This window comes from Silene latifolia, chromosome X (assembly GCF_048544455.1).
Source record: "Silene latifolia isolate original U9 population chromosome X, ASM4854445v1, whole genome shotgun sequence".
Taxonomy (NCBI): Eukaryota; Viridiplantae; Streptophyta; class Magnoliopsida; order Caryophyllales; family Caryophyllaceae; genus Silene; species Silene latifolia.
In genome coordinates, this window is record NC_133537.1 from 314,458,571 (window position 1) to 314,530,659 (window position 72,089).

At 40.3% G+C, this 72,089-nt stretch overlaps 3 protein-coding genes across 4 annotated transcripts; 1 reads left to right on the plus strand and 2 right to left on the minus strand.

Annotated features, from left to right (window-relative positions):
- Positions 1-9,320: 9,320 nt before the first annotated feature.
- On the plus strand, positions 9,321-9,824 carry LOC141620573 (uncharacterized). The gene has a single exon (XM_074437409.1). It carries the CDS (start codon positions 9,321-9,323, stop codon positions 9,822-9,824), a length of 504 nt encoding a protein of 167 aa, XP_074293510.1.
- Positions 9,825-37,502: 27,678 nt separating this feature from the next.
- Positions 37,503-40,387, minus strand: LOC141620574 (receptor-like protein EIX1). Its single transcript, XM_074437410.1, has 2 exons — positions 37,737-40,387; positions 37,503-37,578 (listed from the first exon to the last, which is right to left on the minus strand). The coding sequence occupies exons 1-2, from the start codon at positions 40,385-40,387 to the stop codon at positions 37,503-37,505; spliced, it is 2,727 nt and encodes a 908-aa protein (XP_074293511.1).
- A 771-nt stretch (positions 40,388-41,158) lies between these two features.
- Positions 41,159-43,601, minus strand: LOC141617618 (large ribosomal subunit protein eL29z-like). 2 transcript variants are annotated; one of them, XM_074434795.1, is made up of 3 exons: positions 43,433-43,601; positions 43,205-43,322; positions 41,159-41,454 (listed from the first exon to the last, which is right to left on the minus strand). In XM_074434795.1, exons 2-3 carry the CDS (start codon positions 43,304-43,306, stop codon positions 41,374-41,376), a joined length of 183 nt encoding a protein of 60 aa, XP_074290896.1. In that variant the 5' UTR covers positions 43,307-43,322; positions 43,433-43,601; the 3' UTR covers positions 41,159-41,373. The 2 variants fall into 2 exon arrangements, with proteins under 2 accessions (XP_074290896.1, XP_074290895.1); XM_074434794.1 differs by having other exon boundaries at positions 43,205-43,318; positions 43,433-43,587.
- Between the last annotated feature and the right edge of the window lie 28,488 nt (positions 43,602-72,089).

The following is a 72,089-nucleotide window of genomic DNA, read 5'->3' on the forward strand; positions in this document are numbered from 1 at the left end:
AAAAAAGTAAACACATATTAAGTATTCGGAGGAGTCTAGAGGTTAAAATTTGGGCGAGATTTTCAAAAGTGTTATTTAATCTGCTTTAAAAGTATACAAATTCTCATTTGTGACGGACATATCCGTCATAAGTTTGCGACGGGCCAAATACAATCCACATGGGGAGATAAACAAAAAACATTATCTTTTGTCTTATCTACCCATGTGGATAATATTTGACCCGTCGCAAGCTTGTGACGTATATAGTCGTTACAAGGGAGACTTGCTGAAAAAAATATCTTGTAGAGTATTTATACTTAGAATTATGCCTTTTAGATTTTGAGCATGTCAATGTAAAAACAAAAGAATGGAAAAATGTATCCTTGCAAGGTGTATGCAATGTAAATCCAGCATGTCGACAGTCGACAACCTTAATTCTTGCCATACACGGATTCTTTCAAGATCTTGACTTAGAACATCAAGTCACCGCAATCACTCTCGCTAAAACTTTTTGACGAAAAAGAAAGTGAATCTAGACATTTTACACAATGGTCTGAATTTTAAGGAATTTCCTATACACGGACGCAGACAAATAAAAACCCGAGGAAAGCAAAAACTCTTTATTTGGTAACGACCTCGAAAATATTGTGACTGTAATTCTTATGCGGGTGAAATGATTAGTTTAGCTTCTTTATTAGTTCTTTGTGAGAGATACTTAAATCAAAGTAAAATAAATAATTATAACGAATGGAGTATAAGTTTAATGCAACTAAAAAAAGAAGTTTATTACAATTGCAAGGAAAGTAAAATTCCAAATTATGTTATACACCGAGTTTTAGAGCCAGGGTTGTCAAACAAGATGCTACTTTGATCCTGGTGAACCGAGTAAAGAAAGCGCCTTCTTTTCTTTTTTTTTAGAAATTGAATCGAATGAAATGAAATGAATGAAGTGAATGAAATCAAGTGAAGCCTGAATCGAATGAATAATCGAATCGAATCAATCAATGGAGTGAAAAGTGAACTAAATCAATCGAATAGAAGTGAAATTTAAATGAATTGAACTGAATAAAGCTAAATTGAGCTGAGCTGAACTGAAATAATCATCATAATAATAATAATAATAATAATAATACTTAATATTATTGTTATTATCAACTATAATAATATTAATATTCATAGTATAATACTAATATTAATATTTATAAGAAAAAAATTATAATATTATATATGAATAATCATAAATTACAATAATGAAAAAATAGGAATTTTTTTACTAATAATATTCTTAATAACAATAATAAATAATAATGTCAATATTAATAATGATATTAGTAAAAATAATTGTTTGGAATAGAAACACTTAAGTAAGCGTTGCTCAAATCCGGGTCGGGTCAACGCGCTCCTCTCAGATGGCACCTCGAGCCTATGCTTGCTCTCTTCGGATGAATCTTTCACGCGTAACAAACAAGGCCTCGGAGGGTTCACAAGAGGTCCTTCTCTGATGCCTTACAGTACTGGTGGATAGTCGGGACCTTGCTTGAAGCTAAGGTCTTCGTGCCCTTTTATAGTAGCTCGAGTAGTCTTACTTCTAGAAAGAGGAAGTTGTTAGTGAGAAGTATTTTACCATTGATTGGTGAATAATGAGGTATTTATAGGTTTCTATGTGTACCTCAAATGATGGCTTGACAAGCATGGTTACCAGATTCGCTATGAATACGCCTTACGGATTCACGATTCGCTTATAAAAAATGTGTTATATGTATTTTTAGTAATCAACTTGATAGAATTCGCTTTTAACGATTCGTGATTCGTAGGGTACCAAGCGAATCCATAATGACTTGTATGACCGCGTATTGGCTAGTGGATCAAGTCGGTTGGGCGTACCCCATCAATAATATTAATAACAAATGTTATTAATTTTAATAATAATACCAATAATAATTATAATAACAACAACAATATTAACAATAATAACATTATTAATTCATTTTAACAACAACAATAACAGTACCAATAACAACAACAACAATAATATTAACATTAATAACATTATTATTCATTTTAATAATAATATTCACAATAATAATAATAATAGTAATTATAATAAATAAATTATTAATAACATTATTATTAACAATATTATTAATTATAATTATAATAATAATAATAATAAAGAATAAAGATAATAATATTAAAAAAAAATAGTATTATTGATAAAAAATTAATAATAACTATTAAGTTTAAGATGAATAAAGCTGAAATGAAATTTGAACTTAATGGAAATTGAATCAATCAATCAATGAATTGAATGGAGGAGTGAATTTTGAAATTGAAGAATGGAGTGAATCAATCAATCGAAGTGAAATGAATTAATCGAATCGAATCGAAAGAGAATGAATAAGTAGAAATTTGAATTGAAGTAGGCTGAAAATAAGCCAAAAAGAACAGGACCTAAATTGCAAGATTGCTTATGAAACGATAAGATTTAACTAGAAAACTCAATTACGTTGCTATAATATCATAACCAACATTTTGCGTTTGAAGTTTAAAACACTATGTGGATCTAGAACTTGAGTATCTTACTTTTCCGAAAGCAAACTTGATTTAGCTGAAAATACTATGTGAATTTTCAAAAATCTTATTTTCTACCTTCACTATTACTCCGTAGTACATGATGCTAACTAAAATGTTTTAAGAAAAAAACCTCCCATATGTAATATGTATGCAATGACCTTAATATATGAAAAACATATGCTTACCATATGCTCAATTTAATGACCTTAATATATGAAAAACATAATAATGATCCATACTCTAATCAATCAATTTTCTTTTTGGCTTGATATTAAAATTGGGCCTACATATATTAAGGTCATTAAATTGAGCATATGGTAAGCATATGGTATACATTCAAACAAGTATATGGTTAATTATGACATGACGATATGCCATACTATTTTGAGTAATACTAGTCCTACTACTAATAATTAAGCCCCACATATAACTACTCCAAACCAAAACCATAACTCAAACTCAATCTCAAACTCAAACTCAAACTCAAACTCAAGCTTAAATAAACAAGCTCAAACAATCGAAGATGATAAAGGTGGGTGTCGTTGCCGAGCTTCTTGAGCAATACAAGGCTGTTCTTAATAGAATGACGCAGGAGTTATCAGCACCTCGACAGCCGCGGCCTAGGCAACGTTCGCCATCATCTTCCATATACAATGGAGACTGCTCTTCCTTTATAGTTCACTTCTGAAACCAGCAAAAGCTAGCGAGCGTATGTAGTACACATACATTCCGTCTCAATCATTTGTTTACTTTTTTATTCTTTGCGAGGTTTATTTTAATAAACAAAATGATTGAGATGAAGAGAACGTATAGACGCACACCTAAAGTATACAGCCACATTGTTCTAAGGTTTTCGTTTTTGGCTTAGTTTTTACTCTTTATTATAAGGTTATACTAGTATGTTTGTTCTTTTATGATTTTGGCCTAGTATATATATTCTTTCATTCTTAATGATTCATCATATTCATGAATCATGGTACTCGACATTTGATATACTTATCATATAGATCTTACAAATGTGTGATATTCTTCTTGTGTTTTTATTAGATGATAATTTCTTATGATTACCATAGAAAAACGGAGTACTCGCATTAGGTAACATGGTAATGTTCCACACTTCCACTACATATTAATTTTGTACTTATCTAGTATTGGATTTCGGGGACTAGCCGGGGCGCTCATTCCTGACTGGATGTTGAGAATTTCGAAATTTTTAATTAAAACTTTTGTTTTCTTTTTTTAAGTTAACCTATGGGATTACCAAGTCACTATACTAACATTTTTCGCTCCCTTAACTGTGAATCTTGGTTCGAACACTTTATCACGTTTTTTATTGTCAATGATTTTAGGATGAAACACTTCTAAAGTTGTGAAGTATCTCATGGATCTCCTAATAATGAGCACCAACTCAACCCATACATATGTTTAACCGTAAGTAACTATCAAACGATATCCTTGGCTTTTTAGAATTGTAAAATGGTTGAGTATCCCGGCCAGTCGACCGTGTTAGGGCTGGCCCGGGCTTCTTTGGGCAAGCCCTGAGCCGGCTTATCAAGGAGGAGAGGCTGTATAAGGTCTGGCTAGCTTGGACTCGGCCCTAACCCGGCGCATCATACTATTTTTTTTCTTTACGGGCTGGGGCGGACCATACTCTCACACTGGAGCCTATACCGGTCAAAATCTAAGGTGGACCAGCATAGGCCATTGAATTTTGGGCCTAATAACATGAGTTGGCCGGCCAGGTCTAACATTACAGCGAAAGCAAATAACAAATTAAAACACCAATATTATACTGTGTTGTTCATGGGCAAAATTTAATTTTTCAATCAATATTGGGTTTTGAAGAGTTAAGAACGATTAACACCTAAGAGGGGGAGGGGGGTGAATTAGATGTACTTTTACAAATTTTGTACTTAACTTGGTTATTTGATAACACAAGTAGGAACTATTAAGCACAATACTTTAAAAACTCAATCAAATTTAAGTTCACAAGAAAATAAAAGCAGGTTGAACTGTTGCACAGACAGAAATGCTCAATTGAAACGAGATAATAAGTAAGGCAAAGGAAGATAAAAGTAAATAAACAAACAAGACGATGTTTAAATTATTGGTTCAGCTTCTACTCCGAAGCCTACGTCCAACCGTTATTTTATTGTTTGTTTAGAAATTTACTCAAACTACTAAACCCCTCACAATGAAAGTAACTCGCCTACCAACCCCGGTTGCAACTCAAACTTAAAGCTACTCCGCTTCAAGAGTTTATAAGTTCTATCTCACAGGTTTACATAGTCAGAATCTCAGTGGTTCACTTAAGAACATGGAGATTACAATTAAGACTTAAACACGAGAATCATGGAACAAACTCATTATGCCATAATGCAGCGAACTGATACATTGAGACATTTTAGCACTTTTGAAAACAAATGAAGATTTTAAAACGTTTTTGCAAATACAAAGGAAAACAAAAGTTTTTGACTCAGAAATGCTTTGCACGGATTACTCAATAAAATGCTCTTGAAAGTCTTAGGAATTAATGAGAAGTGAAGGAGTTATTTATAGAGGAAGAAGTGTGTAAAGGAAAAATCCAAAAGTACACTTCTACTCTATTGTCCAAAGGTTATTAGATATACTTTCATTAAAAATATTAAAAGTGCAGTACTTAGCTTGAAAACTAAAGAAAGATTTCAGCCATGACACAAAAGGATTTTATGATTAAAACAAATTGGTTAGTTCCAAAGTAAATGTACTTGAAAAACCAAGTGTTCTTTCTTGAATTTAAAAGAGCTTAATTGTTTTCATATGGTAAAGTGTTTTCCTCTAAAAATTTGCTTAAGAGATTTCTGAAATGAAAATTGAAAGGATTTTTACATTCGAAATTTTTCTTTGAAAAATTGTCTCCCACAGGCTGTATCAGAAACCATTGTTGCATGGTTTTGCAGTCACTTGACAAATTGAGTATGTTACACTACCCCGTTTACAACATCTAACTTAGCTAGAGATATTCTTCATCTTGATCATTCTTGCACCATCTTGGGGAGTGATAGCGTCAAATAGAGTTGAGTCAATTAAGTGTTGTTAGGTAAATAAAGTGGCCAAACAGAGCGATTCGTTATTGAAATAAGGAAGTTTTGGTTTGATTGCTTGCTTGAGTCGATTATAATTGATAGGATACAAAGGCTTGGAGTTCAACTTAAAAAGTCAACTCAAAGTCAACCAAGGTCAAAGACGAGCGGTCAACAAGTCAAGGTCGAGACGAGCTTTTAAAGTCCCGACCCAAGTTCAAAGGAACGGGATAGATACACCGTTTGGAGCCCTATACCACGGAGCCAAGACAAAGAGGGATCAAGGTAATGACAAGCAATAAGTGGCAAAAAGTCAGACCAAAACCGCTGCCTGCGTCTCACACCGGAGTTTGCGGTGACCACCGGAGTCTGCGGTCCACACCGGAGCCTGCGGTTTGGTCTACTTCGCAAAATTTAAAGACCGTGTTTTGTGGAAATTGAAGGCCCGTTTCGGTTTTTAACCTAGAAAGGAGTGCAGCCCTATATATACTCCATGTTTTGAAGACCTGGATTAGAACCTAATTATTTAATAATAAAAAAGACTTGTATGAGAAGAGAACTTAGTATTTGGGTGAAAATTGTAATCTTTTGTTGGATTTTGATGTCAATCTTTCCACAATTCTTTGATTCATCCATGGTTATGGAAGGCTAGACCTTTTATCTTGGTGTAATTTGGAACTCTCTACTTCCTTTAAGCTTTGTAAGACCTCCTTAATCATTGTTCAATAATTATTTCATTTCCTTTTGTTTACTTGTTTATGTTTGATGTTTGTGTGTTAGGAGTAATTAACCTTGCATGTTATTCATCAAACTATTGCAATTTCTAGTCGTGGGTTTTACATCTCTAGAAATATATGAAGCAAACTTGTGTTATGAATTTGTTGTAAAGTTTGTAACTTTATGAGTAAGGTTTGAAAATTAGTCTTGGGTTAGTTGGTTTAAGTTCTCACAAGTTAATCCTAGCTCTTTCATTTGGCTTTGCTCTTAATGCTCTTATGTACTATCCTTTGTGTGGTTTTTATTTGGGAAAATACATGAGTAGGATTGTTTTCTTCTAGCTTAGGAAGGAAATTCTTACCATCTTATGAAAGTAGTATTAGGTTGTTATTGAAGGATGAAAAGGAGTGTCTTTGTAGTTTAAGGAGTAGAGCTAGACCAAGTTACACCAAGTTCTCCCTTATATTGATCTTTGCATATCAAGTGTTTGTTGATTTGTCTCTTAGAAAAGTTTAGATCTTTAGTTTTGTTATGCGTGTTTCCAATCAAATGCCTTTTCCATCTATGTCGCCTACTTGTTGATCATTGTGAATATACATAGTTTGTGATTAGTCTTTGTTTGTTAATTTTAATCATCATTAGTATCTCAAATAGTTTAGTAGTCAAGTTTTAGTTGTTAGATCTTCTCTTGGGTTTGACCCTTACTTATGCTATACTACTATTCTTAATTGCATAGTGTAGAGTTGAGTTTGGTTTAGAAATTGTTAATTTGATAGTTAATTCTAGTTATTACGACACCTAGTTTTCGCGTATCAAATTTTGGCGCCGTTGCCGGGGAAGGCAACGTATCTAGAACTTGAATTGTGAATTTATGTTTAGTTGCTCTTATTTCCTTGTTATTGTTAGAAGTAAGTGGTAGTTCTAATCTATCTTGTTTAGTATAAAGGTTTATGACTAGTTCTCAACAAGGTAGTGAGACCCCTTTTGACGGAGAAGACGAATTTGGAGCATATTCTTGGTTATTCACAAACCCTTGGTATACTCGGGCACCAAGGGGAGGACAATTTTAAGAAGAGACCTTTGAACCACTTTCGGGTAATCCAATAGAAGTGGAGTATCCTCCCACGGCGAATGACACAAGAACTATTAGGGAGCTCCGGGCAAGAAACTACGACACTCAACCTCTATGCATAGCCTACCCGCCCATGAGGGCTAATGCTAATTTTGAATTAAAAGGCTACTTCATCCACAACCTCCCAAAGTTCCATGGACATGCGGGGGATGAACCAACCCGTCATCTCTCCGAATTCCATATGATGTGCGAAGGTGCCATCCCCAATGGTGTTACGGAAGATCAATTTAAGTTGCGAGCCTTTTCATTTTCACTACTAGATGCGGCAAAGGATTGGTTGTTTTACCTTTAACTGGGTACAATTAGTACTTGGAAGGCTATAAAATCGGCATTCCTTGAGAAGTTCTACCCCGATTCAAGACACAACCGTGCCAAGAAGGCCATCACTTCTCCGGAACAAGATCAAAATGAAAGCTTGTATGAGTATTGGGAAAGATTCACCCAATGCCCCTACCATGGGCTAAGTGGTGATGATCTTTTGGTTAACTTTTGTGATGGTCTTACTCAACAATACCAAATTATGGTGAATGCCGCTACGGGTGGTGGGGTTGACAACTACTCCGTGTCAGAGGCAAATGAGATTATAGAGAGGCTAGCCGCTAGCACAAGAAACTATGGAAGAGGAGGCCGGGGGTCAAAGACTCTTAACTCAATTGAAACACCTTCTACTTCCAACTAAAAGCTTGAGAAAACCGTGGATGATCTCACAAAAATGGTAGCTCAACTAATGGGAAACAATCAGGGAGGAGCACAAGGATCTAATGTGGAGTGCAATTTTTGTCAAGGTCCACACCCGGTTGAGTCTTGTCCTATCATGGAACAACAAGGGATAGGCCATGAAAATGTGAGTGCTATGGGTCATGGCCAATATAACTCTAGGAACCTCAATAGGGGAGGGTATTACAAATATGACCCAAATGACAACACGTATAATTTCGGGTCAAGGGACAACCCCAACCTTAGTTGGGGGGGGATACCTCAAGAAGCTTTCAAAATGGGCAATTCAATCACTTGAGGAACCCCAATTCACAAGGTCAAAAGACAAATTACCAAAGAAACAACAATTTTCAACAAGCAAAAGGAGGATCCTTCCAATTTGGGAATCAAGGGCATCAATGAAACTTCCAAGGTAACAACAAGAACCTTCAACAAGGAGGGGGCTCTTCCTCCCAAGGAGATAAAGATTTATCCACAAAAGAGATGTTTAAGATTCTCATGAAAGGACAAGCCAAAAATACTAAGAGGTTTGACAAGATGGATGCGGACAAGCTTTCAAGTGATGCTAGGGTGAAAATTCTTGAGATTCAACTTGGCCAAATATCACAAGAGATTGCCAAGAACAATCAAAAGAATTCCACCTCAATTCCATCTACAACATTTCCACCAAAGGAAAATGCAAGCTCAATGACCTTGAGGAAGAGGAGAACTCTATAATCCCCTCCAAAGAAAAAAAAGGAAGGCAAAGTCAAGTGAAAAGATTGTGGACATTGAGGAACAACTAGAAGAAGAGCTTGTGATTGAAAAAGAAAAAGAGACACCCTCAAAAGCTAATGAAGAAGAAGTGAAGAATCCATTGACCAATGACAAGGGAGAGAAAGGAAGAAACAACACCAATGATCATATTGAGGAGATCGAAAGAGAACATGTTGTGGAGGTACCTTTTCTTCATGCTCTCACACATTATAAGAGGTTTAAAAGAGATGAGGATCTCTATGAAACCTTTAGGAAGTGTGAAGTGAACATCCCTTTACTTATTTTTTTAAAAGGTGTTCCGAGGTATGCAAAGTTTCTCAAGGAACCTTGTACGCCTAGGAGAAACACAAAGAAGGGAACCTAAAATATAAGGGTAAGTGAACATGTCTCCGCCATATTTAAAAAAATCACTTCCCAAAAAGTGCGGCGACCCAGGAATGTTCACCATACCATGCTCTATTGGGGAAAAGAGTTTCACCCATGCTATGTTAGACCTTGGTGCATTAATCAATGTTATGCCCTATTCCCTCTATGAGACCTTGGGACTTCCACCTTTGAACAAAACCGACGTAGTGATCCAACTTGCGGATCGCTCAAACATATACCCAAAGGGAATGGTGGAGGATGTGTTGGTAGAGGTAGACCACTTAACTTTTCCGGCTGACTTCTATGTTCTTGATATGGAAGTCGACTCGAGGGCCACTCCAATCCTTTTGGGGAGGCCTTTCATGAAAACCTCCAAAACAAAGATTGATGTGTCTAATGGAAATCTCACCATGGAGTTTGACGGAAAGGAACTCACCTACAACATCTATGATGCTATGAGACAGCCTAACGACTCGCATTCTTGTCATTTCTTGAATATAATTGACCCAATTGTTTCTTAAGTTTATATATTGTGTCAAAGGGACCCTCTTGAGGTTGCCCTTACTAATGATTTGGAACACGAAGGTTTGCGTGTAGTGTTGTCTCAAGATGTGCAGGAAATCCTAGAGGAGTTGGAGAAGGAAGACCCTCCAAAGGAAGCACCTCAAGGGAAAACTCGAGAAAAGCTTCCAGACCTCCCCCGGAGCCTGCGGTGGGCACCGGAGCCTGCGGCCTCCACCAGAGCCTGCAGGATATCCCTGCCCCAGTTGAAGTTTTTGCTTTTTATGGGTCCCCAAAATTTGACCCCCTCCTCACCCTAGATGCATCTTTGGAAAGACCATTGCCCTCTACAATCAAACCTCCCAAAAGCGATCTAAAAGAACTTCCAACTCACCTCAAATACATTTTCCTTAGGAAAGATGACACCTTTCCCCCTCATCATTTCCAACAAACTCAAATTTGATCAAGAAGAAAGGTTGGTGAGTATGCTTAAAGAACACAAGGGAGCATTTGGGTAGAGCATCGCGGATATTAAAGGGATAAGCCCAAGTACTTGTATGCACAAGATAAGTTTGGAAAAGGATGCAAAACCCGTCCGGCAACCACAACGAAGGCTTAATCCACTTATGACGGAAGTTGACAAGGAAGAAGTTATCAAACTTCTACAAATGGGTATTATCTTTCCAATTTGTGACTCCCAATGGGTAAGCCCTACCCAAGTGGTGCCCAAGAAAGGCGGGGTAACGATAGTCAAAAACTGTAACACCCCCATACTTCAAGTGCCTTACCAGGACCACTTAAGGTATGAGAATGCTACCATCTCGGTTACCCGAGACAATGATAATCAAATAGACAGTAACGAAACGTACTTAAATAGTAATAAAGTTTAAGTGATACAAACCAAAACCAAAACTGTTAAAAGAAATACAAGGTTCTCAAAACTGTCAACTACTAAATAACTAAAGAGTGTTCGACACAGCGAAAGACTTCTAAAAATAGCAACGTGGTGACTCATCCCAGCTAACCCACGCACATCGTCTCATACCTGCTCAATAACTGCTCACCATCCCCGAATGGATCACCACAGTTTTTAAAACAATTAACGGGGTTAGTATTGATTACATAAAACGACAGTTGTAATAAAACAATGTTACAAACAACTCAATCAGCACAACTCAATCAGCACAACTCCATCCCATCTCCATATATCAGACTACACACTGAAGTGTATAGCCCTGCCAGAGTACCCATCGCAACAAGTACTCCTCGCCAGCCAGTAGGGGACCGCAGCCGTTCCCACCTAAGTCCCGCTCATCTCCATCGAGCGATAAACCCATGTTCATTAATGTGCACATCCCTTCTGTGGCGGGTTCCATAAAAGGCGAATTAAGGGCGTGAAGCCACTCCCGCAAGTGACTCCCCTCAGCCAGGGACGCACCCCGAAAATCACAGACAGTTACACAAAAATCAACTTATACGAACAACAATTACCAAAACCAATGCCAATACGATAAAGAATCAACAACAACAACAACAATCACCATCAAAGCTATGTAACCAATACTGAGTAGGGAAACCCTACCTGGAATGCAAACACCACAGACGGTCTAGCAGTTAATCAGAATCTTTCCTCAACGAATCCTTCTCCTATAACATGCATACACTCAATTACCACCACAACCATACAAATCGCCCAAAAACCCCCAAAAATATCCAATTAGGGTTTTAAAGAGACTTAACAAAACATTACGAAAATTATATAAAAAGCTTACCCTCGACACAACGATCACAACGGCATAAAGAACGAGGCAATCCGACACTCCTAGCCTTGGGATTTGTTAACAATGCGAAGAACACGACCTACGTAACTTCTCTTTTTCTCAAAAAGGTTTTTAGAAAGGTTAACAGTGATTAAGAATAGTGACGGCCACCTTTTTATATTCACTACAAATAAAAGGTTCCATAGCGACGGATCATTAACAAAACCCGGCTAATCAACCTGTAAAACACTTACTCGATCGAGTAAGTGACTTACTCGATCGAGTGGCCCTTACTTTGATCGAATCCCTAACTTACTCGATCGAGTACCCTACAGGCAGACTACTGTTTTGCGTGGAAAACTACTTACTCGACAGAGTAAGTCCCACTCGATAGAGTACCCATAGACCCATAAAATCGTAGTGTTACAGTCTTCCCTCCTTAAAAAGAACTTCGTCCCCGAAGTCAACCCATAAACCAAAAACAAAACACACTAACACCACTCCGACGCAACAACATAACCAAAACTCAAAATAACTCAAAACAAAACTCAAAACACACCTCCCAAAACAACACTCAACTCGACTCAAGACAACCACTAACTGTACGAAAACCAACATAATACATGCAAAAACTCTATGCGACCATCTCCTACTCCCTAAAAGAAACATGGTTACGTCCCCGTAACCACACATACCTGATCAAAAAGAGACGGATACCGCTCCCTCATAGCCTCCTTCGCCTCCCAAGTAGCCTCCTCAACCTCATGGTTAGACCAAAGAACCTTAAGCAAGATCGTTTTCCCATGTCTAGTTTTCCTAACCTTGCGATCAAGAATCTGTTTCGGCACCTCAAGATAAGACAATGACTCATCCAACTCGATGTTCTCTACATCTAACACATGTGAAGGATAACTCACATACTTCCACAACTGAGACACACGAAACACATTATGCACTCTATCCAAAGCAGCTGGTAAAGCTAACCGGTAAGCAACCTCACCCACACGATCCAAAATCTCATATGGTCCGATAACCTTCTGGCTCAGCTTCCCTTTCTTCTCAAATCTCATGACCCCACGCATAGGAGACACCTTCAAAAGAACTTTGTCCCCAACCTGAAAGTCTATGTCACGACGATGTAAATCTGCATAATTCTTTTGTTGATCCCCGGCCGCTTTCATCTTCTGTCTGATCAGCTTAACCTGTTCAACCCTCTCTTGTACTATCTCTGGCCCTAAAACCACTACCTCAGCTCTATCCTCCCAGCAAATCGAACTCTTAAATCTCCTCCCATATAAAGCCCCAAACGGTGCCATGCATATACTGGTGTGATAGCTATTGTTATAAGAAAACTCAATTAGGTCCAATCTCTGTTCCCAGCTACCACCAAAATCTATAACACAAGCTCGCAACATGTCCTCTAAAGTCTTGATGGTCCTCTCCGTCCGGCCATCTGTCGCAAGATGAAATGCAGTACTCATCTTGAAGGTAGTTCCCATCAACTCCTGCAACTCTTTCCAAAACCATCATATGAACCTCGCATCTCTATCGGAAACTATATCCTTAGGCACCCCATGCAAACGAACCACATGCTTCCTATAAGCCAAAGCTAACTGTATCTTGGTCCAATTATCTTTCATCGGTACAAAGTAAGCTGACTTGGTCAGACGATCCACTATAACCCATATCATGTTATTACCTTGTTGACTCCTCGGTAAACCCACGATAAAATCCATAGAAATGGACTCCCATTTCCACTCAGGTACCTCAAGAGACTGAATCTTACCTTGTGGTCGTCGCTGCTCCCCTTTAACTCTCTGACCTGTCAAACAACGAGCCACGAACTCAGCTATTTCCTTCTTCATCCCAGGCCACCAGAAAGTCTTCTTCAAATCTTTATATAGCTTGTCACCGCCTGGATGTACCGAATATGGTGTGCAATGAGCCTCTGTCATGATCATCTTTTTCAACTCCTCATCACTAGGAATACACCATCTCCCATCAAATCTCACACTGTCATCTATATGAATAGAGAATCTAGATACTGTCCCTTTCTCTACTCCAGCTCTCCACTCCTCAATCTTAGGATCCAACGCCTGTTTCTTGCGAATATCCTCATAAAGATCTGGCTCCGCTGTCAAATCCCTTATAGTATCCCCTTTCTGTATCATATGTATCCCCATCTTCCCCACTTCATCTCTCATCCTCATCAAAGACATGGTTGTGCATAGAGAATGCACACTCTTCCTTCTCAAGGCATCTGCAACCACATTAGCTTTCCCTTCATGGTATATAATATCCATGTCATAATCCCCAATCAACTCTATCCACCTCCCCTGTCTCATGTTCAACTCTTTTTGAGTGAAGATATACTTGAGACTCTTGTGATATGAAAACACCTTAAAGGTCGCCCCATAAAAATAGTGCCTCCAAATCTTGAGAGCAAACACAACCGCACCCAACTCTAGATCATGTGTCGGATAGTTCTCCTCATAAGGCTTCAATTGCCTAGAAGCATACGCAATCACTTTCCCATTCTGCATCAACACACAACCCAACCCATTCTTTGAAGCATCTGTGTACACTTCAAAGTTCTCACTCCCTTCAGGTAATGCTAAGATTGGAGCTGTGGTCAAACGCTCCTTTAATGTTTGGAACGCCGTCTCACAACTTTCATCCCAACGAAACCTGTTCTCTTTCCTCATCAAAGCTGTCATAGGTCTGGCTATCTTAGAAAAGTCTTTCACGAACCGTCGATAGTACCCTGCCAAACCCAAGAAACTCTTAATCTCAGCCACATTCTTCGATGCTTCCCACCGAGTAAGCGCCTCTATCTTTGCAGGATCCACAGCAACACCCTTCTTTGAGATCACATGCCCCAGAAAAGCAACCTACGCTAACTAGAACTCACACTTAGACAACTTTGCATACAGCTTATTATCTCGCAAAGTCTGTAACACTATCCTCAAATGCTCCTCATGCTCCTCCTTAATCTTAGAAAAGACTAAGATATCGTCAATAAAGACCACCACAAACCGATCTAAAAACTGACTGAAGACCCAGTTCATCAAATCCATAAACATTGTAGGTGCATTAGACAACCCAAACGGCATCACAACATACTCATAGTGACCATACCTCGATGTAAAAGTTGTCTTTGGTATGTCCTCCTCCCGAATCTTCACCTGATGGTAACCCAACCTCAAATCGATCTTAGAAAAGACCGTTGCACCGTTCAACTGATCAAACAAATCATCTATCCTCGGCAAAGGATACTTGTTCTTCACTGTAACTCTGTCCAGCTCCCTATAATCGATGCATAACCTCAAACTCCCATCTTTCTTTATCACAAACAAGACTGGTGCTCCCCATGGTGATACACTAGGTATAATGTATCCTTTCTCAATCAGATCATCCAACTGTTTCTTCAGCTCCTCCAACTCCTTAGGACCCATACGGTACGGTGCCTTAGAGATTGGCCCCGTCCCCGGTTTCAACTCAACACTGAAATCTATCTCCCTCTTCGGTGGCAAACCCGGTATCTCATCTGGAAAGACATCTGGAAACTCTCCCACCACTGGTATCTGCTCAACTGTCGGACTCTCCATACTATGATCTCTCATATGGCATAAGATCAACGGACACCCCTTCCTCAGATAAGACTTCAAGGTCACTGCTGCAATCAACTTAACTTTGGGTTTGACAACAAACCCACGATAAGACACACTAATCCCCTTAGGACCTCTCAAAGAAACCCTCTTTTGATGACAATCTATCTTAGTCTTGTACTTACCCAACCAGTACATACCAACCATCATCTCAAAACCCTCTAAAGGAAACTCTAACAAGTCCACTAGTAGGTCAACCTGCCCAACTATCATATACACACCTCTATACAACCGCCCACAAGATACAGACTCACCCGACGGTATAAAAACTTCCTCTTTTACAGACTCATACTCACTCAAACCCAAAAGCTTAGCATGACTCGATGATACAAATGACTGTGACGCTCCCGATTCAAACAAAACAAAGGTAAAGACTTCATTAACAAGAAAAGTACCGATGATAACGTGAGCATCATCCTCAGCTGCTTTCTTCTCAATCGTGAACAGCTTACCACTAGTCTTCTGTCCACCTCTCTAGATAGTACTAGCTGAGGTAGACGGCTTAGCAGCTGACCCCTGGTTGTTGTTGTTCGTCGCCGGTTTCTGATATGAATATTACCGCCATTGCGATTAGCTCCACCATTGTTGTTACTCTGACCACCCCGGTTATTCCACGACCCAGCCGACCTGTTACTAGCATAACTCTGAGATGGGCCCTGAGAGAAACTCCCCTGTAATAGCCTCTGGAAACCCCCGCTCACCGCACTGGTACACTCATGTCTCTTGTGGCCCACACCGCCACAGTTAAAGCAAGACAAGCCCCAACTGCCAATACCACCACCACCACCACGGCCACGCCCATAAGGAGCTCCACCACTGAACCCCGACCCTGAAGAGTAAGCTCTCACCTGGTTATGGCCGCCCCTCTTGTAACTAGACTGACCACCACCCTCACTCTCAGCCTTCCTCTTCTCATAAACTCTCTCTCTCGGTTCTCCTTTCGTCATCTCGACCAATCTCTCCGCTCTCTCGGCACGCTCATATACCTCCTTAACATTTGTAAGGACCCCTACCGGTAACTTCTCCATGATCTTGGGTGTCAACCCCTTCTCAAATCTCAACGCCAAGTTCTCTTGGCTCAGCCTCATGTCCTCAGCATAGCTAGATTTCTCGTTGAACTTATGGTAGTACTCAGCGACTGTCATGTCAGAAGTCATCTTAAAGTCATCAAACTCCTCCCTCAGCTTACTACGCACATGCTCCGGCACAAACTCTCGCCTCATAGCTCTCTTAAACTCATCCCACGGTATTGCAGGTAACCCCTGCTTCATATATAAGTCCAAAGCACTCACCTTAACCTTGTCCTACCACTCACCAGCTGCTTCCCTCAAGTAGAACGCAGCTTGTTGCACTCGAAGCTCCTCTGGGCAATGATCCAGATTGAGTATATTTTCCATCTCTCTATGCCAATTATCCAGCAGAATTGGCGCCCCAGTTCCCATATACTCCTTAGGATTAAACCTCGCTATATGTATACTTATTTTGGAGTGATATAGCCCTGCCTCCTTATTTTTCCCCACTTTCTTCAAAGCCTCTGTAAGAGCATCTTGGTGCTCCAACATCTTAACAATCTCGTCCACACTCATATTTTCGGCCCTAGCATACAACGCATTTCTTTTCGGCGGCATCTTGGAACTATATAAGAAAAGGTAAACATGAACACACATCCCATATCTTAAAACACGAAAACGGCCTGTACAACACCTACTCGATCGAGTGCCATAACCCACTCGATCTAGTTGAGGTCACTCAATCGAGTTGCCCACTTACTCGATCGAGTGCCTCGACTCCAGAACCTGACCAGAAATCACCCAAAAAGGTACTCGATCGAGCCAACCTCCCACTCGATCGAGTTGACCTCACTCGATCGAGTGGTCTACCCTACTCGATCGAGTGCCCAAAAAACAGACTATTGTCCAGAAACGGAAAACCACCTACTCGATCGAGTGCCCCCACTCGATCGAGTCATGCAGACTCGTATACTACCCAAATGTTCAATCTCACACTTCCAACTATCTATACCTTTATGCAAAATGACAAACAAAATGTATATATACATATCTCTTTATATACTCAACAACGGTAACTTCCCTTCCATGTTTCTAATATGCCATGTTATAAATCAACTATCATGTCATTCATATATTCAATCAACAACATATATAATCATATCATCATCTTCCTTCACTACACATCTCTTATCCTCCACATGCATGCATCCACCGATTCATACAACACATTACTATATAGATACATAACATACAAGGTAAACACATAGCGATCCCGACTCACATCCCATGGTGACCGATTCAAAATTGTAGGTCGAGTTCGCGACTTTAGGTTGTCTCCCAAGTCTTTGCATTAGCTCCTACAACTCTTACCTGGGTTCATTTTAGTTTGACTCCCTATGTTCATTAGGTTCATTGGTTACAGGTTTCAAGATCGTCGCTCTAATACCACTTTGTAACACCCCCATACTCCAAGTGCCTTACCAGGACCACTTAAGGTATGAGAATGCTACCATCTCGGTTACCCGAGGCAATGATAATCAAATGGACAATAACGAAACGTATTTAAATAGTAATAAAGTTTAAGTGATACAAACCAAACCAAACCAAAACTGCTAAAAGAAATACAAGGTTCTCAAAATTGTCAACTACTAAATAACTAAAGAGTGTTCGACACAGCGGAAGACTTCTAAAAATAGCAACGTGGTGACTCATCCCAGCTAACCCATGTGCATCATCTCATACCTGCTCAATAACTGCTCACCATCCCCGAATAGATCACCGCAGTTTTTAAAACAATTAACGGGGTCAGTAATGATTACATAAAACAACAGCTGCAATGAAATAATGTTACAAACAACTCAATCAGCACAACTCAATTAGCACAACTCCATCCCATCTCCACATATCTGACTACACACTGAAGTGTGTAGCCCTGCCAGAGTACCCATCGCAACAAGTACTCCTCACCGCCAGTGGGGGACCGCAGCCGTTCCCACCTAAGCCCCCCTCATCTCCATCGAGCGATAAACCCATGTTCATTAATGTGTACATCCCTTCTGTGGCGGATTCCACAGAAGGCGAATCAAGGGAGTGAAGCCACTCCCGCAAGTGACTCCACTCAGCCAGGGACGCACCCTAAAGATCACAGACAGTTACACAACAATCAACTTATAGGAACAACAATTACCAAAACCAATGGCATTACGATAAAGAATCAACAACAACAACAACAACAACAACAACAACAACAACAACAACAATCACCATCAAAGCTATGTAACCAATACTGAGTAGGGAAACCCTACCTGGAATACAAACACCACAGATGGTCTAGCAGCTAATCAGAATCTTTCCTCAATGAATCCTCCTCCTATAACATGCATACACTCAATTACCATCATAACCATACAAATCACCCAAAAACCTCCAACAATACCCAATTAGGGTTTTAAAGAGACTCAACAAAACATTACGAAAATTATATAAAAAGCTTACCCTCGATACAACGATCACAACAGCGTAAAGAACGAGGTAATCCGACACTCCTAGCCTTGGGATTTGTTAACAATGCGAAGAATATGACCTACGTAACTTCTCTTTTTCTCAAAAAGGTTTTTAGAAAGGTTAACAGTGATTAAGAATAGTGATGGCCACCCTTTTATATTCACTACAAAGAAAAGGTTCCATAGCGACGGATCATTAACAAAACCCGGCTAATCAACCCGTAAAACACACTTACTCGGTCGAGTAAGTAACTTAATCGATCGAGTGGCCCTTACTCGATCGAGTCCCCAACTTACTCGATCGGGTACCCTACAGGCAGACTACTGTTTTGCGCGAAAAACTACTTACTCGACAGAGTAAGCCCCACTCGATAGAGTACCCATAGACCCATAAAACCGTAGTATTAAAAAAACACACAAGGTTCAATGATTCCCACCCGCTTGCAAATGGGGTGGAGTGTGTGCATTGACTACCGTCGCCTCAATGCGGTTACCCTTAAGGATCATTTCCCCTTGCCCTTTCTAGATCAAATGCTAGAAAGGTTGGGGGGAAAAGAGTTCTATAGCTTTTTAGATGGTTATTCCGGCTATTTTCAAATCCCTATCTTACCGGAAGATCAATCTAAAACCACCTTTACATGCCCCTTTGGAACGTTCGCATACCGAAGAATGCCTTTTAGCTTATGTAATGCACCGGGAACGTTCCAATGGTGCATGATGAGTATATTTTCCGACCTTGTTGAACGCACCTTAGAGATCTTCATGGATGATTTCACCATCCATGGAGACTCTTTTGACTCTTGCTTGGACCACCTCACCAAGGTCCTAGTATGATGCATTGACTCTCATCTAGTGTTAAACTCCGAAAAGTTTGATCTAATGGTTGAGAGTGGCATCGTATTGGGACATGTGGTATCGAAAAGAGGGATTGAAGTGGATAGGGCAAAGGTGGAAGCCATCCAAACCTTACCCTATCCCAATAATACTTGAGATGTGAGGTCGTTCCTTGGACATGCAGGTTTTTATCGTCGATTTATTAAAGATTTTTCAAAGCTTGCTAACCCCATGTGTAGGTTGCTTCATAAGGATGCGGAATTTATGTTTGATGAAGAGTGCAAGGAAGCTTTTGACACTTTGAAGTGCAAGCTAGTTTCGGCCCCAATCATCCGAGATCCTAATTGGGATCTCCCCTTCGAGATTATGACGGACGCGAGTGACTTTGCCATTGGAGCCGTCTTGCGGCAAAAGGAGGACAAAACTTCATATGTCATTCAATATGCCTCTTCCCTTCTCAACGATGCCCAAAAGAATTACACTACAACCGAGAAGGAATTCTTGGCGGTAGTATATGCTCTTGAGAAGTTTCGATCATACTTAATAGGAGCCAAAGTAATTGTCTATACCGACCACAAGTCCATCACTCAACTTGTGAGCAAAAAAGACACAAAACCGAGAATTATGCGGTGGGTTCTCCTATTAAGTGAATTTGACATATAGATAAGAGAGAAAAAGGGATTGGCAAATGTTGTGGCCGACCACCTTAGTCGACTACAACTTATTGATCAACAAATGCAAAGAATGAGGGTAGATGGGAGTTTACCTCATTAATCTCTTTATGCTTTGAGGATGACGGAGCCATGGTACGCCAACTTGGTAAATTACATAGTGACAAAGAAGTTTCCTACCTCTTTGTCATCAAGCCACAGAAGCAAGATCAAAGTCGATGCTCGATTTTACATATGGGATGATCCCTATCTATGGAAGATGTGTCAAGACCAAGTTATCCGAAGATGTGTACCGGATGTCGAGATACCGCCTATCCTCAAATATTGCCATGAATATGCTTGCGGAGGTCACTTTGGACCCCAAAGGACGACCCAGAAAATTCTTGAAAGCGGGTTCTATTGGCCAAACATCTTTAAAGATGCCCACATATTCACAAAGACTTGTGACAAGTGCCAACGGGTTGGAAACATATCAAAGAGGAATGAAATGCCTCAACAACCCATGCTATACTTGGAAATCTTTGATGTGTGGGGAATAGACTTCATGGGGCCATTCTCCAAATCGGATGGCTATCTTTATATTCTATTGGCGGTAGACTATGTTTCGAAATGGGTTGAGGCCATACCAACTCGAAATGATGATGCAAGAACGGTTTCAAGTTTTGTTCAAAACCATATTTTCTCAAGGTTTGGCTATCCAAGTGTAACACCCCCATACTCCAAGTGCCTTACCAGGACCACTCAGGTATAAGGATGCCACCATCTCGGTTACCCGAGGCATGATAACCATAAGACAATGAAGAAACATACTTAATTAAATAAGTTTAAGTGATTACATTACAAACCAATCAAGCAAAATACAACTGTTCTCAAACTATAAACCAAGCGAAAGGAACTGTCCTAACAAACACAGCGGAAGACTAAAGACTATGATATGTGATGACTCCATCCCTGACTAGATCCCACGCGTATCCAAGATATACCGCTTAAGCAAATCGCTCACCACCCCGAATGGATCACCACAGTTTTTAAAACATTTAAACGGGGTCAGTACTAATCACACAACTCAATATACATCAACAATAAGATAAACAGACAATTTGAATCACACACACACACACACACACCACCAACCAATTCCCATCATCTCAATCTCGGTTGATCGTCCACTTTGGACTACCACCTGATGGGGGACCGCAGCCCGTTCCCACCTAAGCCCCGCTCATCATACCGAGCGATAACCCTGTCCCATTAATGTGCACATCCCCTTCCGTGGCGGGTTCCACGAAGGGCGAAACTAGGGCGTGAGATCACTCCCGCAAGTGACCCCACTCAACCGAGAACGCATCTCGAGAGCCATCAACAAACACAACCACAATCACAATCACAATCACAATCATCATATCAAACAACTAACTACAAAGACATCACCAATATCCCATTATGGGACTAATACCGAGTAGGAAATCCTACGGAAAGCATAATTATCGAGGACGGTATCTCTACAAATTTGTATCAAAAAGGCTCTTCTACAAAACCTCCTCCTATCATACAAACATACAAACACTACCGAATCACAATCTATACAAAAACCCCCAAATCCCTAAATTAGGGTTTAACCAAATCAAAGGAAATACAATAAAAAGGGTACATAGATCTTACCCTCGACGCAAGGAACTCAACGGTCTGAATTACGACAAGAACGACCGTCGAACTCGGAATTGCTAAGAATGCGATTAGGAAGATGAACTGGTTGCTTTCTCCCTTAAACAGGGTTTTAGGTTTTGCAAAAGTGATTTAAAACAATGACGATTATGTTTAAATACCTTAATCGCATAATTAACAAAACCCGAGAAAACTCCCCGTAAAACCGGACACTCGATCGAGTACCCAAGGTACTCGATCGAGTACCCCCTTACTCGATCGAGTACCCAAGGCTACTTGATCGAGTACCCCCTTACTCTATCGAGTACCCAAGGCTACTTGATAGAGTACCCCCTTACTCTATCGAGTACCTAAGGCTACTTGATAGAGTACCCTCTGTCGAAACTTTTCTAAAACGCAACTTACCCTTACTCGACAGAGTAAGGCCTACTCGATAGAGTACCCCAAGACTTATAAATACGGAGTATTACAGTCTTCCCTCCTTAAAAAGAACTTCGTCCCCGAAGTTCAACCCATACATAAAAACAACCATACTGACTCGACCCAGACACAACAACATACCTAAGAACTCAACAACTCGACCAAACATAAAACATGAACTCTTAACACCCACTCCACCAACTATGTTTACTTCCTTAACATGACTCACGATATCGTATCCACCACATATATATCTCTCACGACACCAACTTCATACATAACCAACCACCATCCACTAACACTGCTAGCTCCATAATATCATCCACTATCAAATCCAAAATCAAGACACTCCTAGACATCAAACGGAATGTTACATTCTACCACCCTTAAAAGGAACTTCGTCCTCGAAGTTTACTCAGACTCATAACATCATCCTCCAACTGTCAACACTACATAAAATATTCTCATACTCCGAAGCATCACCCTACTACAAGCACGGCCATGGCCTTTTATAAGTATTATCCACAAAACAAATCCCTCCTTTACGCTACGCTAACACTCTACTTCCCATTATATTACCGCATGCACCACCATGAAAAATGTTACGTCCTCGTAACTCACTAATACTAAATCCTTAGCTATATTTCATTACCCTCTTTACCACTATATGTCAAAGATAACCGTTTATAAACCAAACACTCACTATTCTTATATCCAAGGCTCCCGTACATAAACATTTCTCATTCTTCAACTCATTCGGCATAGCACCTAACCTATACCATAAACTCGTAGCAAGTCGCCATACCCACTCTTCATTATTACTGCCAAACCAACATACCTCGCTATGTAAAGCACTTATCTTCCAGAAGCATAACTCTCGATCCACACTCGTTACGTATACTCACACTAGATCCTCAAGTTCTTTCCTTCATTACCGCAAAACTCATACACAACTTAACATGACACTAATTCCCAATACCCTACACCCACTGTCTCAACAAAAGATTATGAACCACCTGCATCTTTCGGGTCATTACCACACATGTCCTACGACTCACTTGCCATTACTATGTCTACTGAAACCTTAACTAGAAAAGATCATAATTATTGTAACAACCTCTCACAACCGTGTCCCATTTATAGAACATCACTATACCATGACAACAACGAAAACATATTCAACTCTATTTCATATCATCCTCTACCTCATTCTTAACTTAACCTGGTAAAGAAAACATCAATAAGCAAGACAACTGTCTACATGTTCAACCAAAACTCACAAAGAACAACAGCAAACAAAACAACAATCTATGTATAACTGGTATGCACTTTCGAAAACTCGTATCATAATCATCCCGCCTACTCCACCACAACCGGTGACGGCATCACCACACCGCCACCAACAGCCACACCGTAGTGCGAAAATACCCGCATCACAACACTAAATATCGAGCCCGGATCACCACCCGAGGCACCACAACCACATCGATAGACATCACAACTACATACAATTCCATAAATACTGACTCAGAAATAACCTTTCGGACAAGAAAACTTACTCAAATCCACTTTACTCAATCACAACGCAACATATTATATGAATAAACAGATAAGCATCTCATAAACATCATCTCTACCATTTCACGGAATATACATGTGTTATTAATACACATAAAATTATAACTAGCCATGTCAAATTAATCAAATTATTACCTTTTTGGATATCATTCAATTAAACTACCGTGTCCAACATATATATTACAGAACATTCATAAAACAGCTTTATAATTATCACACCATACCACTTCTTGTGAGGTCAGAACCTCACACAAACATTTACACATATCATAGACCCGTAATAACAACCAACTAGTCAATCCTGACCACGTAAGTTACCACTCAACAAAGGTTACCGGTTGTCCGAGCTTAACTCGCATGCCCCTCATCACATTCTTCCATTCGCATCACCAAGCACCTTTCCGCCATACATAACCATACAACTAACACTCATTATGAGAAACCACCTCCTAAGACTATGTCTTATACTTCCTGACAACCATACTTTTATCAATTCAGTCTTTACAAAATCGGCCTCTTTAGAATTGCCACTTTTCTAATATACCCTTAACCTTAACCACTAGTCAAAGACCATAACACTACCACTTTGTCAGGACATCAAACCTCTTCACTCATCTCTCGAACATCATGATTTCTTTTCTATCTTTGGTTAACATCCCAAACAACGAACATCGAATCCATGAACAAAATTACCTCAACATTCTTCCCAATATTTTCCTTAATTGAATCATCATCCATTTCTCCACCAAAATCTCATATCATGTAGATATTCTACTAACTTCTTACTTTCCTTAATTTCTCGAAACTCATTATTAAACATGTTGTCCTGAAGCTCCCATATAACCATTAACTAACATCCTCATGATAATATCACACATTTCGATGATTCCTTACCTTTATATCACATAACTCCGGTGAATATTTTCCTCAGCTTACTTTTATCCTTCTTTTCTCTTTACACTCAATAATACCAATTAATAGTTCAACTCATTATTCCTTCTAGCTAACTCTTTAGAAATCCAGTTACCCCTTCGTTGCTCCAAAACTCAAATCCCATTATTTCATATCGATATCATCTCACTCTTTCTTACCATAAATATGTTCTCTTATTATGCCATTAATCACCCTTGCCTCTAGTTTATCCATAAAATCAACGTTCACTGTTCTAACAATTTCATCTCCTTTGTACCTCTCTAGAAATCAGAATTCCTTTTGTACCATTAATTGCCCAAGGAAATCACACAGTAGTTTCATCTCTTAATAAACCAAATCTCCCAAATCCACCTCGCGACATGTCTCCACAAAGTTCACTATATACTACTCTTCTCAACTCCTTTAAAACGCACTTTCACTACATATATCCTTACTCAACTCTATTTCTAACCATCTCCCTCCATAATTCTTTACACATCTCAAGCTGCCACTATCCGCATCCTTACTTTTCAATCTTTTTATTCTCACGTTCATTATACTCACATCATCCCTTGCCCATATTCTCTTACTTTTACATTACTCAACATACAATCATGTCACTCATCTCGTCTCACACAACATGCTCTATGCCTCAATTAAGTCTTACTAATCCCAACACATATAAATCATGTCCTCCCCACCGAACTCATACTCATCATAGGTGCCACTCTTTACACCACAAAATTGGGTAACTTACGCATCAAGACCAACATACATGTAAAACAATGCATAAAGAAGCAAAATAACGCCTTTGAATTAAACATAATATGCAACGAAGTCAAAAGATAAACATATGACCCAAAATAGGGGTCACTAGATCGAGTACAGGCCACTCGATCGAGTAAGGGACTTACTCGATCGAGTAGGTGAAGATCAGAAGCACGTAAAACAAATCATCAGGGCTACTCGATCGAGTAGCTAAGGTACTCGATCGAGTGCCCCCTTACTCGATCGAGTACCGAGGATACTCGATCGAGTACCCCAATTCTCAGCACTGTCCAGATTTCGTAAAACAGTCATAACTCACTCATTTCTTGGTCGTTTTGGGCGTGTGACCTATCGTTAGAATCGTAAAAGGACAAGCTATCACCTCCAATTGGAATCACATCAAAATCATTTATGAATCTCAAGTTATAACAGTTTAAAGACAACCTCTTTATAATCGAAAAATACAACTACTTGATTTTACTTCCAAACAACTTAAACAACAACCAAGCAAACAAAACCAGTCCAAAACTCATAAAACCAGTATTCATAATCATATGTTACTATTTTCAAAAGCCAAACAACAACATTCATCATGCACATAACTTATCTAACTTGCCAATTATGACTTACTCACATGTTTTTATTCTATCACTTTTCGTAAACCAAAATCACAAATACATGACATCAAGTCCCCTATTCACATGTTACTACCACGATGATTCATCTTTTCCACTAATTCATCCATCATACCACATATTTATCCACCATATTCGTTCAACATATTCACTCAAAGACATGTTCAATTCACACTCCCAACCTTACGTACTTTTACTCAACACGACAACAACAACATGTAGACTTACACATCGCTTTATATATATATATATATAGACAAAACACTTTTCCCTTACATAACTATAACATGCCAAATTACATGTATCAATCATTATACTTTCATGCTTTACAATCCACCAACATATAATTCACGTCATCATCATCAATTCATGCAACATACTACTACATAGATACACACAGCACACAATAAGCACATAACGATCCCGACACATATCCCATGGTGACCGGTTCAAAATTGTAGGGCGAGTTCGCGACTTTAGGACGTCTCCCAAGTCTTTGCATTAGCTCCTACAACCTTTACCCCGGGTTCATTTTAATTGACTCCCTAGATTCATTAGATTCATTGGTTACGGGTTTCGGGATCGTCGCTCTGATACCATTTGTAACACCCCATACTCCAAGTGCCTTACCAGGACCACTCGGGTATAAGGATGCCACCATCTCGGTTACCCGAGGCATGATAACCATAAGACAATGAAGAAACATACTTAATTAAATAAGTTTAAGTGATTACATTACAAACCAATCAAGCAAAATACAACTGTTCTCAAACTATAAACCAACGAAAGGAACTGTCCTAACAAACACACGGCGGAAGACTAAAGACTACGATATGTGATGACTCCATCCCAGACTAGATCCCACGCGTATCCAAGATATACCGCCAAGCAATCGCTCACCACCCCGAATGGATCACCCGCAGTTTTTAAAACATTTAAACGGGGTCGAGTACTAATCACACAACTCAATATACATCAACAATAAGATAAACAGACATTTGAAATCACACACACACACACACACCACCAACCAATTCCCATCATCTCAATATCGATCGTCCACTTTGGACCGGCCCGCGATGGGGGACCGCAGCCCGTTCCCACCTAAGCCCCGCTCATCATACCGAGCGATAACCCTGTCCCATTAATGTGCACATCCCCTTCCGTGGCGGGTTCCACGAAGGGCGAAACTAGGGCGTGAGATCACTCCCGCAAGTGACCCCACTCAGCCGAGAACGCATCTCGAGAGCCATCAACAAACACAACCACAATCACAATCACAATCACAATCATCATATCAAACAACTAACTACAGCACATCACCAATATCCCATTATGGGACTAATACTGAGTAGGAAATCCTACCTGGAAAGCATAATTATCAGACGGTATCTACAGCTGTATCAAAAAGGCTCTTCTACAAAACCTCCTCCTATCATACAAACATACAAACACTACCGAATCACAATCTATACAAAAACCCCCAAATCCCTAAATTAGGGTTTAACCAAATCAAAGGAAATACAATAAAAAGGGTACATAGATCTTACCCTCGACGCAAGGAACTCAACGGTCTGAATTGCGACAAGAACTGACCGTCTGAACTCCGGGAATTGCTAAGAATGCGATTAGGAAGATGAACTGGTTGCTTTCTCCCTTAAACAGGGTTTTAGGTTTTGCAAAAGTGATTTAAAACAATGACGATTATGTTTAAATACCTTAATCGCATAATTAACAAAACCCGAGAAAACTCCCCGTAAAACCGGACACTCGATCGAGTACCCAAGGTACTCGATCGAGTACCCCCTTACTCGATCGAGTACCCAAGGCTACTTGATCGAGTACCCCCTTACTCTATCGAGTACCTAAGGCTACTTGATAGAGTACCCCCTTACTCTATCGAGTACCTAAGGCTACTTGATAGAGTACCCTACAGGTCAGAAACTTTTCTAAAACGCAACTTACCCTTACTCGACAGAGTAAGGCCTACTCGATAGAGTACCCCAAGACTTATAAATACGGAGTATTACACCAAGGGCGTTGATAAGTGACCGAGGCACGCACTTTTGCAATCGGATTATGGAGGGGTTGCTAAAGAAGTACGGGGTCGTGCACAAAGTCTCCACCGCTTACCACCCACAAACAAATGGGCAAGCGGAGGTGTCTAATCGGGAGATCAATAGTATCTTAGAAAAAACAGTGAACCCCGATAGAAAAGATTGGAGTCAAAGGTTAAATGACGCTCTTTGGGCGTATCGCACCGCCTACAAGACCCCAATTGGTATGTCCCCGTACCGACTCATCTATGGAAAGGCATGCCACCTTCCTTTGGAAGTGGGTCACAAAGCCTATTGGGCCATCAAATCTTTCAACCAAAGCATAGATGATACGGGCCTCCATCGGAAGCTTCAACTTCAAGAAATTGAAGAAATTCGTCTTGATACCTACGATAATGCCGCCATATACAAGGAGAAGGCTAGAATATGGCATGATCGAATGATAAGTCGGCGGGAGTTCAAGGAAGGTACCAAAGTTCTTGTCTTCCAAAATAGGCTCAAGTTGTTCTCCGGAAAGCTAAGGTCAAGATGGTTTGGACCGTACATTGTAAGGAAAGTCCACTCTCATGGAGCGGTGGAAGTTGAAAACCCAAGCACGGGAAAGATGATCAAAGTGAGTCGACAACGTCTCAAAGAATATCATGAAGGAATGGAACCATAATTGGTGGAAGAAGTCATTTTGGAAGACCCAATTTATCAAGCATGAACAAGAGAAGCACTAATTCAAGTCATCGACGTTAAAAATACGGCAACCTTTGTAAATACACTCTCCTTAGCATAGAATTTACCGCTTTCCATAGGTAGAATTTAAATTCACGTCATTTATAATTCCGTCATTTATATTATTGTTGATAAAATGCATTAAACATTCAATGAAGTTACTAACATTCTTTTAAGTAATGAAGGATTTTGGGAAGCCATTATTGAAGTGAATGATTGGAACACGGATGGGAAAATAACGAAGCAAAGGCATAGTCGGGTCAAGGTTCAAAGGAAACACACCCAAAAGTGAACAAAAAGCCAAGGAAACAAAACTCAAAAAATTCGGAACAGACCAAAACCGCAGCCTGCGGCACCCACCGGAGCCTGCGGTGGCCACTGGAGCCTGCGGTGGCCACCGGAGCCTGCGGCTCTTACCGGAGCCTGCGGTGAGGTCTGAAAAATTTATCCTTGGCAACAAAAAACCCGACTAATCCCCCTTCCCCTCATAATTTCGCCTAACACCAAAAACATCACAACACCTCCCACCATCAACATCCCTCAACATCTCACCAAAATACCCCCAATCACTTAAACTTTCAACAAATTCACCATTTTTTACCCAAATCTCTTCCTTTCCATCAACAACACCAATTAATCGCTTCAAAATCGCCCAAATTCCAAAATTTCCCCGATTTTGCTCAAGAACCCTAAAAAATCCGGGTACCAATTGAAGCTTCAAGAGGACAATTAAAGGGTCAAGAAGGGGTTCACTAGCATCCATTGACAATAACAAGCAACAATTTGTGGAATTCGGGGAGGTATAAACACCTAACCAAACTTTCAAATGCTTACTTAGTTAATAATTCGAAAATTAGCTTAATCTAGTTAATTCTTTGGATTATTGTTGTTTAATTGTTGTTATTGTTCTTGTTGGTGGTAAAAAAATTTCTGGGTAAGGTTGGAGGAATCATCAAACACCATTTACACTTGCCTTAAGTTAGGGCACACAAGGTGTTTGTTGATTTGCCTCAAAGAGTGCAAAAACAATTTTTGAGTGATTATTGTTGCTTGTAGTCTTTAAATTCTTTTTAGGGACAATGACAATAACACGAGAACCTACTTCAAGGAAAGGTAAGAGACGGGTGGTGGAGGAACCACAGGAATAAATTGAAGAGGGTAGTGGGGAAGAGTGTGAGGAGGTATACATGGGGTGTGAAAACATGACCGCAAAACACAAAAAAATTCATGACCGGCTAGTAGAGCCTAGACGCCATCCCCTTATTACCACCACTTTCCTTGATGACGTCACTTTGGAGACCCTTGGCCTCATGGAATTTGCTAGACCTATGATGAGGAAAGTTGGACTTGAGTACTACTTGACCGATGAGGGTAGGCACGGCACTTACCGTTCCTATACCTATGAGTTCATTTCTACGGTATCCGAGGAGATTGTGCCGGAGAGCGGTGAGAAAGTTGTTAAATTCCGATTGAACAAAAAGTGGCATACGGAGACCTATGACACAATAAGGGAGATACTTCACTTTTCCATGCCCCCTTCCGACATTATTGTGGCCCCGGGGAGACTTGAGTATTTGTGGGAGGAGCTAATGGGTACGAGAGTGACAAATAAAGATGACAAAGTTTCCCAAATAACCAACCCCGTCATCCGTTTATTGGGCCGTTTTATCACCTCTCTTTTCACTTCCGTGGGTGAACCCACAAAAGTCAATCGAACCGTGAGGTCTTGGATCTGTACCATGTTGCCGGAAGGAGTTGGGTGTCCGGATTGGGCTAAGCTCTTCATTGATTCTTGCATCAAACATCGTACCAAACAAGGGGGTGAAAAAATTAACCAAGGTGGGTTAATATCTCCCTTTATGGATCATTATGAGGGGGGTGTCCCCGACAACCAAGATGTAAACAAGTGTGGGGGATGGAATGTGTACCATAGAACGGCTCTCGAGAAATACAAAATGTTCCACGTTCTTAGTACAAGACCTTTGAGAGGAATATGGTTGGGAGAACATGAACAAGGCTACCTAATTCTTCCTAGGCCACCAAACTCCCCACTACCAAGTGGGCACATGGCACGTGAATTCTTTTGCCATCCCGACCCGAAGGCACCCAACTTGTTAGCCCAAAGTCAAAAAGGAGGAGGAGATGAAAGAAGAGAAGAGGGAAGTGCGGTTCACCATCTTGAGAGTACTTCGCATCAACCTACCTTTCCCACTCACACCACCCACCATTACACCCCCATGTATGAAGCGGGGGGAAGCTCTAATGCTTCGGTTGCCTCATGGCAACAAGCAATGTATGACTACTTCAAGGATACAAGGGAGGTATTTACCACTATTAGTGGAAGGGTGGAAGAAAACCGGGCTTGTCAACAACAACAAACCCCAAGATTGGAGAATATAGATCAATGGAGAAGTGTGGTTGATGAAAGGGGAAGGTTGATAACGGAGGCCACATCGGCTCATACGGTCTTGATGAGAGAAATGATTGCCAATCAAGAGGCTAACCGTCTTTGGCAACAACAACTTGACCAAACAATGACGGCCAATGCGGCCATGTGGAAAGAGCAAAATGAGTGGAGAAGCCAAGTGGACCACCAATTTGGGGTCCAAAATGAAAGACATCGCGAATATGTCCAAGATTCATACCACGATGCACGGACTCAAGAGGACACACTTGGGATAGCTATGCACGGGCAACAAGAGAAAGAGAAAGAAGATGGGAGAACCAAGGCACCTATGATCAAGGGGGGTGCCTCGGGTTCTCATGATTGAAGAGAAGGTTGTGACCTCCTCCACATTGAGGGCAATGTGGAAAGCAAGTGTGGGGGAGGAATATGAATTGTAAATATATGTAAATTCCTTGGATGTTTATGCATTAAAAAAAAACAAACAAAAATCCCGGCTAGGTGAAAACCCACAAGGGTGGGCACCTAAGGCAAGATTGGGAAGGTGGCCGAGGATGGAATGAAAACCCGAACGGGCATTCCGGGAAAAATGAAAAATAGAGAAGCGAGCCACAATGAGAGGAAAGAAAAAGCTAAGGTGAAAACCCGAAAGGGCACCTTAGGCAAAATAAGGGATTTTCAACAAAAAAAAAATTGAAAAATTGAAAAAAAATGCAACACCAAAAAGATGGAGGGATAAGAAGGGAGTGATAAGGAGGGTCTTGGAAGGAGGCTAGGTTAGGATTTAATTTAATTTTTTAGTCACAAAAACTTGTTCTAAATTGGTGGTTTTTTGCCTTGGCTACTTTGGTTGTTGATTTGCATAGGTGTGTGGCCAACCAAGTAGCATGATCATACCTTGCTTGAAGTGATAAGGAGGTGATATAAGTGGTGTAATATGATGAATTAGGAGTTGCCTAGGCCACTTTGCTATCACCTTGGGATAAGGTGAAAGTTGCCATCTCTTGTTAGTGATATAAGAAGGGTGGAGTTGGAATGAGTCGGAGTTGGTGGTGAGTTGTGTCTTTGTATGAGGGAGTAATAAGGAGGGGGAGTGAGAGAAGAGTTTGTATAAAACTTTGAGTCTAGATTTTCCTTTTCAATTGGTGGATTGTTTAAGAGGGAGTTATAAGAAGGTTGTAGTGAGGGATGAGTGGTCATTTACACCTACACTAGCTTATAGACTTGTGCAATTGCTTGCTTCGGGTTTTACTCGGGACGAGTAAAAGTCTATGTGTGGGGGTATTTGATAGCGTCAAATAGAGTCGAGTCAATTAAGTGTTGTTAGGTAAATAAAGTGGCCAAACGGAGCGATTTGTTATTGAATTAAGGAAGATTTGGTTTGATTGCTTGCTTGAGTCAGTTATAATTGATAGGATACAAAGGCTTGGAGTTCAACTTAAAAAGTCAACTCAAAGTCAACCAAGGTCAAAGCCGAGCGGTCAACAAGTCAAGGTCGAGACAAGCTTCCAAAGTCCCGACCCAAGTTCAAAGGAACGGGATAGATACACCGTTTGGAACCCTATACCACGGAGCCAAGACAAAGAGGGAGCAAGGTGATGACAAGCAATAAGTGGCAAAAAGTCAGACCAAAACCGCTGCCTGCGTCTCACACCGGAGTCTGCGGTGACCACCGGAGTCTGCGGTCCACACCGGAGCCTGCGGTTTGGTCTGCTTCGCAAAATTTAAAGACCGTATTTTGTGGAAATTGAAGGCCCGTTTTGGTTTTTAACCTAGAAAGGAGTGCAGCCCTATATATACCCCATGTTTTGAAGACCTAGATTAGCACCTAATTATTGAATAATAAAAAAGACTTGTATGAGAAGAGAACTTAGTATTTGGGTGAAAATTGTAATCTTTTGTTGGATTTTGATGTCAATCTTTCCACAATTCTTGGATTCATCCATGGTTATGGAAGGCTAGACCTTTTATCTTGGTGTAATTTGGAACTCTCTACTTCCTTTAAGCTTTGTAAGACCTCCTTAATCATTGTTCAATAATTATTTCATTTCGAAAAATAATTATTTCATTTCCTTTTGTTTACTTGTTTATGTTTGATGTTTGTGTGTTAGGAGTAATTAACCTTACATGTTATTCATCAAACTATTGCAATTTCTAGTTGTGGGTTTTACATCTCTAGAAATATATGAAACAAACTTGTGTTGTTATGAATTTGTTGTAAAGTTTGTAACTTTATGAGTAAGGTTTGAAAATTAGTCTTGGGTTGGTTGGTTTAAGGTCTCACAAGTTAATCCTAGCTCTTTCATTTGGCTTTGCTCTTATGTACTATCCTTTATGTGGTTTTCATTTGGGAAAATACATGAGTAGAATTGTTTTCTTCTAGCTTAGGAAGGAAATTCTTACCATCTTATAGAAGTAGTATTAGGTTGTTATTGAAGGATGAAAAGGAGTGTCTTTGTAGTTTAAGGAGTAGAGCTAGACCAAGTTACACCAAGTTCTCCCTTATATTGATCTTTGCATATCAAGTGTTTGTTGATTTGTCTCTTAGAAAAGTTTACATCTTTAGTTTTGTTATGCTTGTTTCCAATCAAATGCCTTTTCCATTTATGTCTCCTACTTGTTGATCATTGTGAATATACATAGTTTGTGATTAGTCTTTGTTTGTTAATTTTAATCATCATTAGTATCTCAAATAGTTTACTAGTCAAGTTTTAGTTGTTAGACCTTCTCTTGGGTTCGACCCTTACTTATGCTATACTACTATTCTTAATTGCATAGTGTAGAGTTGAGTTTGGTTTAGAAATTATTAATTTGATAGTTAATTCTAGTTATTAAGACACCTAGTTTTCGCGTATCAGGGAGTAATTGTAAACTTCAAATATTATTAACAATAACTAAGAAGCAAACCATCAAATAACAATGAAATTTGGCATCATCAACCAAGTGTAGTCTAACAGGTTTCCAATTGATTCACGTCACTCACATTACTCCTCAAGTACTCGGCGTTAGGACACGCCAAGAACTTGAGAAAGAAGCAAGGCATGAACTCGCACACTAGTTGTAAGAATGTAACATGAACCGGTCTAATTCAATCATAATATGATATGCGATTTGCGTAGGTCATATGCTCGTTACATAGAAATACATATTGCGAAAGGTCATGTTGCTTAAATCTCTTAGGTAAGATCCATAAGAACACCAACCACTTTAATTTAAGTAATTTGAGCTTACAATAGAAGTATTCCTGACAGTTCATTTCGAAGTTCACTATTTATTTGTTACGGAGTATAAGATTTGGACGAATTTTGCAACGAAAAACTAAAGTCGTCGTCTGAGCGAGGGATTTTAATTTGCTCTTTGCACCATAAAAAAAAAAAAACTATTCGGAGGTAGTGCATTACGCGTGAAATATATCAGGTAAAGACAGTTATTGCTCCATGAAGCAGCCGTTTATGTATAAAAAGTAAAAGCTTTTTTTCGAACGATCGACTCTACTACTTATACAGTTTTTTTTTTTTTTTTTTTTTTTTTTTTTTAAAAAAAAGTCCCAAAAACATTAAAACTCATTCCTTGCTAAATACCCTGTTAAGTATTAATGGAAGGTGTGGTGAATTTTGTACGCTAGGGGTAAACAAAAGGTCATCCCTTGGACTTATTCAGTGGAACTAAAACCTCTATTTATTTGAACTACTCCGTATCCTTATACGAATAGACCGTCTCAGTTCTCACGTTATAAGACAATTTTACCCGATAATTACAAATTTAGAAAAATGTTGTTTGGGAAGAGAAAAAGGAAGTATCGTAAACTGAAAAGCCATCAGAGGGATATGAAAGGTTACACGTTGTTTCAGTGTTATAAATTTCAAGTACAACTTCCAAGTATTACCACTCGCACTATATATTTGTAACCTTTGGCCATCTAAGAATTACAGTAACTGCCTACATTTTCAAAAAAAAAACAAAAAAAAATGAACCCCATGAGTAATCTTCAAACTAAGAATAATGAAGATGAAGATGATATTGATATTATGATGCAGCAATTTATGGTTTGTTGGATATCTGAACAATTCATTGATGAAAATCCCAAACCCTTAGCTCTCACTGTTTGCATCACAGAAGAGGATGATTGTCCTCATCCTAGACACCTTTGTTTCAAATATCCCTTTGGTAAAACATCCCATAAGAAACACTGTAAAAAGGCAAGTACTCCCTCTGTCTCATTCATTTGTTTACCTTTTTTATTCTTTATGACGGGTACTGTTGTGTTATTTTCATGTATAAATATAATATAATTGTTGTTGATGATTTTGGACATGTGCATGCAGTGTTACTGTTATGTTTGTGAAGAGGTTGCTCCATGCAAAAGGTGGAATAAATCTACAAAGAAACATTGTCATGCTACTGCATCTCAACTCTGGCTATCAGAAAAGAAGGCTAGGACGAACAAAGTTTCTTCATTTAATACAACTACAACTATGGTTTGTTTTGTTTCACTAAACTACTCTAAATTTTATTCAAGTTAAAGACTCGTTATTCTTTGGTTTTGGATCATATTATAGGGACATATTTATCCCACTTACCATTTAATTTGCAGTAGCCCTTGAGACGTTGTGGTAATATCGTTGAATGTTGTGCCATTAATATTATTACCTTCGTACCTAATGTGCATTTTAAATTGCAGGCTCGTCACACGCTGTCAATCAGTTTTATGCACCATCCTCCAGATCAGACAGTACTAACTAATGGATCTGCTGGCGGATTGATAACTGACAGTGCTGGAAACTGGGTAACAGGATTCTCGGAGCATATCTACAGTGACTTAGGATGCTTCGACAGTTCTGTCCCGCCATACCTGGCGCTTTTACAAGGCCTTCAACTAGCCTGGTCACGTGGTTTTCGGTACCTTGATGTGGAGCTGGGTTACTTGTATCAAGTAGGGTTTTGGGAGGACTTCAAAAAAAAGGGTTCAGCTGGTAAGTACCGGCTTCGCCAGGATGATATTATTATGAGGAAAAGGGCTCGAGCATGGTGTATTCTGAGGAAGGTTGAGGATTTGATTAACCAAGATTGGTTTGTGAATGTGAAGAACTCTGCCTCAATTGAGGAGGAGTCAGGTGCGTTGGCGTTGGCTATGATGGCGTGTTGGGTGCCTTGGTTGCGGGTCTATGACTTCCCTTCTCACGAGCTAACATCCATGCTTAAGTATATTGCTGAGATAAGCAAGGAGACTATGGGTCAGCAGTTTGATGCCTCTATCATCTCTCGTTTGCCAGGCGACCCCTTTGAGGAGTTGAGGACGTACACTCGATTGAACTAAATGCGTTTGGTTCCAGGTCCTTGTAGTAGTTTGCTCAACAATCCTTTTGTTTAGTCGCCGTTCTGTTTAAATCTTCATACGCAGTGTTGTTTTGAGTTTTAGATCTGCAAGGAGTTGAGAAAAAAATACGCGATCTAATGCACTGCGTTTGGTCCTGGGTCATTGTAGTTTCGTCATAAAACCTTTTTCGTAGTTGTTCGGGGTTTGTTCTTCATATGTTGTGTTGCACTATTTTGATATGTACTCCGTAGGTCATTAAGCACTTGTATTTCCTTGGTTTCATAGCAATCAGAAGCTAATCGCAACTTCGGTATATATCTAATTCAATTGTCATTTGTCAACCATTTATAGGCCATAAGTTTATTTCTATGAAAGCCTATTTATTAATAATAAGTGATGTTACTCACAAGTCACAAACCTGCAAACAATTTTACTGCCAGAGAAGGGGTTTCATGATTGAAGCTGCATGGTGTTTGTGCGGCAGATGTTAGGATGTCGGGTTTATGTCCGAATGCAGCAAATTCACAAATGCAGAAGCTCATCAGAAATAGGCCCCTTTCTGGTGATGAGAGACCCCGAGTACTTCAACCTAGTTAAGAGGCAAACATCAGAAATGTTTGAAAGGACTTGTTTGAAAATCGATGGACATTAAACTCAAGTGGTTCAAATGGCTCAACCCAATCAATGAAGGATCTAACTTCTGAGCGATCAACCGTTCTAAATTGCTGAAAAAAAGACGATAAGACATAACCGGTAACATTGTTACAGGTAACTGTCAGTCCATCCCAGTGGCAACAGTCCATTGCATTACATCACTCATATAGTCATATGGAGAATATAACTGTTTTTTCCTGAGAGAATTCAAAATTTTGCATCCAATATTGCAGTTAACAAGACCTTTATTCAAAATTAACCTAGAGAGATACATTTATGGTGCTCTTAGCTTGTCAAACAACTGACTGTATCTTAATTTTTGAGCCGATTGATCCTTACCATTACTTGCACATACAAGTAATCGGCAATATCGCTTACAAGCTGAAACAATGCAAACCTGAACCTCCTCTTGAGCAACAAACTTCCAACCACTCCCCAAAACCCGGTTGCAAACCCAAGAAATATCACAAAGTAAAACAGTACTTTTTCACGGCCACCTTCTTTCTCACGCTCTTGTTCTTGTTCCGCTTGTTGTTGGACTGGGTTGGTTTCACATTTATTTGGCAAAGGATCTCCACATAATCCAGGGTTGCCTCCATATACAAGCAAAGGGTCGTCTCTAAGAGTTTGGAGTTGGTTTCCGGAGGGAACTTGTCCATGAAGGTCATTGTCGGACAAGTTCAAGCTGCTCAGAAATGTCAGTTGAGAGAAGCTGGGTGGTATAATTCCAGAAAGATGATTGCTTGATAGGTCAAGCGACTCTAACGATTTCATTTCTCCTATTTTTTCAGGAATGCCTCCAGTCAGATAGTTGTGCGACAAGTTGAAACCGATGAGCCCTGAGAGATTTGTGATACCCTTGGGTATTGAGCCTACTAACTCGTTGCATGAGAGGTCCAAATTCACAAGAAACTGCAAATTGCTAGTGTATTGTAGTTCTTCCCCTTTTACGACCTCTATAGCAATCTCATTAAGAAATGCTTCGGGATTGGAAGTTGAATAGATGCTCAAATAAGGAGGTAAAGGGAAAGAGGAGCCAGTTGCGGGAAGTAGCTCCATGCCATGCAGGTCACGAAAACATAGAGGTATGGTTCCCGTGAGGCGGTTGTTTGCAAGGTCAAGGAGTTGTAGGGAAGGAAGTGAGCAAAGGTAGTCCGGAATGACACCAACAAATTTATTTGATCGCATCCTTAGAAACTTTAAATAACGAAGAGTATTACGTCTCAAATCTGGTAAGCCCCCTGATAGATTGTTCTCACCAAGATCCATTATTATCAGATTGTTTAACAAACTGACGGTCGAAGGAATTCTCCCTTCAAGTGAATTGTTGTTCAGATAGAGAAATTGTAAATTCGGGAATTCACCGATAATCTCAGGGACAGGCCCCGACAGGTTGTTGGAGGACAGATTAATAAGTTCCAGAAACCTGGCTTCTTGTGTAAGGCAATCAGGGAAAGTGCCCAACAAGTTGTTCCTCTGCAACTGTACGGATGTCAGTAGGGTGTATGGGCACAAAAAGTGTGCGTATTCCCCTGAAATATCAGCATTAGATAGGTCCATGTCTTGGATGGAGGTGTGTGATTTGATCCATTCAGGAATCCGACCACCTATTCTACAAGAACCTAAGCGAAGTGTAGACACTCGAAATGGGGGCCTCCAACTAGTGCTGAATTTCAAGCTTAGCAGATTGTCACTTAATACCAGTGTCTCCAAACTTGAGAGGTTGGTCAGGTGGAAAGTAGATACCACGCCTTCCAAACGATTTGATGAAAGGTCGATATAAGTAAGGTTGCTGAGTTGGCATAAGCTTTCTGGTATGTGTCCGTCCAGGCTATTTCCGGACAAACTTAACACTTGCAAGGATGTTAAATTTGCAATCGATGCAGGAATACAGCCTGAAATTTTATTAACCTCTAAACCCAAAAAAGTCAAGTCTTTTAACTCCCCTAACCAAAATGGCAGACGACCCGTGATCTCATTCACAGACAAATCCAACCGTTCTAAATCATGTATTACTACGCCTTTGGAGAGATTCCCATGAGGGCTTGCTAACACACCGCCTAGCGAATTAGATGACAAATCTAGATATTTGAGCTTCGAAGACTCTCCCATAAATCCCAAGACTAGACCGCCCTCGACATGTCTGAAAGAATTATCAGCAAGGTCAAAGTGTTCAAGTTTTCTCAAATTCGTAAACCAGAGTGGGATGGAGCCACTGAACAAGTTTACAGAGAGGTCAAGGTAGACTATGGAGCTCAAGTTGGCCATAAAATTTGGCAAGGGGCCTGCTAACAAGTTTCTCGACAAATCAAGGGTTCTAATGCTAGGAAACCAAGTAGAGTTGGACAAAAGGCTAAAAAAATCGGGGCTACTAGCAAGTCCACATGACTGAAGCCGCAAGTATGTCAAAGAAGGAAGAGTACTTAGCACCTGCATAGTGTTTCTTGTGTTGGAGATCAGGACAGCTTTTGTGTCTGGATGTTGCGAATTCACAAGTGCAGAAGGCCATTGGAGATAACCCGATTCTGGCCCAGAGAGACTGAGGTGCTTTAATGTAGTCAAATTGCCGAGTTGAGGAGGGAAAACAGCACTGAAATTGCCATCAGAGAGGTCAAGATACCTCAAATGTTTCAAAGAACCTATAAATTCCGGGATTCTGCTTCCTTGAAAATCGATCAAGCTCAAATCCAAGTAGTTCAAGTGGCTCAGCTCAATCAAAGAAGCGTCTAACATGTGAGCTGTCAGCATATAGCCTGAGCTGCTGAGATCAAGACGAGTGACGTAACCAGTAACATTATTACAAGCTACTCCTTTCCATTGACAACAGTCGACCCCCTTCCACGAAGACAAAAAACCAACGGGGTCGATAAAACTCTGCTTCAACTTGAACAACGCTTGCCGTTCTGCGTCGTGGCAGCCCAGTGCAAATCCTAGATATACATATTGTGCCAGTAAGTACAAAAGAGCTGCCAATACTAATTGTCTTACAAGACAAGTTCTACCCATAGGTTACTACAGTAGAAAGAATTGAGGTTGGGTCTTTATTCTTGTTGATCTGCAGAGGATTTTGTGGAGATGTTTGGACTGGAACGGGATATAGTATATACACTAGTCTACTGAGACAAAATATATAATGCTTTCCACATACTGTGCTCCTTTCGGACAAGTCTTCCTTGTATTTGTCAACAAATTATATAATGCTTTGACTGGAGTGAAAGCAATTCCCATTAAACAAGAGGACTTGGGTTTAATTTCCTGCAAGTTCATTTTTTGAATGTTCTAGAAGTAACATAAGAGGCTCTTGCCGTCTTAATCCCATGGAGTCTACTCCGTAGTAAACTACTCTACAGTCTACACGTGAAGTCAAGAATCACAACCCCCAGCCTCACATCACGCCATCACCACCATCGAGTCTCGGAAAGTAGACCTTGGATCACAATTTTTTGCACAGTGCACACCCATTTCTAAAATCCTGAGTTTGTAACTGCCCTTGTTACAAGTTCTTCAATAATTATTAAAATCTTTTTAATGGCACACTAAATGAGAATGAATGCATATGCAACAAATTACACATTTTGAACTGAAGAAGGGCAAAATGGCCAATAAGCTATCGTAAGAAGCTGCAACAAGATGAACGGGACGCAACGATTCTGTTGCAATCCAATCAAGAAGAGCTGAAACTTAGATTACCGTAAATCATCCTCTAGTAGCCATAGCCCATAACTATGACATAACACCTAAACTAATGCCTGAACTAATCTCAGAAGAATCAAAAAGTTAAGAAACACTGAAATTAACTGGGATAAAACACTAAGCAGCATCCATTTGTCTGTCATACAAAGTCTAGAATCTTAAGTCTCAACCATTCAGGCATTCATAAAAAAACATACTCCCACAAACAAAAAAACATTAGTTCTCAACTCTCTAATAACATACGGAGTAATTCATTAACATAAAACGAAATTGTTGCTACTAAATAGCGATAATCAGACTTATTCCTCAGCAGAACCCTCATCAACCTTGTTGTTGTGCTTCCTGGCGTACCTCTGGTTCCTCAAGAACTTTGGGTCCATCTATTATAATCAACAATAATTACACCAGATTAATAAATAGAAAACCTTAACAAACCACAACACACTAAACAACAAATACATCACCATTAGCTGAACACATAAATTTCAACCCAAGTACGGAAAAAAGATTTACTGACAGTTTAAACACACGGCCTACATCAAAAACCAAAATTATTTAATCTGGTGTAATTGTTGTTGATGATGATAGATGGTACAATCTTCTTATCAGCTCTATTCTTGCCACATTATTAACTTAAAAAAAACTTATCTAGAAAATCAACACCCCTCCGAAAAACTGCTCCGACACTTGGGAGTTTAGTAGCTTTTTTACAACCCTAACAACATATACACACGTAATAGTGGGTTGATTCTTTAAATGTTAAGTTCATATAAATTTGAAATTCAAGTTAAAACAAGTGGAACCTACACCCATGTGAGCTTAGTTGGGGACTAAACCTTATCAAGGCTGCTGCTAACGCCACAGAGCCCTGTGTGAGGCACGTGTAACATACAAACGCTTGCACTACACGCGCCACACAAAGAGCACCATGCCATTAGGTATAAGCCCTGTGGTCTTATGATCTCCCAATGTTATCCCATATGTTTTAATTTGAATGTCAAATTAAAATGAAATCTTTGAAATAGATTCAATATGGAACAGACATTGAATGTCAAATTAAAATGAAATCATTTAAATAGATTCAATATGGAACCGACATTAACTTCCACAGTTCCAAGTGTCAGCTCGTCATTTGGTCTAGAAAAAATACCACACACTCATTGCAAGTGTATCCTTTTCGTTTTCCCATGGATAAGTATAGGTTATCAATATGCCTTCAAAACTATGAAGTTAGATGATGAGGCAATGGGAAGACGAGAACAGGAACTTCTATAATTGTAATTTGTAATTACCCCCAAGTGATCATTCATTGATATAAATACAGGAAATTATCATGAAATCTCAATTCACATGAGATTACTTCATCGAAATTCACGTGAACTCTACAAAATTGTTTAAATTCATATGAATTTTTATCTACTAAATAAACTAGCCAATCCGTCCATCTTGTAGAAATTCAAAACTCATGTGAAGGACTCCCACATTCATACAACAGAAGAGGCAATCAAACAACCTTCAACTTAAATTTCCTTTGATTTTCTACTTAGGCTGAGCTAGATTAGCACCATCAGCCAAAAATTGACATGATAAAGTTTCAGCAATTCTATATAATTACAAAACACGCAAACCTAGTTTGCAGTAACTAATAGTCTAATACAACAAAATTGGCATAAAATTTCGACATAAGAGCATGTAAAATTCCTTGTTCGGTTTCCCATTTACACATTTTCTCTTTGAAGAACCATTTCACATCCATAATAATGAAATTCTCAATTTTGTTTTTGTTTCATCTTTGGTTCCGATTTTGATCACTTTTTAACAAATTCACTTACCATGGCTCTCGGTCGCTCTTAGGAGTGTAATGAACTGTACAGTACTAAGACAAACACTAATATTTGCTCTACAACAACACGGATCGCCTTCGCCAATATTCGAGAGTACCATTTCTTAACAATTAAAAACGACCTACAACATCAGACCCAATAAGCTACACAACAACAATATAATTTTCAGCAATCAGCACATATTTACCATCTTACCCACTAATCAATCAACTAACAAAATCATTTTCTAACGATTATAGCACATAATTAACAACAAATCAGGTTTTAAACCAGTGAAATAAATTACCCCTTTGGTGGAATGATGGCGATGTTTACGGGGCTTCTTAATGCCATTTTTGTGAGCCTTGTAAGACTGATTGTGGGCTGTGTGATTCTTCGACTTTGCCATTTCTCACTATCTCTGTCTTACACAATTATACACAATAATTATCATACGATTTATTGTAAATAAAACACAAATTACAAATAAGATAACATAAGATATGAAGAATATGAAGATGGAAAGTAGTACTACCTGCAGGCTGTAGAGGAAAGAGTGGTATGGGATGAAACAAGTGTGTCTGTGTAGGAGTCTAGGAGATGAAGTTATGAGGGAGCTGGTTGTTTTTGTTGTTGCCAAACCCTAATTTTGTCTATGGCTTCAATTTTTAGGGATCGGATTTGGTTATGGGCGGGTACTCTCCTTAAGTTGGGCTTGCCACTTTCTATACCATCAGTCCATCACAATGATACTCTTTAATAAGGTATGTTTTTAAGGGTAACTCTTGCTTTAGACAGTGTTAACGGTTAAGTTCAAATTTCACGTCGTTACTTTATTTATTTATTTATTTTGAAGAAATCACAATGGGGCTTATATAGCATTACTTAAATCGGCCTTAAGTAAAGATGCAATGTCTAATGGAATATCAACATCCCAAAAGCGGCATCCTGGCACCCACGGAACAAAATGTGTTAAGCTGTGTGCTACCTTATTAAATTGTCTATGAACAAAAGTAAAAGAAATTGACTCAAACCAATTACAAGTTGCATAAATATCCTCATAAACTAAAGATGTAATACTCCGTATTTTAATTATATTTATATATTTTATAAGTTATATAGATTAGTTATATTTATTAATTATTAATTATAATAATTGCGGATTATGTTGTTAGACGGAAATAATTATAATTAATAAGTTAATAGAATAATGAGTCGGGATGACAACCAAATAATAACAATATATGATAATTCATAGAATAATAATAATAATAATAATAATACTTGGTAAATATGCTATAATAATAATAATAGTGATACTAGTAATACTAATAATAATAATAATAATAATAATAATTGTATTTCATAATTATAATAACTAGTATTGGTGCCCGGCTTCGCCCGGGCTACCTCTACTTACCATTAATTTTTTTTTTCATTAAATAAAATTACTTAAAGTTGCATAACCCATAAATTCATGATTAATATATTTTTTATAACATATCCTAAAATTACGATGTAATAAATTTTGAGACAAATTCGCTACTCCCGATATTAATATTTTACTCTTATTAATGAAACAATAATAATAACATTTCACTACTTGCCCGTAATCATTGTTACTTTCACTACTCCCGCTGTAATTATTGTTACTGTCACTACTGCCGCATTAATATTGATAATTTCACTAATCCCGCCGTAATTATTGTTACTTTCACTATTGTCGCATTAATATTGATTATTTCATTCACTACTCCCGTTGTTGTTTCTACCACTCTCACTAATCTCGTTGATAAAATTGTTACTTTTATTATTCAAATGAGTGATTACTATCATATAACTATATCCAATGTTACTACAATTCTTTTCTTTACTAACAAAATTACTTTTGCTACTTAGACATGCAATTTTAAGAGGATAATATATTTATATAAATATTTTACATATATGCATTAAATCAAATCGAAAGAATTATGCAATATTATATATTATGGAATCTAATTTGAATTATTTATAACCTACTTATTATATTTTTGTATGCTAAATAATTAACATATCTATATATATCTAATAAACTATAAAGTTTAATAAAATTATATAGATTTTATTTAATATATAATTTTATGATGATAATAATTAATACCATAAGTGTGCATGTTTATACTAATTAATTATTTTATTTTAAAGAAATTGACTATCTTCTAGTCTTCTATAAATATTTAGGAAAATTACCAGATATTTTCTTTCTTTTACTCTCCTTGAAATTGACCATCTTAATTAATTATTTTATTTTAAGTAAATTGGTCATCTTAATTAATTATTTTACTTTAAGGAAATTGACCATGTTTAGGAAAATTACCAAACTTCTATATAATTTAATTTTAACCCAAACTATATAATATTTGCATTGAGATCCTTTAATCAGGTCCATCACACGGTGCTAGTGATTTAAAACTATATAGTATAATTAATTTGTATAACTTTCTTTAATTACATTGAAGTCCCTTGGTTTCTGGATTTAATATATAATATTGATAATAAGGTAATTTATAATAGTTTCCTAATTAGTGTGTTACACATCCTAAACCTAGTTATAAATACAAAGAAATCTGAAAAATAATTTATAAAAGAAGAAGGAAGAAATCTAAAAGAAAGAAGGAGAGAATTAAAGAGCTATTAGCGATAAAAGGTAAACCGTCTTAAACTCAATTGTTTTTGTTATAACGTTTTAACATAGACTTTAACACCACCATATACCACCGTATGAACAATCATAGAATCGTGACTTTGAACCTAGGCTAGAATTGGACCACCATGACTCCGTCTAACCCTTCTCTGACCGTCTCTGACTTGGCCTTGGTGGTTATTGGGGCGTCTTAAGGTGGCGGGATTGGGCTATAGCGGGTTTGAACCAGGGGAATCGAACCCTTATTTGACCCACCAATTGGACCTAACCTGACCTGGGCTATGATGGGTTGGGACCAGGGGTGTTAGTCGACCACCTTGGTGGTGTCTTGGTGGTCGGATATGGAGGTTTGTAGCGGTGGTGGCGGTGAAACAAGGGAAAGCAGAGGGGTTGTCGTGGCTGCCTTAAGACGGGTACTGTGGCAGCATTAGTGGTTGTACAGAGGAAAGGGGACCACCCCTGGAGTCACCGTGAGACAGTGGCGTCAAAGGTGATGGCCAGAGGTTGTAGTGGTGGCCGTCGAGGTGTTGGCGAGGCGTTATTTACAGGGTATTTGTCGATGTCGGGTTTTCGGTGTATTGGTTGTTGTTGTTTCTAGGACGTGTAGGGCAGCCGTGTGTGGTGTTACTGCTGGTTGTTGGTGCGTGGCAAGGGGGTTGGGTGTAGTGGTGGCTCACGGGGTGGTGGCTATCGTGCTCATGGTGGGTATCAGGTGGTTGCGTCGTGTGGTTGTATGGGGTGTTAGAGGGATGCGGGGTGAATTGTCGTGTATAGAAATTGGTTTTACACGTGAGTAGGGTGATCATACACATTATTATATTATAATATTTGGGTGAGGGACCCGAGTTTAAATTGTTAGTCGGGTAACTCGGGTGTTGACACGAGTTTTGAGAAGTCGGGATTTAAATATAATAACTCCGTATTTATCGTATAATTGTTTTACAATTAGTTTAATTATTTAACACGGGTTGAACATTGGTTTAGTTTGTATAGCTTGATACGGGTTTTGACCGATAATTAAGACGGATTTTACGTAATAATTTACACGATAACATAATTAATATAATTAAATTATACTTGATTAAAATAATGAATATAATTTATAATTGAATAATTATTATATTTGTTAGGTGACGGGTTGTTAAAGAGTTATTTGATTGATTTGCTTTGCTTGGATTGCGTAATTGGAGTGCTTGCTTTCGAGGTAGGATAATCTACTCAACTATATTTGGTTTGCGTGTTTAATACGTGAATGTATTGAAAGGATGATTGGTGTATGATTGCTTATTTAATTAAGCTAATTGAGTGATTAACTTTGTTAATTGATTGGAGTTGTGTATATTTTATACGATTATATTGTGGAATGCTTTATGAGAATTGGACTGCCCCAGGCTTAGTCTCTGGTGGATAACGTGAGTGGTTGTTGGACTGCCCCAGGTTTAGTCTCTAGTGGATAACGTGTGTGAATAATTGGAAGGCCCCAGGCTTAGTCTCTAGTGGATAACGTGGATAGTTGATGTCGAGATGTGACATGTGAACAATTGAGATTGGAATATTGACAGTTGTGAGAGATTGGTTGTTTTAATGTATTTTATCCTACTCAACCTCGTGGTTGACCGTGTATTCGTGAACACCTGTGATGAACCATAATGGGGAGCATATTTGTGGTACTAAAGATTAGTGACTTGGGAGCATTGGGATGTGAGCTCGACTTGGACCATAGTTGCTGTCTAGATCACTTAGTTGACTTATACAACTTTATTTATGTTATTTCCGCTGCGTAATAAATTGTAATGTTAAGTTTTATATTTAATCGGTTGGCATTGTAATAAAACCATTCTTTCAGTTAAAGTACTTTGGTTTGTTTTAATTTGTATTATTTACCTCGGGCAACCGAGATGGTAACAGTCCTATTTATAGGGAATGTCTTGCTAAAGGCTCCTAAATAAATGGGGGTGTTACAAAGTGGTATCAGAGCAAAACGATCCTCAGGCCTAACCAATGAATTTAATAATGAACTTAGGATGTGTCTAATAAAATGAACCCGGGTAGAAACTGTTAGGAGCCCGTTTTGGCTTAGGATGAGAAGGTACCCTCATTCCGAACCCCGGCCCTTTCAGTTTTGAACCGGTTACCTTGAGAGATAATAAAGAGTGGGGTAAATTAAAATGAATTTTGTTTATTTTCTTAGGAGTAATTGTTGGCTTGGATGTGCATTATTTTCGTTGATGACCAAGGTTACGGGACGTAACCTTGATTTTTTTTAAGGAGAGTAGGATGGATGATATAAGGATTTGATGTTGAATTGTCTTTATCATGAGCATAAAAGTAATTGTCGAATTGGTATTGATTATTTGATTGGATGATTGTAGTAGTATCATGTCTAGCGATATGCGGTTATGTGAATCCCGAAACCATGTTATTTACAAATTATGAAATAATTAAACTTGTGAAATGAATGCTGAAATGAATGCTTTAGAATAGATGCTAGTTGTGTGTGAAGTAGGATGACTAAGTTGTGTTACTACAAGTATAGGAGGATGTTAATAAGGATTTATGATCTAGTAAAAAGCAATGTAGAAGCTGGGCCTTATTTGTCAGATTTTACCCCTATTTGACTTAGATGCCATATGACCTCTGTTTATCGTATAAGGTTGATATTTTCATGAGTGTTGACACAGTGAGTTAGCTTTCCAATGTCATTGGTCTCATATTTAAAGGTTTTACGGTTTTGGGAGAAATAAATATTTTAGTGGACAGTGGTCGGAATATTTCTGTGCAGTTAAGTTTTCGACAAGCGATTTTGTAAAATTTCTCATTTAATTTGTACTTAAGATTTTTGTTTAATTCCAACTCCACTTGTTAAAATATTCAAATATGTTTTCAGATTTATAAGCCATGTTGCAAGGTGAATTTTTGACAATTAATAGTGATTTTTACAAGTTGACTCTAGTTTTGACAAATTGCTTATCGGCTTTCGTTTGGACCAACGGGATTGTAAAAAAATCTTTATAAAATGGTTGGACGATATTTAAATTTGATTCTTTTTCTCATGGTTTGAAAACTCCTTATATTTTCTGGAAAGTATAAAAACTCAACGCAGAATGTAACGGTTATTTAATGGTGATTTTTGAAAATTACAGCTTGACTTTGATTTCTGAAAACGCGAGTTTTACCAAAAGTTTAATATAAATGTTTTATCAGTTATTAACCTATGATAATTGGGAGGTGAGAGTGATGATAGGAGGACCTATGGAGGGGATAATAAAGGATAGAGTTGATCAGACCTTATCTTTGTAAGTGTAGATTATTTAAAATATTAAGCCATCTTTCCTCGGGTAGAAACTTATGTTGTCTTGTTTTATTTTTATAGAACCATGCCTCCAAAGAGATCTACACCTACACCCTCTACCGTGTCCCAAGAGGAGATTGACCATTTGATAGCTATGAATGAGGCTTTAACTGCGGCATTGAAGGCTAAGGGGTCAGTTCAGGATCCAGCAAAAATGAGTGCTAGTATTGCAAGGCACAACTCGACGAAGTATGACGGATTAGGTGAACCATCCTTACTAGGAGATTGGCATAGGGAGTTTGATAACCTTTTTGAGTTGCTAGGATGTCCTGCGGAGATGCAAGTAGATCAAGCTGCTTACTATTTGAGGGGAAAAGCGAGTTTGTGGTGGAATCGTAGTAAGGAGGTCTTAAGGGAAGCTTGGAGGGAGAGTGATGAACCTTTTATCACTTGGAAGGGTTTTAAGGAGACTATGAGAGCTGTATTTGTGCCAGAACATATTAGGGGTAAGATGAGAGCTGAATTTGATTCTTTCAAGATGACTGATGAGATGACAGTAGAGACTTATTATAACGAGGTTTATGGAATTGTCGAATATGTAGTCGATTTGAATTTTAGTGATGAGATGTTGGCACTCAGATTTGAAAAGGGATTAACAACCACTATTAAGAAGAGGCTTGCAGCTGGTCAGCCAAGTACCATGGATGATGTTTATCAGCGAGCTGGGCACGCGGAGAGGATTGCAGATATGTTAAAAGAAGAGAAGAGGGAGATGGAGGACAAGAAGGGAAAGAGTGAGAAGAGAAAGGCTGAGTCTTCTAGTGAGAATGTTGGGAGTAAGAAACAAAATTCTAACCAATATCACTCTTACTTTGTTAGTAGTGCACCAATGGGAGGAGTGAGCCGTGGGAGTGATGGTCGGTCGGTGGCTAGTAGAGATTTTGTTGGTAGTTGTTTCAGGTGTGGTAAATTGGGCCATAAGATCATAGATTGTAGAGTAAATTTGGGCAATTGGATTGGAACCAATGACTCTCGCTTAAGCTTAAGGTTGAGGCTGAGGCGAGACTCTAACCGCTGAGTTAAGTTAGTTAGCAGGCAGGCTCAATCACTTCGGGCACTTCGGGAACAGGTTCTCTCGCCTCCCCTCTAACCCAGTGAGATGTGCCCCTCTCCAGGGACTTGGCTGGCGCATTAGATAGACCGGAACCGTGTGTAACACCCCCATTTATTTAAGGGCCTGAACTAGGACTCCTCAGATAAATGATGGTGTTACCATCTCGGAAACCCGAGGCAGTAGATAACAAAGGAAAGAAACACAGTACTTTATTATAATGTTTATAGTGACATTACAATGAAATTAAAACAAAGTCTCAAATACGACCAAGTAATAAGTCCGATAAAACTACTAAAAAGACTAAGGTGGGCTAGGCACTAAGTCGGTCATCCAAGCTCTCTTCCCGGCCAGCTCCCATCGTCTCTCGAATACTGTCAATCTGCTCCCCAATAATTGGATCATCACAGCGTACACGAATACACGGGGTCACCACGAAGGTGAGTAGGTAATACAATAAACAAGAACACAAAACACAAACTCCTCCATCACCAACACCGCCATCACAACTCACAACCCGGACAACCCAAATGACCATACCGATCCCGGTAGACTATAAATATCGACCGTAGCCGATCTCCACTCCTTGTTGAGGACACAGGGCAAGTCTGCAGAACCCCCCGGGCCTTATCACAATGTCATCATCACCACCTCCACCAACTCCAATGTAATAATATAATACAAGGTTCAACAATAGTGCTCAACGGAATTAAATCGGATAATCGAATTATAACATGTAAATCACCCATTCATCAATCCAGTCACATAATACAATATCAAGTCCAGTGTATTCCCCTACCTCAAATAGCGGTGATAAGCTAACTGCGCAGATCGAAGTATTCCACCAAACTCGCCACCTAAACATATATATAACATAATTAATTCTCTTACTAATCCCGTTCCCATAATCAAAAGCTACTATAAGTAGAAACTTTCCCAATTTAGAAATTACTAAAAATATAAGTTACTCAAAATAGAAAGTTTCCTAAAATGGGAAGTTTCCCAAAATAGCAATTACCACAAATAGCAAGTTACTAAAAATAGTAACTTTCCCGAAATAAAATCCCGACTCAAAAGCTTAATTACATTATTCCGTCACCGCTAATCAAATTTAACTTAATAAATAAAACTAATATTGTAAATATTAGAAGTATACACATTCCCGACTCATTAAAATAAAACCCGTAACAAAACTAATTCAAAAACAACGCACAACTCGACACACGCACACCCCCCTTTCCAACCCGTCACAAACCGCCCCTCAACCACCAATCCTCACCGCCGACCACCAGGCCTGACACCAGGTCTGGCCTGGTCACCTCCCACCACCACCAATGTGGTCGACCCCCGCCGGTGGTCAGAACCACCACCACCAACACCCCCTGTTCACACCCAGCCGCCACCAAAACGCCATGAACAGTCCCCCTTTTTAACCCGACAGCCACCACGACACAACCCCTCCCCGCCTACCAACCACCACCCGACACCACGCAGGGCCGCACGGCGACTCGACACACGTGGCACCACCGATTCGACCTCCCCGAGTCCACGGTGGTGCCACCCTTTTCCCTATGTCCTCAAACACAACCACAAATCCCCAACCAACCCGACACCTAAACACCACCACTGAAACCACCACCAGCCACGACCACCACTATAACCACCACCATCTAACTCGACTCCACACCAACAACGCATCCCACAACCCCACGACCACCACAACAGTCCCTAAAAGACGCAATACCCAATACAAAATAGTATGACAGAAATGAAAACAGGGAACCTTACCTGTGACGGCCGTCGACCTGAGCTTTTCCGACCAATACAACCGCCCTTGACCCCTAGCAACGACTCCCCTGGACTCTTGGCAGACCCTACTCTCTCCACACTCACCGGCGCTGCTCTCTTTGGCCGTGTATAAAGCTTGAACGTGAAAGGAAAAGGGGTTGTTGTTTGTGATGTAAAAATGACGGTAGGGAGGGGAATAGGGTTTTAAAGGTGTATTAGGGTTTGTTTTTAGGGTTTGGTGAGGTAAAATGGTAGGTGGGTAAATGGGTAATAAGTGGGTAAATGGGTTATGACCCCTCGACCCAAAAATGCCACTCAAATATAAACCCGACTGATCTCGCGATATAAATTAAACAATTATTTTCTTACGCTTTTACCATTACCTTTACGCTACCATCAAATAATAAACCTCGCCCAAACGATAATAAAATACGGGGTATTACAGTCTTCCCCCCTTAAAAAGAACTTCGTCCCGAAGTTCGCTCCCATACCAAACATGTCATACGAAAATATAAAAGACATCTCGTATAACTAACACGGTCAAACACACAACTAGACTATATAAACACGAAATGTTACATTCTACCCTCCTAAAAAGAAAGTTACGTCCCGTAACTTACCTCAAGTGAACAGATGTGGATAACTCTCTCTCATCGCGGCCTCGGTTTCCAGGTAGCCTCTCTCGCTTTATGATTAGACCACAACACTTTCACTAAAGCCGTCTCTCCGTGCCTGGTCTTTCTAACCTTCCTGTCCAAGATCTCCTTAGGCGTCTCGATGTAAGTCAAGCGCTCGTCCACCTCGACCACATCATGGCTCAAAATATGCGAAGGGTCACTCAAATATCTCCGCAATCGAGAAACATGGAAGACATTATGTACCCTGGCTAAAGTGGTGGTAGAGCTAGCCGATATGCCACTTCTCCAACTCTATCCAGGATCTCATATGGCCCAATAAACTTCTGGCTCAACTTTCCCCGCTTCCCGAATCTCATCACTCCCTTCATCGGGGACACTCTAAGAAGTACTTTCTCCCCCTACCGGAAAGAAATGTCGCTTCTCCTAGCGTCACAAGATAGCTCTTCTCGCCGGTCCCGGGCAGCCTCATCTTCTCGCCGAATGATGCACTGTTCAACCATCTCTTGAATCATCTCTGGTCCCAAAACTACCGTGATCGGCCTCGATCATCCCAACACAGGACTCCTACACTTCTGCCATACAGAGCCTCAAATGGAGCCATCCCAATACTAGCGTGGTAGCTGTTGTTGTACGAAAACTCAATCAACCCCAGTCTATCCTCCCAAGACCCGCCGAACTCCAAAACACAAGCCCTCAACATGTCCTCGAGTGTCTGAATAGTCCTCTCTCTCGACCATCTCGTAGCTGGATGAAAAGCGGTGCTCATCTTTAATCGAGTACCCATTAGTGATCAGTAACTCCCGCGAGAATTTGGATAGAAACCTCGGAGTCTCTATCGGAAATGATATCCTTGGGTACACCATGCAGCTTCACCACATACTGAACATAAGCCTTGGCCAACTCGGCTTTACTCCAAGTATCCTTCATTGGGATAAAGTGAGCCGACTTGGTTAGCCTATCCACGATCACCCAAATCATATTGTTACCTTTCGGAGTTCGAGGCAACCCAACAATGAAATCCATGGAAATGCTTTCCACTTCCACTGGCACATCTAGTGGTTGAACCTTCCCTTGCGGTCTCTTATGTTCATCCTTCACTCTCTGGCAAGTCAAGCATCGAGCTACGAACTCAAAGAACTTCCCTCTTCATATTCGGCCACCAAAAGGTCTTCTTGAGGTCCTTGTATAACTTATCTCCCCCAGGATGAACCGAGTATGGCGTGGCATGTGCCTCGCAAGAATCTTCCTCTTGAGCTCATCATTATCAGGAACACACCACCGTCCCCCAAACCTCTCGACTACCATCAAGCATGGATAACGAACTGGAATCAACCCAGCTTCTGCCTGTTCTACTGTGCTCGCGCCACTTCGAATTCTAGCATCGGCTTTCAGTAGCTCTCGATCTCCTCATATAACTCCGGTTCAACGGTCAAGTCCCCAAGAGTCTCTCCTTGCCGGATCACGTGGATTCCCATACCCCAGATTCATTATGCATCCTCACTCTAGATCTAGCACCGCTCAAAGCATGGATGGATTTCTGCTCAAGGCATCGGCTACGACATTAGCCTTCCCCTCGTGATAAAGTATCTCCATGTCATAGTCGCCAATCAATTCGATCCATCTCCTCTGTCTCATGTTCAACTCCTTCTGTGTGTAAATGTACTTTAAGCTCTTGTGATCGGAAAACACTTTGAAGGTAGCCCCATAAAGATAGTGTCGCCATAGCTTGAGCGCAAACACCACAGCCCCCAACTCTAGATCATGAGTAGGGTAATTCTCCTCATAGGTCTTCAACTGTCGAGAAGCGTAAGCGATTACCTTCCCGTTTTGCATCAATACGCACCCCAGACCCTTCTTGGAAGCATCAGTATACACCTCGAAATTATCATTCCCATCTGGTAGTGCAAGGATAGGAGCTGTAGTGAGTCGTTCTTTGAGGGTTAGAAACGCCTCCTCACAACTCTCATCCCAGACAAACCTGTTCTCCTTTCGCATTAAGGACGTCAATGGCTTGGCGATCTTTGAGAAGTCCTTGACAAACCTTCGGTAATAACCTGCTAGCCCCAAGAAGCTTCGGATCTCACCCACATTCTTAGGACTCTGCCATCTCGTCACTGCCTCAATCTTGCTAGGATCAACCGACACCCCTTCCTTGGAAATCACATGGCCCGTAAAAGCAACTTTCTTCAACCGAACTCGCACTTGCTCAGCTTGGCATATAACTGGTTCTCCTCCAAGGTTTTCAAGACTAACCTCAAATGTTCCTCATGTTCCTCCTCATTCTTGGAGTATACCAGGATATCATCGATGAACACAACCACGAACTTGTCCAGGTAAGGACTGAACACCCGATTCATCAAATCCATAAACACTGCTGGCGCATTAGTCAACCCGAATGGCATGACCACGAACTCATAGTGCCCATATCTTGTTCTGAAAGCGGTCTTAGGTATATCCTCGTTCTTAATTCTCAACTGGTGATAACCTGACCTCAAGTCGATCTTAGAGAAAACTCCGGCTCCACTCAATTGATCGAACAAGTCATCGATCCTTGGCAAGGGATAACGGTTCTTGATGGTCACATTGTTCAACTCACGGTAATCCACGCAAAGTCTCAAGCTTCCGTCTTTCTTCTTGACAAACAACACTGGTGCTCCCCAAGGTGAAACACTAGGCCGTATGTAACCTTTCTCTGCTAGCTCATCCAACTGCTTCTTCAATTCCTCCATCTCTTTCGGCCCCATACGGTAAGGTGGTTTAGAAATCGGCCCTGTTCCTGGCTTCAGATCAATGGAAAAGTCCACTTCTCTTTTCGGTGGTAACCCTGGAATGTCCTCCGGAAATACATTCTCGAACTCCCTCACCACTGGAATCTCAGACACCTTGGGGGTCTCCGACTCACTATCCCACATCTGGCACAAGATTAATTGGTCCCCTTTCCTCAGACTCGACTTTAGGGTGTTAACGGATATGAATTTGACTCTTGGCTTGACCACATACCCCTTATAAGACACCCTAGTTCCCTTAGGTCCCCTCAAGGAGATTTTCTTCTGATAGCAGTCGATAAAAGCCTTGTACTTCCCTAACCAGTCCATCCCCAGAATCACCTCAAAACCCCCCAAGGGAAACTCTATAAGGTCACAGTGAAACACAACCTCTCCGATCTGAATTGGTACCCCAGTGTAGACTCTATCACAAGACACCGACTCCCCCGAAGGTACCACTACCGAATCAACAATTCTATCATAAGACTTAAGGTTTAAGACTCTGGCATGTTCCGCAGATATAAAGGAATGTGTAGCTCCGGAATCAAACAACACAAAAGTGGGTTTAGAGTTAACAGGAAATGTACCTGTCACCACATGAAAGTCATTCTTAGCTGCCTCCTTGCCCATGGCGAAGAGCTTGCCACTGGACTTAGCCCCACTCTGACTTGAAGAAGCTGCTCCAGATTGTTTGTTCCCTTCATTTGCGGTCTTCGAAAGTTGGTGCTCCCACTCTGTTGGCTGCTCTGACACGGTTCGGTAGTTGTTGTAGCTTCCTTGGTAGTCACATTAGCTCCTGGACCTCGCACCTCCCCATAGCCGACATAGGTGTGCGATAATGTTATACCCCCACCCCACCGAACGTGAACCATTGAACCCCGACATAGGTGCCCTGTATCCACCAGACTTGATTCGCCCCAGATGATCGGCATTCAAACCTCTTGTGTCCTGTCTTTCCACAGCCAAAACAAGTAAGCCCCGCAGAACTACCTCCCCGGGTGCCCCCGGCCGCCTCCACTCGAGCTCTCATACCCCCGGGCACCGTTAGTGAGTACCCACCATATCCGCCTAAACTCGCCTCTTTGCCCCAAAGATTATCACTTGTGGTCTCCACTTCCTTTTCTCGCCTTGCCTTTCTTATCGCCTTGATCTGCTCCGAGAGTCTTTCAGAAGACCCTCAAGTAAATGTCCCGAACAGAGTGGGTGGAGCCGCCGTGAGCCTCTTCTTGATGTCCATAGTGAGCCCCCGCTCAAACCTCATAGCCGATAGCTTCATTCTCGCCCAAAGTCATCGGTGTATGAGGATAACTGTCGAAATTTCCGATGATAAGTCTCCACTGTCATGTCTTCTGTCATCTTGAAGGTGTCAAACTCCTCCCGTAGTTTGGCTTTTTGGAACTCGGGCATAAACTCATTCTTCAAAAGCTCTTGGAATTCCAACCAAGATACATGTCCCGTCTCAAGATCCCTAGCAACCTCTCGTATCTCCACCTTGTTCCTGGTCCACTACCACCGCATTTGTGGCCCTAAGATAGTGGGCGCCTTGATCCACCCGCAGACTCTTCGGACATGCTAACGGTTCAAACAGTTGGTGAATTCTCGGCACCATTCCCCAAAGAATCGTGGTTCCCCCTCTCCAGTGAATATTGTGGGGTTATGCCTTGCCACAATGGTACTCATCTTTCCCGGATCCAATCGTTTGGCCTTTAGGGCCTCATTCTCAGCTCGGAGCCTATCCAACTCCGCTTGGATGTCGTTAGCGGTATCCCTTCTCGGAGGCATGTCTATAAAAATTAAGAGAGTTAGTGATGTTCCCTGCAACACTAGAATTACTTAGTCAATTCTACCCTACATATCTAGCTAGCATGGGTCAGGGATCACATAACCGCATATCACTAGACATAACATCCATCTTAATTTCCTAAGCATCATGTACATAAATATCTCACTTCCTTATTATGCAAATTCTTGTCTCTGAATCACAATTGAACACATGTTTACTTATACTAACAGTATATCACCTTGCCTAATTCTCACATCATGGAATAGTTCTTTCATGTTCAATATCACACAACTTTCCTACTCTACCCTTTTCTCTCGTATGATCTCAAGGTACCCGGTCAAATCGAGAGGGCCAATGGTTCGGTGTGAGGGGGCCCTTACTCATCCCTTACCTTTAGTGTGCTCCTAACGATTCTATCCAGGGGTTCATTTTATTTGACTCTTCCTAAATTCATTGGGTTCATTGGTTTAGGCCTGAGGATCGTTCGCTCTGATACCACTTTGTAACACCCCCATTTATTTAAGGGCCTGAACTAGGACTCCTCAGATAAATGATGGTGTTACCATCTCGGAAACCCGAGGCAAAAGAGATAACAAAGGAAAGAAACACAAGACTTTATTATAATGTTTATAGTGACATTACAACTGAAATTAAAACAAAGTCTCCAAATACGACCAAGTAATAAGTCTCATAAAACTACTAAAAAGACTAAGGTGGGCTAGGCACTAAGTCAGTCATCCAAGCTCTCTTCCCGGCCAGCTCCCATCGCCTCTCTCGAATACCGTCAACTGCTCCCCAATAATTGGATCATCACAGCGTACACGAATACACGGGGTCACCACGAAGCTGAGTAGGTAATACAATAAACAAGAACACAAAACACAAACTCCTCCATCACCAACACCGCCATCACAACTCACAACCGGACAACTCAAAGCCCATACCGATCCCCATTAGACTATAAATATCGACCGTAGCCGATCTGCCAGCTCGCAGCTGAGGACACCAGGGCAAGTCCTGCAGAACCCGCCTGGGCCTTATCACAATGTCATCATCACCACCTCCACCAACTCCAATGTAATAATATAATACAACAGTTCAACAATAGTGCTCAACGGAATTAAATCAGACAATCGAATTATAACATGTAAATCACCCATTCAGTCAATCCAGTCACATAATACAATATCAAGTCCAGTGTATTCCCCTACCTCAAATAGCGGTGATAAGCTAACTGCAGATCAGAAGTATTCCACCCGAAACTCGCCACCTAAACATATATATAACATAATTAATTCTCTTACTAATCCCGTTCCCATAATCAAAAGCTACTATAAGTAGAAACTTTCCCAATTTAGAAATTACTAAAAATATAAGTTACTCAAAATAGAAAGTTTCCTAAAATGGGAAGTTTCCCAAAATAGCAATTACCACAAATAGCAAGTTACTAAAAATAGTAACTTTCCCGAAATAAAATCCCGACTCAAAAGCTTAATTACATTATTCCGTCACCGCTAATCAAATTTAACTTAATAAATAAAACTAATATTGTAAATATTAGAAGTATACACATTCCCGACTCATTAAAATAAAACCCGTAACAAAACTAATTCAAAAACAACGCACAACTCGACACACGCACACCCCCTTTCCAACCCGTCACAAACCGCCCCTCAACCACCAATCCTCACCGCCGACCACAGGCCCGACACTGTGTCCGGCCTCGGTCACCTCCCACCACCACCAATGTGGTCGACCCCCGCGGTGGTCGAACCACCACCACCAACACCGTTCACACCCACCGCCACCAAAACGCCATGAACGGTCCCCCTTTTAACCCGACAGCCACCACGACACAACCCCTCCCGCCTACCAACCACCACCTCGACACCACCGCGCACGGCGACTCGACACACGTGGCACCACCGATTCGACCTCCCCCGAGTCCACGGTGGTGCCACCCCTTTTCCCTATGTCTGAAACACAACCACAAATCCCCAACCAACCCGACACCTAAACACCACCACTGAAACCACCACCAGCCACGACCACCACTATAACCACCACCATCTAACTCGACTCCACACCAACAACGCATCCCACAACCCCACGACCACCACAACAGTCCCTAAAAGACGCAATACCCAATACAAAACAGTATGACAGAAATGAAAACAGGGAACCTTACCTGTGACGGCCGTCGACCTGAGCTTTTCCGACCAATACAACCGCTCTTGACCCCTAGCAACGACTCCCCTGGACTCTTGGCAGACCCTACTCTCTCCACACTCACCGGCGCTGCTCTCTTTGGCCGTGTATAAAGCTTGAACGTGAAAGGAAAAGGGGTTGTTGTTTGTGATGTAAAAATGACGGTAGGGAGGGGAATAGGGTTTTAAAGGTGTATTAGGGTTTGTTTTTAGGGTTTGGTGAGGTAAAATGGTAGGTGGGTAAATGGGTAATAAGTGGGTAAATGGGTTATGACCCCTCGACCCAAAAATGCCACTCAAATATAAACCCGACTGATCTCGCGATATAAATTAAACAATTATTTTCTTACGCTTTTACCATTACCTTTACGCTACCATCAAATAATAAACCTCGCCCAAACGATAATAAAATACGGGGTATTACACCGTGATTCCTTGGTTGCGGCAAGGAGGTGGCAATGGAAATGGAGGTTATGGGAGTCAAAACCAAAGGAACTACCAAACTCCGGTACGGAGTGCAGGGAGCAATAGAAATGCGGGGCAATGGAGTACTCAGAGGAGCTACAACAATAGGCAAGGCAATGGAGGTGATCAGAGTAATGGTGGGAAGATATTTGGAACAGCTGGTACAATACAAGGGAATGGGGAAAAGGGTAACTAGTTTATTAAGGGGATTAGACTCTTATCATTTATATAAGTGTTATGTTGTTAGTAGTTTAATTTAATGAAATGTAGTAATTTCGAAACTTCGGGACGAAGTTTATTTTTAGAAGGGTAGAATGTGACACCTCATGTTTAAGTTTATTTTGTGATACATTTTCGTGTTTTGAGTTAATTTTGTGATACATTTTGATAAGTATGATAATGATTATGTTAAGAAAGTTAATTGTGTTGCAATGATAGTGAGTTGAAATGGCATTCAGATGTGTGGATTGTTTTATGAGGCTTTTGTAGCATTTTTGGGTGAACTTCGGGACGAAGTTCATTTTAAGGGGGAAAGACTGTAATACTCCGTATTTTAATTATATTTATATATTTTATAAGTTATATAGATTAGTTATATTTATTAATTATTAATTATAATAATTGCGAATTATGTTGTTAGACGGAAATAATTATAATTAATAAGTTAATAGAATAATGAGTCGGGATGACAACCAAATAATAACAATATATGATAATTCATAGAATAATAATAATACTTGGTAAATATGCTATAATAATAATAATAATAATAATAATAGTGATACTAGTAATACTAATAATAATAATAATAATTGTATTTCATAATTATAATAATAATAAGGTAATTTATAATAGTTTCCTAATTAGTGTGTTACACATCCTAAACCTAGTTATAAATACAAAGAAATCTGAAAAATAATTTATAAAAGAAGAAGGAAGAAATCTAAAACAAAGAAGGAGAGAATTAAAGAGCTATTAGCGATAAAAGGTAAACCGTCTTAAACTCAATTGTTTTTGTTATAACGTTTTAACTTAGCCTATAACACCACCATATACCACCGTATGAACAACCATAGAATCATGACTTTGAACCTAGGCTAGAATTGGACCACCATGACTCCGTCTAACTCTTCTCTGACCGTCTCTGACTTGGCCTTGGTGGTTATTGGGGCGTCTTAAGGTGGCGGGATTGGGCTATAGCGGGTTTGAACCAGGGGAATCGAACCCTTATTTGACCCACCAATTGGACCTAACCTGACCTGGGCTATGATGGGTTGGGACCAGGGGTGTTAGTCGACCACCTTGGTGGTGTCTTGGTGGTCGGATATGGAGGTTTGTAGCGGTGGTGGCGGTGAAACAAGGGAAAGCAGAGGGGTTGTCGTGGCTGCCTTAAGACGGGTACTGTGGCAGCATTAGTGGTTGTACAGAGGAAAGGGGACCACCCCTGGAGTCACCGTGAGACAGTGGCGTCAAAGGTGATGGCCAGAGGTGGTAGTGGTGGCCGTGGAGGTGTTGGCGAGGCGTTATTTACAGGGTATTTGTCGATGTCGGGTTTTCGGTGTATTGGTTGTTGTTGTTTCTAGGACGTGTAGGGCAGCCGTGTGTGGTGTTACTGCTGGTTGTTGGTGCGTGGCAAGGGGGTTGGGTGTAGTGGTGGCTCACGGGGTGGTGGCTGCCGTGCTCATGGTGGGTATCAGGTGGTTGCGTCGTGTGGTTGTATGGGGTGTTAGAGGGATGCGGGGTGAATTGTCGTGTATAGAAATTGGTTTTACACGTGAGTAGGGTGATCATACACATTATTATATTATAATATTTGGGTGAGGGACCCGAGTTTAAATTGTTAGTCGGGTAACTCGGTTGTTGACACGAGTTTTGAGAAGTCGAGATTTAAATATAATAACTCCGTATTTATCGTAGAATTGTTTTACAATTAGTTTAATTATTTAACATAGGTTTAACATTGGTTTAGTTTGTATAGCTTGATAAGAGTTTTGACCGATAATTAATACGGATTTTACGTAATAATTTACACGATAACATAATTAATATAATTAAATTATAATTGATTAAAATAATGAATATAATTTATAATTGAATAATTATTATATTTGTTAGGTGACGGGTTGTTGAAGAGTTATTTGATTGATTTGCTTTGCTTGGATTGCGTAATTGGAGTGCTTGCTTTCGAGGTAGGATAATCTACTCAACTATATTTGGTTTGCGTGTTTAATACGTGAATGTATTGAAAGGATGATTGGTGTATGATTGCTTATTTAATTAAGCTAATTGAGTGATTAACTTTGTTAATTGATTGGAGTTGTGTATATTTTATACGATTATATTGTGGAATGCTTTATGAGAATTGGACTGCCCCAGGCTTAGTCTCTGGTGGATAACGTGAGTGGTTGTTGGACTGCCCCAGGCTTAGTCTCTGGTGGATAACGTGTGTGAATAATTGGAAGGCCCCAGGCTTAGTCTCTGGTGGATAACGTGGATAGTTGATGTCGAGATGTGACATGTGAACAGTAGAGATTGGAATATTGACAGTTGTGAGAGATTGGTTGTTTTAATGTATTTTATCCTACTCGACCTCGTGGTTGACCGTGTAATCGTGAACACCTGTGATGAACCATAATGGGGAGCAGATTTGACAGGTACTAAAGATTAGCTGACTTGGGAGCATTGGGATGTGAGCTCGACTTGGACCATAGTTGCTGTCTAGATCACTTAGTTGACTTATACAACTTTATTTATGTTATTTCCGCTGCGTAATAAATTGTAATGTTAAGTTTTATATTTAATCGGTTGGCATTGTAATAAAACCATTCTTTCAGTTAAAGTATTTTGGTTTGTTTTAATTTGTATCATTTACCTCGGGCAACCGAGATGGTAACAGTCCTATTTATAGGGAATGTCTTGTTAAAGGCTCCTAAATAAATGGGGGTGTTACAAAAGAAATATCACTTATATCCCGCCGTTTTGCCTTAACTGCGTCAACGATCACCTGACAATCACTTTCAATAATAATCTTTTGTTCTCCATGTCTTCGTGCCTCCTTCCTTCCATGTAGCATTGCCACAGCCTCCGCAACCGCTGACTCCCATTCCTCACAGACCTGAATCGAACTCACCCATTTCACCACTCCATCATCAGCACGGCATACCACACCTCATTCCATACCGACCCCGTGCATCAGACCCGCATCAACATTTATCTTAACTGACCTAACAACCGGCTTACACCATCCCACCCTCTCAACCTCCCATAGCCTTTCTGCGCCACCCTCATTACGCCTCGCCGTCCTCGTCCCAACTCCACCACCGTAGCCCCTTGGCTCCTCCCTCTTCTCCATCTCAAAAATCATCTCCCTAGCTCTTTTAACAACCAAATCAGCTTGCCACTCCCTGTCCTCAAATATGGCCTTATTTCTCCTTTCCCAAATGGTCCAGCATCCTGTCATAAATACCACCCTACCACGCGAGTCTAGTGCCCGCAAAACCTCCTCTATCCAGCCTCTCAAATCCATCCCCCGCACCATTTTATGAACTTCACACCCCAACCCATTCCAAACTCCCCCAACCCACCCACAATCTCTAACAACATGGAGACAAGTCTCGACGCTGTTATGACACCGTGGACATAAAGAATTCGTCAATTCCATATGGGCTGCCAAATTGCTTCTCGTAGCAATCCCTCCATTACAGAGCTGTCGAGGGACAACATCTACTTTCAAAATACAATTCCATAGTCATTTTTCTGCCTCTAGAGCGGATTGCCCTTCCTTCTCAATTCCGTCACCAGTGAGCAAAAGATAGACAGATTTAACCGAGTAATACCCGTTCTTCTCGCCATCCCAACACCACTCATCCCGCCCACTAGCTTCACCCAACCGTATATTTAATATTTTGGCCGCTTCAAATGGAAGGAAAAGACCCTCAACTAACCCTCCATCCCACGCACCACCCCTGACCATCATCAAATCAGCCACTCTCATATCCAACGGCACATCCCCTCTTGGCGAAATAATACTCCGTGTCCGAGTCTTCCGTATTCAAGGGTCCGTCCACACAAAAGTCTCAAGGCCATTCCCGATACGCTTACGAGATCCATTATATAGTGCTTTTCTACCATCTAAAATGCTCCTCCAGGTATAACTCGGATTTAGACCCAACGTAGCTTCCATAAAACTCATATCTGGGAAATATTTACTTTTCAACACTTGATACATAAGACTATCCGCTACCGTCAACAACCTCCATGCCCAAGAGAGCCAAATTTAACATATTAAAATCTCGAAAATCCATACCACCCTTGCATTTCGGTCGGCACGTCCGTCTCCACGCCACCCATGGAATTTTCCTCCTCACATTCTCCGAGCCCCACCAGAATTGAGATACCAAAGAACGTAAGTCATCACAAAAATTAGCAGGAAGCTTAAAAATGCTTATCTCATAAGTCAGAATAGATTGGCCAACAACCTTTATTAATACCTTTTTACCCGCTTCATTGAGCAGTAAACCCCGCCAACCTTGTAATTTCTTACCCTACCTATCACGTACCATCCTGGTAATACCTTGCTTAGATCGACCCAGCACTGTCGGTAACCCAAGGTATTTTTCCTGTTCCTGAACCTCGGCCACATACAATAAATTGGTCACTTGTTGTCTTCTTACCATTGGCGTACCCTTACTAAAAGAAATAGTAGTTTTAGCTTTACTTACCAACTGACCTGACGCACCCTCATATTCCCTCAAAATATCATCAACTCGCTGAGCTTCAGTTCCACACGCCTTTGTGAAGATAATGCTATCATTTGCAAACAGTAAATGAGACACCATCGGAGCTTGTAGTGCAACACGAATCCCATGAATAGAACCATCTTCTACAGCCCGGCGTAACAAAGATGAAAGAACTTCAGCACAAAGTATAAATAAATAAGGCGATAACGAATATCCTTGACGTAAACCCCTTGTCGGCACAAACTCCTCATACAACTGTCCATTGACAAAGACGGTATAGGAAACCGAACGCACACATTCCATAACTCTACCGACCCAAACTCTATCCAGCCCCATACAACACATAGCCTGCTCCAAAAAGCTCCACTCCACCCTGTCATAAGCTTTAGCCATATCCAGCTTGAGAGTCATAAGGCCCCCTCCTCCTCTTGCATTTTTCATATAATGAAATAATTCAAAAGTAATATGAACATTATCCGTATTAAGCCTACCTGGTGTGAACGTACTCTGATTCTTTGAGACTATATTGACAGGGCAGTCATATACCTATAAAAAATAACCAACTGGCTCTAACTAATATAGCTAGGGAAGTCGGGTCGATCTCCACATGGAGATGGGAAAATGTCAGCTTTGTCTAAGTTCGTCACGGTAACCAAATTGGGGGGTTTTAATTGATTGATTGTTCTAAACTAATGAGAGTAAGGAAGAGAATAAAGCAGAGAAAAAGGATTAAGCAGATAAAGAAAGCAGCTAATACAGACGGTTCACCATGATCATTCAGTCAAGTAAACTAGGTTTCAGGTCAGTGCAAGTATAGTCTAAGGAGCAGTGAATATCTCCTTTCGGTCTCAATTCGCCCTAAAGCACAAATAGCTTAACTTTCGCCCTCACTATAATGCCCTAATGTTCGCTACGAGTCTCACCCTTTCCAACCTTTCGGTCCAGGTCAAGGCTTACTACGATATAAATGCCCAATTGCGTCGACTCAGTTAAACAAATACAAATAAATGCAGCAATTAACAACAAAGACTACACCAGCATTAACCTAATAAATCGATTACTATTCCTTCATAATCATAGATCCCCTTAGTCTTAGTAGAGGGAAATTAGCTATGCATCACTATTGAATCAACAACAATAACATATAGATAATTGAAACTAAACATATTAACAAAGCTAATAGAGATTGAATAGGGTAGATGATGATAACAATAAAGGAGAGAAAGAAATAAAGTAACAATTAAGATTAAAGAATTAAGAAAGAATAATAATACCAATCACAAATCCGAGTTCGAGTAGCAAAAGAGTAGAAAGAGAGCAAAATCCAAGAAACAGTAGTAAATGATAGAGTAAAAGTGAATGAGGGGAGTTACGCAGTCTACTGTATTAGTAGCACACGAAAATCCTCCTCTAACCTAATCCATAACTAAATTACAAAAGCCCATACGAAATATAGGCGGAAATACTTTCAAACAGGCCAAACTACTCGATCGAGTGGAAATAAACCACTCGATCGAACAACTAAGCGTCAAACCCCTCGATCGAGTGGAAATAAACCACTCGATCGAGTAACTCCTTGTAATGTCTTCTCGATTGAATACTCGAACTGCTCGATCGAGTAACCTTCAGTGTATAAAGCATTCGATCGACTAGAAAAGCAGTCAATCGAGCTATTTTGGCACGTTAGACATTAAAACACCTTCCGAAACTAGCTCACGCGTCTTCAAAGTGATAGATTCCAAGCTCCGGCTCCTTGTTCTCCATAAATGCATGCAAATGGGACGAATTTAGGCTCGATTTAGCTCCTCTTTGGTTTATTCCTGCAATTTACATAAAACGAACCAAAGTAGAATATTCGGGGGTATTTGTAGCCAGATGCTACTTAAATCATACAGAAATGCGTGTAAAAATGAGGTAAAAACCTTATATAAAATACACGCATCAAATCTCCCCAAATCAAACCTTTCCTTGTCCCCAAGCAAACTATGAATGCAACTAAGAATAAGCAGTGGAACGGGACCAACACATCAGCTACAAGTCACCCACCAAAACCAGTTTAATACAACAACTAACAAAGTGGCAAATGAGAGGTGCAAACGAGTTAAATCAATGTTTCAAACTTACTGAACCGTCGACCTTGCAATACTCAAAAGGTATCGGACTCTCACGGGTCGCTCTTCACTCAAAATTAGGCAAAAGGTGAGTATATATGTGAAAGATAGAAAGAAGTAAGGACACTCACCTAACTCGACCTATAAGAACATGCATGCAGTTAACATGAATAAAGTGATCTCTACAATCGTACATACGCATTCCAACCATACTAATGACCAAGACACATGCCGAGGACTTACATTTGGGTAAGTGAGGTAATGGGTAAGAAGGGGCTAAGATGAATTTGGATATGTGGGGATAATAGTCAGGCTAGCAACAACGAATCGAAATATGAACTGCATCCCAACTTCGTACTCAATATAATAAAACAAAACGGCGCAAAATCCATGCACTCAACTCACGAAACACCAATACTTGTCAAATCCCCATAAGATGTAAGTTAGACATGGGAGTGAAAATCATCCGTACAATTATTTCATTTTTTTTCTTTTCGCACGTGATTTTTTTTTTCTTTCTTTTTCTTTTTCATATTCCATTTTTTTCTTCCATTCTTTTCTTCTTTTTTTTCTTTTCATCCATCATTTTTTCTTTCATTCCCTTTAATTATTCCACCATCTTCTGAATTCAAATAAAAATAACCAAACTGCAGTAAAGCATTCCAAACAGCTACTCATTACTAGCTCGGCTAGGGTAGGAAAAATTATAGATAGTAGCTAATAGGACAAAAAGGCAATTTGGCTATGTGGGGCTCATGGGTAGAATGAAGTAAAAGGGAACTGCCTCTCCTAACATGTGTCACCATTCACAGACCGAATGCATACAGGTATTAAGAAGACTAGACTCATGCTTATGCAAATTGATGTTACATGTCTTAAAGAGAGTACTACTCACATCCTAATTGAAACCGGTCATTAATGCCACCAGTTTATAAAGCTCTAACCTCAGAATGTAATGTAGCTTGCCGATATGTGAGTCAAGTCTATTTGTTCAGATAAGAGAGAAACAAAAACTCGTAGATCATGCACATAATCATGCCAACTAAATGTCAAGAAAATGCAAGGCTAAGGTAAGGATTCAATGTAGCGTCAAAGTTCAAACGTTCCGACTCAAATGAAACGTGAAAATTTTGAATTTTATGTGATTTTTTTGAATTAAAAACGACAATGCATGCGAAAATAATGAAACGTGCAAGCAAGCGAAAATGCAAGAAAACATGCAGACACGGATATGGATGCATACCTCCCCAAACCAGACCGTACAATGCCCTCATTGTACCAAAAATAGGGAAAGAAATGCAAACTGAGGAGAAAGGGATAAGTGGAGTCGGAATACTTACAAAATGTCATGAAGAGGGACCTCCCCAAACCGACCATGAACATGGGAGGTCAAAGAAAGTCAAGCAGTGGCTCAATAGACATAAAGTAGCAGCTGGAAGAAGAAACTACTCGATCGAGTAGCTTGTAATAGCTCGATCGAGTGAACTAGTGTCTGGAAGGACTCGATCGAGTAAAAAAATCACTCGATCGAGTAAACGTGATTATGCAGCTTGTCGATCGAGTATATATATCACGCGATCGAGTGAATCTCAGCCCAAAAGTGCTCGATCGAGTAGAGAAACTACTCGATCGAGTGACTGTACCTGCAGAACACGCATCAAACGCAAGGAAGATATAAAGGGTGCATAAAACAGCGTCTAAAGTTCAGCAAAAAGCTAAGGAAAAATAAAAAGTTCAACAAGGGTACAATAAAACAGTCCGGGCTGCCTCCCGGAGAGCGCAGGTTTAAGAGGTCCCGTACGACCTTTCTGACATCAATTAACTGGCGCATCTAGCTCGTCGAAGTACAATACTTTAACACGATTGTCTGCTTCCTTTGCCTCGTGATAATGCTTCACATATTGCCCATTCACCTTGAACCTACTTCCTTCGGAATCTTCGAGCTCCACGGATCCAAATTTGGTAACGGCCGTCACCGTATAAGGACCACTCCACCTGGACTTCAGCTTGCCAGGAAACAATCACAGTCGGGCATTAAACAGCAGCACCTTTTGCCCAACATGAAACTCCCGAGGTAGAATTCTTTTGTCATGCCATCTCTTCGTCTTTTCTTTATAAATGCGCGAGCTATCATAGGCATTCAGCCTAAATTCTTCCAACTCATTTTGCTGCAAAAGACGATTCTGACCACACAACTTAGGATCAAAGTTAAGCTCACGAATTGCCCACCAAGCCTTACATTCCAATTCAACAGGTAAGTGACATGACTTCCCATAAACTAGCCTATAAGGTGATGCACCAATTGGTGTCTTAAAGGAAGTTCTGTAGGCCCATAATGTGTCTTCTAATTTAAGACTCCAGTCCTTCCGTGATTTAGAAACTACCTTAGACAAGATCTCGTTCAGCTCGCGATTAGAGACCTCAACCTGACCACTAGTTTGGGGATGATACCCCAAACCACGCCGGTGTTGGACACCAACTTTAGACAGAATAGAAGTTAGTTTCTTATCTTTAAAGTGCATTCCTTCATCACTAATGACGACCCTAGGGACACCAAATCGGGGAAATATGACCTTTTTGAACATTTTTATCACGGTCTTGGCATCACAATGGGGTGAAGCAATTGCCTCAACCCATTTCGACACATAATCTACAGCTACTAAACTGTACCTGTTACCTTTACTAGACGGGAACGGTCCTTGGAAATCAATGCCCCAGACATCGAAAACCTCAACTTCTAGGATACCATTTTGCGGCTTCTCACGTCTCTTTGAAATGTTCCCTGATCGTTGGCAAGCATCACAAGCTGAAACAAAAGACTTAGCATCAGCAAACAAAGAAAGCCAGTAAAAACCAGACTGAAGTACCTTAGTCACGGTGCGCGATGGACCGTGGTGACCACCATAGGAAGAGGAGTGACAGCCTTCCAGGACTACTTTGGCCTCCCACTGCGGAATACACCGTCTGTAGAGACCGTCTGCACATTCCTTAAACACATAAGGATCATCCCAAAAATACTGCTTAGCGTTATATAAAAAACGCTTCCTCTACTGATGAGAAAGGTCAGGCGCCAGCTTGCCACTATAACGAAGTTAGCTATATCTGCATACCAAGGCTCTTGGTTAACAATAGACGATAAAATAGCAAATAAAGTATCGTCAGGGAAAGAGTCATCAATAGGTAGGGAATCTTCCCCTTCCTGTCGCGTCAGTCGCGACAGATGATCAGCTACAATGTTCTCAGCTCCTTTCTTATCCTTAATCTGCAAATCAAACTCTTGAAGAAGGAGTATCCATCTCAATAGCCGTGGTTTAGCCTCCTTCTTAGCAAGGAGGTGCCTCAAAGCTGCATGGTCAGTAAAAACAGTAACTTCTGACCCAATCAAATAAGAACGAAATTTCTCTAAGGCATAAACTACAGCTAGCAACTCTTTTTCAGTGGTAGTGTACTTCACTTGAGCCTCATCCAGAGTTCGGCTCACATAGTAGATTGCGTTTAAAGCTTTGTCTTTCCGTTGGCCTAGCACCGCTCCTAGTGCATAGTCACTGGCATCACACATTATCTCAAACGACAAGTCCCAGTCGGGAGGCTGTATGATCGGCGCAGAGACTAAAGCCTGCTTTAACCTGTGAAAAGCAGAAAGACACTCATCAGTAAACACAAAAAGGGCATCCTTAAGTAGCAGATGTGTAAGTGGTTTAGCAATTTTTGAGAAATCCTTGATAAACCGGCGATAAAAGCCGGCATGGCCAAGGAAACTCCTCACCCCCTTAACATTAACAGGAGGTGGTAATTGCTGAATCACTTCCACCTTTGCTTTATCAACCTCTATTCCCCTATCAGAAACTAAGTGCCCTAAGACAACTCCCTCGTTGACCATGAAATGGAACTTCTCCCAGTTAAGCACGAGATTAACCTCGATGCAGCGCTGCAACACTTTATCAAGGTTAGACAGAAAGTTAGAAAAATCACTTCCATAAACATTGAAATCGTCCATGGAAACTTCCATAATAGACTCAATAAACTCTGAAAATATCCCCATCATGCACCTTTGGAAGGTGGCAGGGGCATTACATACACCAAAAGGCATCCTGCGATAAGCAAACACGCCCTGAGGACAAGTAAATGTAGTCTTAGCTTGATCGTCTGGGTGAATAGGGATCTGAAAGAACCCTGAATACCCATCTAAATAGCAGAAAAATTTATGAGAAGCTAATCTTTCTACCATTTGATCAATAAAAGGAAGGGGAAAGTGATCTTTCTTGGTGGCGGCATTAAGCTGTCTGTAATCTATACACATCCGCCAACCAGTCACTACTCGAGTGGGTATTAACTCATTCTTATCATTCTTAACCACAGTAGTCCCTCCTTTCTTCGGGACTACCTGCACTGAACTCACCCATTTAGAATGACCAACAGAATAAATAATACCTGCGTCAAGCAGCTTCATTACCTCAGCCATCTCAACATCTCGCATCTTCCGGTTGTGTGACCGACCAATTCTGTCTCGCAAGGTTTGTGATCTTCCTCCAGCTCTATCCTGTGCATACAAATATCGGGACTAATCCCCTTGATATCGTCTAATGAATAACCCAATGCCTTCTGTTTTTTCTTAAGCACTAACAAGGAAGTCACCGATCATTATCAAGCTTAGCACTAACAATGACTGGATATTGCTCAGTATCGTCTAAGAAAACATATTTTAGATGAGAAGGAAGAGGCTTACGCTCCGGTACCTTTACCTCAATGGAGCAAAGAGTGCTAATCATCTGTTCCACTTGCTCTCTCTCAGCGTCGGTGAGTTCACGCTCATCTAAATCATCTATAAGCAAATTCAACACAGCGTCATCGTCATCTGGGTTATCTGCGCACTCATCCAAAAGCATAAGAGCTTCTAGTGGGTCCTTCATGAAAGAACCCGACCAGAAGTCATAAATAGACTCGTCAATAATATCAACCGAATAACAAGTATCCTCTATCATTGGCCGAGCCAAAGTACTAGGCAGACTGAAAGTGATCGCGTCATCCCCTACTGCAAGAGTCAAACGCCCTTGTTTGACATCAATAATGGCCCCAGCTGTACAAAGGAATGGTCTTTCTAAGATAATTGGGGTCCGGGTGTCCCCCACCTATATCTAAAACAATGAAATCCCTTTGGTATAAAGAGCTTGCCTATTTTCACAGGCACGTCCTCTAAGATACCTAAGGGTCTCCTAACAGATCTATCAGCCATCTGTAGGGTAATGTTAGTCACTTTAAGATGACTCATATTCAATTACTTGCAGACAGATAGGGGCATGACACTAACGCTGGCTCCTAAGTCACAAAGAGCCTTATCAATAACCACATTGCCTATAATACAGGTAATAGAGAAGCTACCCGGGTCTTTCATTTTAGGTGGAGCTTTAACAAAAGTAAATTACTAGACTCTTCCATAAATGAAACTGTCTCAAATTCACTTAGCTCTCTCTTACGCGTCACAATATCTTTCATAAATTTAGCGTAAGTAGGTACCTGGGTAACAAGTTCGGTAAAAGGGACAGTTACCTGGAGGTTCTTCACAATGTCCACAAACCTACCGTACTGTCGCTCGATCTTCGCGTCCTT

What these genes read in the sequence shown, in the direction of transcription:
- LOC141617618 (XM_074434795.1), bottom strand. Translation starts at nt 43,306, where the DNA reads ATGGCAAAGTCGAAGAATCACACAGCCCACAATCAGTCTTACAAGGCT. An exon ending in GCCATCATTCCACCAAAGGG is followed by an intron (nt 41,455 to 43,204) that starts GTAATTTATTTC and finishes TGATTATAATAG; the next exon opens with ATGGACCCAAAGTTCTTGAG.
- LOC141620573 (XM_074437409.1), top strand. Translation starts at nt 9,321, where the DNA reads ATGTCTCCGCCATATTTAAAAAAATCACTTCCCAAAAAGTGCGGCGAC.
- LOC141620574 (XM_074437410.1), bottom strand. Translation starts at nt 40,387, where the DNA reads ATGGGTAGAACTTGTCTTGTAAGACAATTAGTATTGGCAGCTCTTTTG. An exon ending in AGCGATATTGCCGATTACTT is followed by an intron (nt 37,579 to 37,736) that starts GTATGTGCAAGT and finishes GAATTCTCTCAG; the next exon opens with GAAAAAACAGTTATATTCTC.